At 36.9% G+C, this 72,089-nt stretch overlaps 1 non-coding gene across 1 annotated transcript; it reads left to right on the forward strand.

The window, feature by feature from the left end:
• Nucleotides 1-27,947: 27,947 nt before the first annotated feature.
• Nucleotides 27,948-28,054, forward strand: LOC117078574. Its single transcript, XR_004435025.1, has one exon. It is a non-coding gene; the product is annotated as a U6 spliceosomal RNA (small nuclear RNA).
• Nucleotides 28,055-72,089: the final 44,035 nt, after the last annotated feature.

The raw sequence follows: 72,089 nt of genomic DNA on the forward strand, positions 1-72,089 counted from the left end.
AATCTTCAATCTTGTTTCAGTTTAGATGACATCAGCTAGACATCTAAATGGCCCATTACTCAAGATAATAATCACAACCAGACATGCTGAACTGCATAGCTAACTCCTACACAGTTTACAAGCCTCTTCCCCTTTAAATCCCCTTCTGCAAGTCTGAGAAAATTGAAATATCTTTGCAAAACAAGTCCACAGCTCCTTGGGCTGTCGGCTCCTGAATAAACTACATTTTTTCCCATCCACCAATGCTTGCCTCTCAAATTTGCTTTTGGGACGTAAGCAGCTGAATCTGAGATTGGTTACAAGAAGAAGGCAGATTTTGAGTCTCACCCACACCAACACACACACACCAACACAACACACAGTTAACTATGGTCTGTGATGAAGGTGCTAACTTGATTTTGGTAATCATCACAAAATGTGTGTATCTACATATACATTTATATATGTATATATATAGAATATTGATATATATAGAGAGATAGAGATATATTCAAGTCATCATGCTGTAACCCTTGAATATACACAATCTGTATTTGTCAATTATACTCAATAAATCAGGGAAGGGGAAACAGAAGTAAGAAACTGAGTACGTTCAAGAAAATAGAAATCACTATTAAAAATCGAGGTAATTTAATTAGGAAATTTGTAAAATAAATGATGAAAGAGTTATGAGTCAAGTGGGGTACAGTGAGTAAGTCAAGAGATTAGCTATGATAGAAAACCACTTGCATCCTACATTTATGGATGAGAGAATGGAGGCATCAAGAAGAAAGGTGAATTGCCTGAGTTCTTATAGTTAATACATGGTGGGAACATATTGCATAGCAAGCAAATTGGCTGCAGAATTTGTGTTCTTACCATAATAAAGATTCTCTCCAAAGAGAAACAGGTAGGTAGGAAAAACAACCAAAGTAATCTTTTACTAATGAAAAGTAATACATTAAGATTAAAAACTTCTCAAACATAGATGGATAAGTAGTAGAAAAAAACAGTCTTGAACTGCTGACACCCTCCCTCTTCCATCTCTCAGCAGTGGCAGAGGAGTGTAGAGATCTTTCTGTGCTTCAGGGAGAAGAGAGGAAGAGTGCAGCAATTGTGAGACATGATCTCAGTGCTGCCCTCAGTTAAACTGAGTCAAACTCAGCTGACGTCCGCCCACAGAAGGAGTATTTAAACCTGCCCTAGCCAGAAAAGAATCTCTGATCCCAGTGATCAGAACTTGAGTTCCTGGAAGGCTTGTCACCGTGAGCTAAAGCGCTCTTGGGGCTTTGAATAAACTTGATAGAGAGCTGAGGCCACAAAGACCGCAACACTTAGGTGAATTCTAGTGCTGAACTCGTCCCAGGGCCAGTGGAATTGAGTGGCATATGATCTACTGGGACACCAGCAGAGAAATTAAGGGAATGCTGGCATCACACCATCCCTAACCACAGGCTGCACAGATACTGGTTCCAAGAGACTGTTTCCCCTACTTGAGGAGAGGAGAGGGAAGAGTGACAAGTAATTTGTTTTGCGTCTTGGATACTAGCTTAGGCCCAGCAGGCTAGGGCACCGAAACAGAGTCACGAGGCCCCGTTTTCAGGTCCTAGTTTCCAGATGACATTTCTAGACATACTGTGGACCAGAAGGGAACATGATGCCTTGAAGGGGAATAAACAGTCCTGGAAACATCACCTGCTATGTAAAGAGCCCTTGGGCCCTGAATAACCAGCAGTGATACCCAGGTACTATGATGAGGGCCTTGGGTGAGACAATGAGACTTGCTGGCTTCAGGTGATACTAAACACATTTTCAACTGTGGTAGCTACAAGGCGAGACTCCTTCTGCTTGAAAAGAGTAGAGGAAAAATTGCAACGGACTTTGTCTTGCACCTTAGGTACCAGCTCAGCCTCAGGGAAATACAGTACCTAGCAGGCTCTTGATGTCTCCACTTCCAGGTCTTGGATCTTAGATAGCATTTCTGGACTTGCGCTGGTCCCGAATGGGGACGATTTCCTTGAAGGACAAATCCTAGGATGGGCAGGATTCAACACACGCTGGATGAAGAGCCCTTGAGCATTAAGGGAACATCAGAGGTAGGCTGGTGTTACTCTCCATGGCCTGCGATGGCTATGGCTACAGGGTGAGTCTTCTCTGCCTTGAGGGGAAGAGTGGGAAGGACTGTATTCATTATTTGAGTGCCAGCTCAGGCACAGTATAATAGAACACCAGGTAGACTTCTAAGATTTTTGACTCTCGTCTCTGACTCCCACAAGGTACCTTAGGACGCACACAGGACCTGGGGGACCTCACCACCCTGAAGGGAAGGACACAGGCCTGGAGGACTTTGTCACCTGCTGATTGTAGAGCCTCAGGGCCTTGATAGAGTATAGCCAGTAGCCAGGGAGTGGTTAGAGTAAGCCATGAGCATGACTCAGCGATGTGCTGGCTTCATGTCTGATCTAGCACAGTCCTAGCAATGGTGGCCACAGGGGTGTTTGCCACTCCACTCCCAGCTCCAGGTGGCTCAGAACAAAGAGAGAGAGAGAGAGACCTTATTTTTTTATTTTTTTTTATTTTTTATTTTTTTGAGATGGAGTCTCGCTCTGTCACCAGGCTGGAGTGCAATGGCATGATCTCGGCTCACTGCAACCTCCACCTCCTGGGTTCAAGTGATTCTGCTGCCTCAGCCTCCAGAGTAGCTGGGATTACAGTCATGCGCCATCATGCCCAGCTAATTTTTGTATTTTTTGTGGAGATGGAGTTTCATCATGTTAGCCAGGATGGTCTCGATCTCCTGACCTTGTGATCCATCTGCCTCAGCCTCCCAAAGTGCTGGGATTACAGGTGTGAGCCACCACACCTGGTGAGGAAAATAGCCTCAAAAGGGCAAATCAAAGAGTTACTGGCATTAAAGAGGAGGTAGAAAAATAGGTAATGGTAGAAACTTTATTCAAAGGCATAATAACAGAGAACTTTCCAAGCCTAGAGAAAGATATCAATATCCAAGCACAAGAAGATTATAGAACACCCAGCAGATTTAATCCAAGGAAGACTATCTCAAGGCATTGAATAATCAAACTCTCAAAGATCAGGTATAAAGAAAGGATCCTAAAAAGAGCAAGAGAAAAGGAACCAATAACATAAAATGGAGCTACAATATATCTGACAACAGGCTTTTTATTGGAAACCTTATAGCCCAGGATAGAGAGGCACGATACACTTAAAGTGATGAAAAAATCCTTTTACTCTAACATGGTATGTCCAGTGAAAATATCTCTCAAACATGAAGAAGAAATAAAGATTTTCCCAGATAAACAAAAGCTGAAAGTTTTCATCAACACTAGACCTGTCCTACAAGAAATGCTACAGGAAGTACTTCAACAGGAAAGAAAAGGACATTAATGAGCCATACAAAATCATCTCAAGTTATAAAAAACACTGGTAGTTGTAAGCAGACAGAAAAACACAGAATATTATGACCCTGTAACTGTGGTGTGTAAAGTACTCTGAAGGAGAAAGATAAAACAAATGAACCAGTTAAAAATATAACTACAACAGCTTTCAAGACATAAACAGTATAATAAGATATAAATAAAATTTTAAAAAGTTAGAAAGCAGAGAGACAGATTTAAGGTGTAGAGTTTTTAGTAAATTTCTTCTTTCTTTTTTTTTTTGTTTTTTGAGGCGGAGTCTTGCTGTGTCACCCAGGCTGGAGTGCAGTGGCGCAATCTCGGCTCACTGTTAGCTCCGCCTCCTGGGTTCACGCCATTCTCCTGCCTCAGCCTCCCAAGTAGCTGGGACTACAGGCGCCTGCCACCAAGCCCAGCTAATTTTTTGTAATTTTGGTAGAGACCGGGTTTCACCGTGTTAGCCAGGATGGTCTTGATCTTCTGACCTCATGATCCATCCACCTTGGCCTCCCAAAGTGCTGGGATTATAAGCATGAGCCACTGTGCCTGGCCAGCACATTTCTTTTTGCTTGTTTGTTTGTTTGATTATGTGGTGTTAGCTTGTTATCAGCCTAATATAATGGGCTATAAGATAGTATTTGCAAGTCTCATGGTAACCTCAAACCAAAAACATAAGACATACACAAAAAATAAAAAGCAAGAAATAAAGTCCTATCACCAGAGAAAATCACCTTCACTAAAAAAAGACAGGAAGGAAAGAAAGAAAAAAGAGAAGACCACAAAGCAGCCAGAAAACAAATAAGAAAATGGCAGGAATAAGTTCTTACTTATCAATAATAACATTGGATGTAAAAGACTGAATTGTCCAGTCAAAAGACATAGATTAGCTGAATGGAGAAAAAAAAAAAAGACAAGACCCACTGATTTGTTGCCTACAGCAAGCAGATCACCTAAAAAGACATACATAAACAGAAAATAAAGGGTTAGAAAAAGATATTCCATGCCAGTGGAAACCAAAAAAGAGAGGATTAGCTGTACTTATGTCAGTCAAAATATATTTCAAGACAGAAACCATAAGAAGAGATATCCAAGGTCATTATATGTAATTACAGTTTTCCATTCAATACAAGGATATAACAATTTTAAATATATATGCTCCCAACACTGGACCACCCAGTTATATAAAGCAAATATTCTTAGAGCTAAAGAAAGAGATAGACATCAATATAATAATAGCTGGAGATTTCAACACCCCATACTCAGGATTGAAAAGATATTCCACACAGAAAAATCAACAAATAAATATGGAATTTAATCTGCACTATATTCCAAATATTTATAATAAATATTTATAGGGCATTTCATCCAGCACCTGCAGAGTACACATTATTTACCTCGGCACATGCATCATTCTCAAGGAGATGATAAGGTAGGTCACAAACCAAGTCTTAAAACATTGACAAAATTGAAATTATATCAAGCATCTTCTCTGTGCACAATGGAATAAAACTGGAATTCAACAACAATAGGAATTTTGGAAACTATACAAATATATGGAAATTAAACAATATGCTCCTGAATTACCAGTGGGTCAATGGATAATTTAGAAGGAAATTGAAAAATTTCTTGAAATATGATAATAGAAACACAACATACCAAAACATATGGGAGATAGCAAAAGCAGTACTAAGAGGGAAGTTTACAGCTATAAATGCATACATCAAAAAAGAAGAAATCCTTCAAATAAATAACCCTAAGGACTCATCTTAAAGATGTAAAAAGCAAAAGCAAACCCCAAATTAGTAAAAGAAAATAAATAATAAAGGTCAGAGAAAAAATTAGTGAATTACACTTGAAGAAAACAATACAAAAGAAAAGAGAGAATACTAAAATAAATAAATTCAGAGATGGTTTTCCATCTCTGCCTTTTGGAGGCATTACATCTAATATTGCAGATATTAAAGGATCATTAGTGGCTACTATGAGCAACTATTGCCAATAAAACGGAAAATTTAGAAGAAAGAGACAAATCCCTAGACACATAAAACCTACCAAGATTGAACCATAAGAAATTCAAAACCTCAACAGACCAATAACAAGTAACAAGATTGAAGCTTAATGAGCACTCTTCCAGTAAAAAAAGCCTGAAACCCAATATCTTCACTGTTGAATTCTACTAAACATTTAAAGAAGAACTAATACCATTTCTACTCAAAGTCTTCCAAAAAATAGAGGAGGAGGGAATACATCCCAACTCATTCTATGAAGCCAGTATTACCCTGATACTAAAACCAGACAAAGACACATCAAAAAAGGAAAACTACATGCCAATATATGGGCAATATTGATGTAAAAAATTTCAATAAAATACTAGCAAACCAGTTAAAAATCTGAATATAAGGAATAAAATATGAATAAACCAAATTCAACAATACATTAAAACAATCATTCAATCATTCATTATAAGCAAGTGTAATTAATCCCTGGGATGCAAGGGTGGTTCAACATGCAAATTAAGCAATGCAACACATCATATAAACAAAATGAAGAATAAAAACCATACAATCATTGCAATTCATACTGAAAACGCATTTGATAAAATTCAACGTTTCTTCATGGTAAAAACCCTCAAAAAACTGGATATAGAGGGAACATATTTCAACGTTTTAAAAGCCATATACAACAGACCCACAGCTAGTATCATACTGAATGGGGAAAAGTGAATGCCTTTTCTCTAAGATGTAGAATGTGACAAGGATGCCCACTTTTACCCTTAAATTCTACATAGTACTGGAAGTCCTAGCTAGAACAATCAGAAAGAGAAAGAAATAATAGCATCCAAACAGGAAGGAAGAAGCCAAATAATTCTGTTTGTAAATGACACAATTTTTATATTTGTCAAATCCCTAAGATGTTACCAAAATCCATCAGAACTGACAAATTCAGTAAAGTTGCAGGATACGAAATCAACATACAAAATCAATAGCATTTCTATATGCCAACAGTGAACAATCTGAAAAAGAATTTAAAAAGTAATCGCATTTAACATAGCCCCAAATAAAATTCAATACCTAGAAATTAACTTAAATAAGTGAAATATCTCTATAATGAAAACTATAGAATACCGATGAGAGAAATTGAAGAGGATGCCAAAAAATAAAACTATATTTCATGTTCATGAACTGGAAGAATAAATATTGTTAAAATGTCCACACTACCCAGAGTAATCTACATATTCATTGTATTCCCTATCAAAATACCAATGACATTCTTCACAGAAATAAAAAAAAATTAAAATTTATATGGAACTACAGAAGACCCAGAATAGCCAAAGCTATCTTAACCAAAAAGAACAAACACAGAGGAAACGTATTACCTGACTTCAAATTAAACTACGGAGCTAAGGTCATCAAACTACAACAAACAAACAAACAAACAAAAACAATCCGGACATGTAGACCAATGGAAAAGAATAGAGAACCAGAAACAAATCCAATTCCACACACCTAATGTGAACTCATTTTCAACCGAGATCCCAAGAATATACACTAGGGAAAAGACAGTTTCTTCAATAATTTGTGCTGAGAAGACTGGGTATCCATGTGCACAAGAATGAAACTAGACCCCTCTCACCCTGCCCAAAAATCAAATCAAAATAAATTGAAGACTTAAATCTGAGAACTCAAATTATGAAACGACTATAAGAAAACATCGTGGAAACTCTCCAGGACATTGGTCTGGGCAAAAATTGCTTGAGCAATACCCCACAAGCACAGGAAACCAAAGCAAATATGGATAGATGGGATCACATCAAGTTAAAAAGCTTCTGCACAGCAAAGAACACAGTAAACAAAGGGAAGAAACAACCCACATAGTAGAAGAAAATATATGAAAAGTACCCATTTGAGAAGGGATGAATTGCCAGAATATATAAGGAACTCAAAAAACTCTATAGGAAAAAAAATTAATAATACAATCAAAAACTGGACAAAATATTAAAGAAGACATTTCTCAAGAGAAAACATACCAATGGCAAATAGGCATGTGAAAAGGTGATCAACATCACTGATCATCAGAGCAATGCAAATCAGAACTACAATGAGATATCATTTCAACTCAGTTATAATGGCTTATATCCAAAAGACAGACAGGCAATCACCAATGCCGGCTAGGATGTGGAGAAAAGGGAACACTCATACACTGTTGGTGGGAATACAAATTAGTACAACCACTATGGAGATCAGTTTTGAGTCTTCTCCAAAAATTAAAAATAGAGCTACCATATGATCCAGCAATCCCACTGCTAGGTATACCATAAAAGAAAGGAAATTAGTATATAGAAGAGATATCTGCACTCCCATGTTTGTTGCAGCACTGGCCACAATGCCCAATATTTGTAGCCACCTAGATGTCCATCCACAGATAAATGGATTAAGAAAATGTGATATATATACACCAAGGAGTACTATTTACCCTTAAAAAGAATGAGATACGGTCATTTGCAACAACATGAATAGAATCAGAGGCCATTATGTTAAGTGACATAATCCAGGCACAGAAAGACAAATATTGCATGTTCTTACTTATTTGTGGGATTTCAAAATTAAAATAATTGAATTCATACAGGTAGAATAGAAGGGTGGTTCCCAGAAGTTGGGAGGGGTGGTGAGTAGTATGGGGGAGGTGGGAGTGCTTAACGGGTACAAAAAAATAATTAGAAAGAATGAATAAGACTTAGTATTTGATAGTACATCACAGTGACTATAGTCAATGATAATTTAATTATACATTTTAAAATATCTAAAAGAGAATAATTGGATTGTTTGTAACATAAAGGATACCTGCTTGAAGGGATGGATATCCCATTCTCCATGGTGTGATTATTACACATTGGATGTCTGTATCAAAATAACTCATGTACCCCATAATATATATACCCATTATGTACCCACAAAAATTAGAAAGAAAAAAATCATAGATGAATAACCTATATTGAACTAGAAGCTATCGATGATTCAGTTACCAAGAATATGTAACGAAAGAAAAAAAAAGAAATGTAAACTAAGAGATTAAGAGATGTGGAGGAAAGTATCAGAAAATAAACAGATTTCTCATGAAATCCCAGAAACAGAGAATAGGAATAATAATTGACTTTTCTTCCATAATTGATGGAATAAAGAATTATTAGGAAGGAGCACACTATTTAATCTCAGCAGGAAAAGTGAAATAAAATCCACATGCAACACGATACAGGATACTGAAAACAAACGGAAAACCTGAAAAGCAACTGTAAAAAATTCAGTTTGTCTGCAAAGAAATGATATACTGATAACAGCTATCTCAGTAGTACTAACAATGTCAGCGATTAGTTATTGAGAATAGAAAATAAACCCTCAAAATAGTGTAGGCAAAATAACTAGCTTCCTAAAATTGTATACTCATCTAGGTATTATTAAAGAATAAGATTAAAAAAAAATGTTTTCAGGAAAATGCATACACGCACACACACACACACAAATCTTTCTTGTTAATTATATTACTTAGAATTATAAACTTTTCTTCTTTGTCTCATTTAATGTTTCAAAGGCTTGAATTACACTGAGTTGAATATTCAGATTTTGAGATCTAATTTTTGTTTCTATTTACCTAGTATGTATCTGCCAATCATTTTAATTTTAACCTATAAAATCACATTATTTTAAAATGTCTCTTGTGTACATTGTAGACTTGAATTGTTTCATGATATAATTAAAATTGTTTTTCTCTTAACCAATGGATTCAGCCCAATTAAATTTTATGATATGACAGAAAGATTTTGTATTTGTTCTGTTATTTCTGTGTGTCTTTTATTACATGACCTGTTTTCTTAGTTTAATTTTTAGTCATAGACAACCAAAAGTTAGAAAGTTATATGTTTTTATTTTAAGGTTTATCTTTATAATTAAACTTTCATATAATACCCTTACTCCCCCATATTATTGAGAAAGTCCAAATTATAAAAATGTCACTCTTTAAAGGATGATTAATTTATTAATTTAACATGATATCAACAAAACTACACACAGGGTTTGGTTTTGTACTAGACAAGCTGATTCTATTATTCATATAAAATATAACAAAAATATACAGTAAAATTCTGAAAAAAATCAATGCGAAGAAATTAATCCTACCCAATAAAATATAACTATAAAGCCTCAATCATGGAAAACAATTGTGGAGCATATGAACAGGACAATGCCATGGCAGTTCTAGAAATCAACATATATATATATATATTTTTTTTTTTTTTTTTTTTTTTGAGACAGAGTCTTGCTCTGTCTCCAGGGCTGGAGTGCAGTGCCCAGATCTCAGCTCACTGCAAGCTCCGCCTCCCGGGTTCCCACCATTCTCCTGCCTCAGCCTCCCGAGTAGCTGGGACTACAGGCGCCTGCCACCTCGCCCAGCTAGTTTTTTCTATTTTTTAGTAGAGACGGGGTTTCACCGTGTTAGCCAGGATGGTCTCGATCTCTGACCTCGTGATCTGCGCATCTCGGCCTCCCAAAGTGCTGGGATTACAGGCTTGAGCCACCGTGCCCGGCCCATATATATTTTTGAAATAGATCAGATATCAGTTTGGGAGAAAATTTTGTAGTAAATGACTTTGAAACAACTGTACAGCCATATGAATGGAAAAAATCAAGTTGAATTTACTCATGCCAAATACCATCACTCCAATGTGACAAATTTTTTTAATGAAATTATAAAAGTAATAAAAGGAAAAATAGACAAATTTCTTTATAACCTTAGAATTGGAAATAAACTTCTCTAATGGCTCTGAATCTGGAAACCATAAAAGAAAAATTGATGTAGACTATGAGGAAAAAAACCCATTATTTCTATATTATAAAAATTGGCAAGGTCAAATGATAATGACATATTTAGAAATAATTTGAAACTCATATTATTACAAAGTTCTGATATCCCTAAAATAGTATTAAAGAGATCAATAATCCAATAATGATGAGCTAAAAATATGTATAGCTTACAGGAAAAGATTGCAAATTGCCATCAAACATATAAAAATGGCCAATGTCACTAAATAGAGATTACAATTTTGATTAGATAGCATTTTTTATCTATCATATTGGCAAATAATCTAAAAGTTTGGTAACTTGTCGTTGGCAAGTCTGGGGTAAACACACATTCCCATGCATTGCTGATGAAAGTGTAAAATGGTAAAATCCCACTGAAGGGAAATCTGTGAATATCTATTAAAATTATAAATACCTTTATGCTCTGATGAAGCAATCCTTCCCCTTGGAATTTATTCTACAGGTATACATGCATGAGTTAAACATCAGAGAAGTAGAAATTAATTCATGGTTGCATTATTTACAATGCATAAAATGAGAAAGAATTCAACTGTCCATAGTGACTGAATAAATAAACTGTGTTACAATCATATAGTGGGGTACTGTTCAGGAATTTAAAAAATGAATGAGGAACCTCTCTATATACTTATTAGAAAAGATCATCAGGATACGATGTGAAGTTTAAAAAGAATAAGCAATGTTCAGTAGTACAGTATGTAGAGTGTATGCTACCTTTCTCATATAGAAAAGAAAAAAAAAACCAAACATTTATGTTTGATTGTTTTTGCCTAAAAAATTCTAGAAGGATAAACAAGAAGCAGAAAATTGTCACTACGTGCATGTGTAGGAGAAAAATGGGACTTTCCATGGAATTGCTTTTGGTATTGTTTTGATTTTTTAACCATATAAATACTTATTTAAAAGCAAAACTTTTGAAAGATGAAAGAAAAAATTAGAAACATACGAGAAAAATAGAGAAGAGGCAACACATTTTGTTAAAGTTGGAAAGCATGCCCGATGGGAATTGCATATTTAAGTCATTAGCAGTACAAGAAGTCAAGATGGAAGCTTATTTGGGTCACAGAATTCCAGAATAGTTCAGAATTGGATGTAAGAGTAAATGGGTGGAGCTGAAAACTAGATTATCTAAATATTGGTAAAAGAAGTAGGTCTACACACCTATCCCACAACGAATAGGTGTCTCAACCTTTGTCAACCTGGCAGGGAAATATACTATTTGAAGATGTTAAAGCAAAATATTCTGGCTTCTTGGCACCAGACACAACTGATGCTATGGGCATTGTGCCAAAATGGAAGAGCGAAGAAATGGACAGTTGACAGGAAGAAGAAAGAAGGAAAGAAAAAGATCAAAAAACGGGTAGAAGGAAAATGAACATTCACTGAGTAATTAATGCATGCCAGAGGCTGTAAGCAATTTAATTGTGTGAATTTATTTAATCCTCAGGACTACTCTATGTCACATATGAAGAAACTGAGACACAGTAAGGTTAAGATATTTGACCAAGAATGCAAATCTATTAAGTGACAAAGCATGGAATTGGCTAGACAGACTGCTTCCAAGATCATAACTTTAACACTACACACATTAAAAGGTGAAAATAAAAGACCACTCCCCATCTCAGTTTCTAGAAAACTCACAGCTGAACATGTATGCCCCTATCCTGCCTACCCACTACCACGGCCACTGGTATGACTGCTAGCACTCTGCTGGAGAGCCTAACCAGCCCAAAAGTAATCTATAGATTCTAACAGCTCTCAGTATTGCAATGAACCGCCCTCAACTCATTTTATGAGGAAGGAACAAACCTGGTACCAAAAACAAACAAGCACCATATGAGAAATATGCTGCAAATATAAGTAATATAAGTAAATATAAGTAAATCTCTATTACAATTATAGACCTAAAACCCTAAATGCAATATTAGTGAGATTCCCACAGCGTATAATACTATATCATGATCAGTTAGGTTTGACTCTAGGAATGCAACGATAACAATAGAACATATATTAATATAATTCAACACATTACCAGTTTAAAGAAGAAAAATAAACTTTATGCATAAATAGATAGGTTCTGGATTTTAAAAAATGAATAACCAAATGAGAATGGAAAGAAAAAAATATCTTGAATATGATCAACTGTTTCTACCAAATATTGACAGTAAATATCATGCTTAATTGTGAAGCTGTAGGAATATTTTCCTCCAAATACAAGAGAAGAGCAAGAGAAGTAGGTACGATATTACCACTATTAAACTAAGACTGGAGATTTAAGACATCATAAGACAAAACATATATTAGAATCAGAAAGGAAGAAGCATAGCTACCAGCATTCACAGGTAACTTTTTCTAAATAGAAAACTCAAGAGAATCTACATAGAAACACTTTGTATTAAATGATAAAAAGATAGATTCATACATTCTCTAAGTAATAGGTTATTTAATTCATGCATTGAAGAAATATTTATTGAACACAAAGTATCTTTCAGGCATTGTTCTAGATGTTGGAAGCCCAGCAGTAAACAAAATGAACAAAAGTCCCTTTCATCCTGAAACCTGCATTCCAGGAACTAGACAGGAACAAATAGTACTTCTGTGTATCAGTAAAAGGAAATAAATATAGATAGATGATAGATAGATAGATAGATAGATAGATAGATAGATAGATAGATAATAGATAGATAGATAGATGATAGTGTGTGTACAAATATATTTCAAATATACCACTACATTAACAGCAATACAATGAGATACCTAGGAAAACATGAGAAGATAGAATAAGAAAAATACTCATGTTCTAGCATGAAAAGGCTAAATGTTATATACATGCCAATTCTTCTTAAATTAAACCACATATTCAATCCCTAAATCCCATTCAAAAACACACCAGGTTTTCTTACAGACTGAAAAGCCCATCCAATCTTTCACGTGGAAGAGTGGGGTGGACTATTCATGGCATTACTCGCATGTATTCTCAGTCATATCTGCTCCCTTTTCAGCTTTCTCAGTATAGATTGGAAAATCTGTCCTAGTCCATTTGTACTGCTATAACAAATACCGGAGACTGGGTAATTCATAAGCAACAAAGTTATTTCTCACGATTCTGGAGAGTGAAAGTCCAAGATTAAGGCAAGAGTAGGACTTATGAGTGGTGAGGGCCCCATCTTTGCTTCCGAGATGGTCCCTGGTTGCTACACCATTCAAAGGAGACAAATGCTGTGTCCTCACATGAGAGAAAGGATGAAAGAGCAAAAGGACCTAATTAGTTCCCCCCAGACCTTTTACAGGGTTACTAATTGCATTCATGAAGACAAAGCCCTTGTGACTTAATTACGTGTGTGTGTGTGTGTGTGTGTGTGTGTGTGTGTGTTTGCACGGCTTATTTCTTTTTTAAAAAACTCTTATTTTCAGTTTAGGGGAACATGTGCAGGGTGTGCAGGTTTGTTACACAGGTAAACCTGTTTCATGGGGTTTGTTGTACAGATTATTTCATCACCCAGGTATTAAGCCTAGTATCCATTAGTTATTTCTCCCGATCCTCTCCCTCTCAAAAGACCCCACTTTTAAATACTGCCACACAGGGGATTTTAGCTTCAACGTCAATTTTGGAGGAGACACAAACACTCAAACCATGACACATGCCTCTTCCTCGACCCTTTTGCTGCAAGATTTAAATATGAGAGGCTGTTTTGCCCAGTGATACATAAAAATCTGCCAGGGGCTTCACATAGGCCTTTGATTTCCTAAAAAGACACTGGGTAGGCGCCGCCCATTCCCCCTACAATGCGTTCAAACTGAACATGTTACTTGGAGGTGTGGCAGACAATTTCCACTATTGAGGCAAAGATCAAGTGAATTAAACGAGCACCAGTCCTGACATAAGGAAATGGGATGCTTTCCCAACTGAAATTCGGACTTATTAGAAAACTATAGTATTTACACAATGAGATACTCATTCACAAATAGGGAAAAGAGATAAATGATAGGAAATGGTGCATACAGAAATATTTACATATATACTTGGAACTTTGTATGTTATTATATCCTTCAAATCAATAGTAAAAGCAAGGGTCATTTGAGAATGGGTTTTTGATAACTGGCTATTCAAATTTGAGAAGCAGATATTAGTTGAGTCACTATTCCATATTGTATAGGAAGATAAATTCTGAATGAATTAAAGACAAATGTGAAAAAAAACCTGTGGAACTTATGAACCCCCAAAATCTGAGACAGGTCTCAGTCAATTTAGGAAGTTTATTCTGCCAAATTTAAGGATGCACTCCCATAACACAGCCTCCAGAGGTCCTGAGGACATGGCCCAAGGTGGTCAGAGCACAGCTTGGTTTTATATATTTTAGGGAGACATGAGACATCATTCGAAATATATAAGCTGAACACATTGGTTTGGTCCAGAAAAGCAGGACAACTCTAGTGGGGAGGGCCTTCCAGGCTACAGGTAGATAAGAGACAAATGGTTACTTTCTTTTGAGTTTCCGATTAGCTCCTCCAAAGAAGGCAATCAGATATGCATTTATCTCAGTGAGCAGAAGGATGACTTTAGATACAATGGGAGGCAGGCTTGCCCTAAGCAGTTCCCAGCCTGACTTTTCCCTTTAGTGTGGTGATTTGGAGACCCAAAGATTTATTTTCATTTCACAAACTCTTAGATGAAAATATAGGATATATCTTCATCTTCATTGCCTCACAGTACAGAAGAATTTTTTAAACAAGACACTAAGAACACAAATCATAAAAAAGAAAAATTAATAAATTATGCTACATTAAAATATGAGGCTTGTTCATACTAAAAATGTCATAGCAAAATAACAAACCACAGATCAAGAGATTATATTTGCAAATGATTAAAACAACTATTAGAAAAGTAACAGAAAAATTAAGAATAGCCATTAACAATGGAAACATTTTCAAAGTCTTACTATTCAGAAAAATACCATTGAAACAATACTAGGATATAATTTAACACCCATCAAGTTGGCAAAAATTAAAGCGTCTCACAACAACAATTGATGATGGAAAAGTGATGAATGAAAACTCACATTTTAATAAGGCTGTATATTGATACAATAACTGTAGAGAACAGTTTGCTGAAACCTAGTTATACTTGCAGAAGCATGTGCCCTCCTTTCAGCAATTATATTCTTGGATATATGTCACAAAGGAAATCTTGAGTTTACATGTAAGACATATTTAAGGATTTCATTCCACCTCTACTATAATATCCAAAAATAGGGAGCAATCTAAAATGTCTGTCAATAGAGAAATGGAAAATTAACTGTGATATAGGTATATATGACAATAAAAATGAATGAACTAGGTTTGCTTGAATCAACATCAATAATTCTTAAAACAATGTTGAGTGAACAAGAGGTTACAAAATTATCTACAAAGACTTATGTAGTTTTTATTAATACTAGCCTTAAGTTTTTATTAGGCTGTATTAGTCTGTTCTTGCACTACTATAAAGAAATTCCTGAGACTGGGTAATTTGTTTAATAAAAGAAGTTTAATTGGCTCAAAGTTCCACAAGCAGAACAGGAAGCATGGCTGGGGAAGCCTCAGAAAGCTTACAATTATGACAGAAGGCAAAGGGAAAGCAGGCATGTCCTACATGGGGAGAGCAGGGGGAAAAGGGAGAGGGGGAGGGGCCACACACTTTTAAAGAGCCAGATCTTGGGATCAGGAGAACAGCACCAAAGGGGAAATCTAATCCCATGATCTAATTACTTCCACTAGGCCCCACCTCCAAATTTGACATGACATTTGGCTGGGGACACAGACCCAAACCATATCACAGACTTACTAGTTTTTCTTTTCCAGCTCATGTAAGTTTTGAATCACACACAACAATACCATACATTGTATATAAACACAAATAAATATGTAGTACAATTACAAAAACTGACATTGGAACAATATACAAATGGGGAAAAGAAAAACTATTTGGGTTAGTGCTTCAATTTCTTTTAAATATTGGCTACAAATCAGGCAAAATTTTAATATCTTTCAAATCTGGATGGGTGTCATATTTGTTTTTTATTTTTGTATGCATCTGAAATATTCATGAATGAAAAAAAGACAAAATGAAAATGGGTGAGATTTGTATAGTATATAATGACTAAAATGCAGATCCACTGGTAAGTAAGCAAATTCATGTCATCGGAGTTTAATTTAGATTACTACTGGCATATTAATGTTTGTGTATACATGACACTAAAACACCGAGTTAGTTCAGTATACAAGGTTGGTCAAGATAGGAGGATAAAAACCTTAAAACAACGTATTGGCTTGGAGCATTGACTGCTTGTTAAGTCGACCTGTTTATTTAGTCAAAATTATTAAATGACTATTTTCAAAGAGGATATTATAGATTATAAGTTATAAATAACATTTCATAAGTAACCACATTAGAATAGCTTTGGAATAATCTTTCATTTTAAATAAGGGGTTTGTCAGTGGTCATTTTTATGAAATAAAATAGTAAATAAATGAGCAGATTTCAGCTGGGCACGATTGCTCATGCCTGTAATCCCAGCACTTTGGGAGGCCAAGGTTGGCAGATTATTTGAGGTTAGGAGTTCGAGATCAGCCTGGCCAACATGATGAAACCCTGTCTCCACAAAAAATACAAAAATTAGCCAGGCGTGGTGGCATGTGCCTGTATAATCCCAGCTACTTGTGGAGCTGAGGCAGGAGAACCACTTGAACCCAGGAGGCAGAGGTTGCAGTGAGACGAGATTACACCCTGCACTCCAGCCTGGATGACAGGGTGAGACTCCATCTCAAAAATAAATAATTAAATAAATAAGCAAGCACATTTCTCACCACCTAAAATACTGTTTTATAAAATGGTTAGTGTATTAAATGAGCCTTCATTGAAAAGAAGAGAAATGCTGGCAAATGCAGACAGATTTTATGAAATGACCAAGTACCCTTGCAACTCCTAACAAAATTTAGGATCCTAAAAGTTAACTAATCCCATTAAACTTCAGCCAGTGAAACATCATGGTAATGCAGGAGTAATTAGGAGGTGAATACTATGTTTTCATTTGCATTGATATTAATTGTGGTATGATAGAGTGAGAAAAATTAGGAAGGGTCTTTTTTCCAATGAGTCACATTCTCGGAGGCCAACCAGAGGTGTTTCAGACTGAGGAATTCTTACGATTCCCAAGTCAGAGGGGATACTTATAAGTCACTATTGCTTTTTCAGAGATTTTCTACTTCTATTAATTCATTCTATTTATTCTATATATTCTATCATTCTATCTATTTAATTCTATCATTCATTTATTCATTCATTAATAAAAACATTTATTGGAGGACAGTACTTGCTAAAAAGTCAGACACAATCTCTTATGGATTAGTTATGTTTTGCTGCCTAACAAATAGTACCAAACTTTAGTGGCTTAAAACACCAATATGTTTTCAGTACTTCTTATACTTTCTCAGGGTCAGGAATCTCAGGAGCACTTGACTGTACAGTTGTGGCTCCATGTTTCTCAACCAGGTGTCAGAGTTGAAGTCATCTGAAGGCTTCGCATTGTGTGGGAGATATACTTTAAAGGTGGTTTACTCACATGGCTGGCAAGATCATGCTGCCTGAGAGCAGAAGGAGTCAATTCCTCTCCATGGAGGACTCTACATAAGGCGCTTCCTGGTCTTCTAACATGGCAATTGGCTTTTCCCAGAATGAATGATAAGAGACCAATGTGGAAGCTGCAATGCTCTTTATGACACTCTTGGAAGTCAAGACTGCCACTTCTGCCATATTCTACTGGTTATACCAGACCAACTCTGATTCACTATGGGTGAGGACAACATAGAAGCATGAATATAATAGGTAAGGATAATCATGGCGCTATCTTAAAGATTGGTTTTTATAACTTTCTTCCAAATAGCTCACATCATGTTCTTTTGTTTGTTTGTTTGTTTGTGACGGAGTCTCGCTCTGTCGCCCAGGCTGGAGTGCAGAGGTGCAATCTCGGCTCACTGCAAGCTTTGCCTCCCGGGTTCACACCATTCTCCTGCCTCAGCCTTCCGAGTAACTGGGACTACAGGCGCCCGCCACCACGCCCGGCTAATTTTTTTGTATTTTTAGTAGAGACGGGGTTTCACTGTGTTAGCCAGGATGATCTCCATCTCCTGACTTCGTGATCTGCCTGTCTCGGCCTCCGAAAGTGCTGGGATTACAGGCATGAGCCATTGTGCCCGGCCACATCATGTTAATTCTAATACAGTATGATAAGTGCTATGACATATTTTTTTAAATCCTTAGATTTGTTTATATGGAGAGCAAACTGAACATTTCCAAATATCCTTCTTCAAAGACAGAAGATGCAACAGAGAGATAAAGTCTAAAATCACTGACTCTGACTTTATAATTTTGTTTTAGTATAAAGCCAACGAATCTTAAAAGTTGTTGTTTACAGATGTTCCTCTCATTTTGGCATGAAAGAAGTTAAATTTTTAATATCAATCTTAGAAAAATGTCATTTGAGTTTGACGCTGAAAAAGTCAAACAGAATGCTTCAGGCAAGCCTATATATCAAAAGTGGCAGAGAGAAACACGAATGCTGCTTTTGGAATCAGATTGTACACTTAACTTGATTTTCAGCTTTGCTTACTGAAAATAATATTCCGATTTAAAATAGCTTTTATATTTGCTTTCTAGAAGATTAAGCTTATGGCTGTTTAGAAAATTATTATTATCCTCAAATGCTGTCATATGCAAATATCATGTTTGGAGCTCTAAGTATACCCATTTCTCACAGAGGTCATTTCTAATTGGATCAAACTACTCAAATGGATGAAAGGAAGAAAAGGCACCATAATGTCACCTGTTTTTTCCCCTTGAAGTTAATAAAAGGGCTTGTGGTGCTGAGAATTGCAGATCTCAAGGACATTACCTAATTAGGTGAAGAAAGTTCAAATGGAAAAACAAGGAAGTTATCAAGTGGAAAAGAGCTTGACCATATTTCGAACGCAGAAAGGTAGGCTCTGAAATTTAGAAGACAAAATGGCAGGGCTTTGCTACAGATACAGAAAAGACTCCTTTAATACTTCCATGGTCCTTTATAACAAATGAAATGTTTATATCAGATCCAAGTTAGCCCTACCTAACCTCTTGCAATTCAGTTTTTGTATCTGCTGTGAGCAACTGCTGGAGTCCCAAGAGAGCTAACAAGAGGGTTCCTACCTCTGACTTCCAGTAGACAACCATTTATGCTTCTACACAATGCAGAATGGTATTCTGAGATTACAACATTTGCTTTCAAAGCTTTGCCATTTGGTTATAGCCATCGGCCTAATATGCTATTTATATGAACCTGCTAATTTGGTATGGGAACTGTATTCCTGTTTGCTTCTTTCATTCCCATTTGGATTGAATTCTTATCTTGTGACCTGTACCTGTCACTTTGCACATATGCTAATGTACAATTAGGTTTGGTTCTCCTGACATTTAACTTTATTTTATTAAAGTAACTTGCATCACTGTTTGAACAATTGCTGTTAACATTACATACTAGGTTTTGTTTTGTTGTGTGTTGTTTTGTGTTCCAAGATGGCAGATTCGAGGCATTGCCAGCATACCTCTAATCTGCTATTGCTGGCATACCTCTCCTAGTCGGAGGGACAAAATCGTGAGTAGAGATTCACACTGTGAACTTTTTAAGTGATGCAGAAACTGAACAGAGAAGTTGAAGGAATCCACAGACCCTCTGAAGGCAGCAGCCGGCTGCCACCTATGCTATGAGTCAGATAAAGGGCTGTGAGTCCCCAGAGTGTAAGAGGGGGAGAGTTTGCCTTGAGGATACATACTCACCAGGGAGCCTGAAAGTCCAGGCCACTGGTTTCTTTCCAGGGACATCCCCCATACTGACCTGAAGCCTGAACCACCAAACCAGTAAATAAAATACTGGGGGAAAGTAAATTAAAAATTGCATGCCATGTGGGAATGAGATAAGCTTCAGCAGGCCTCTACCATGCTAACCCCATAGGAGACAGTGAACTTGCTCATGCACCAAGCACATTGCTACTACAACCAACATACAAGAAATCTATCATACAAACACTCTCTACAATCAAGGACCTCTTACAGAATCTTCACTCCTGAAAGCACCAAAAACCAAATTAGGCTATAATTAACTATAAGCATTAAAAGTCACATCCATAAGGGGAAAAAAGAAATTTAAAAAGCACAGTAAAATCAAACAAAAATTCAAGAATAATTAGAAGAAATATTGTACCAAAATGAGAAACATCCAGAAAAGTATCTCCGGTAATATGACAAAATGGGGTTCTATAACAGCCCCCGAAAGAGCACAGTAGTTTGCCAGCAGTTAATTCAAATCAAGATAAAAATCTTTGAAATACTAGAAAGAATTCAGAACGTTGATTATTAAGCTACTCAAGGAGATACCAGAGAAAGGTAAAAGCCCTCATAAGGAAATTAATAAAAGCAGTTTATGAATGAAAAATTTGCTAGAGAGATAGATATCACAAAAAAAGACCAATCAGAACTTCTGGATATTAAAACACACACACACACACACACACACACATTTAGAGAATTGCAAAATGCAGTGGAAAGTTTCAACAATAGACTAGAACAAGTAGAAGAAATACTTTCAGAGCTCAAAGACAGGCCTTTTTAATTAACCCATTCAGGCAACAATAAAGAAAAACAAATCAAAATAAATGACCAAAGTCTCCAAGAAATGTAAAATGGCCAACCAAGAATCATTAGTGTTACTGAGAAGAAAAATGAAAAGTCTGGGAAACTAATTTGAGGGTGTAATTGAGGATTTATTTCTAGATTTTCTATTCTGGTCCATTGCCCTGTGTGTCTATTTTATACCAATACCATTCTGTTTTGTTTTCTATGGCTTTGTAATATACTTTCCAGTCAGGTATTGTGATGCCTCCAGTTTTGTTCTTTTTCCTCAGGATTGCTTTGGCTATTCAGGCTCTTTTTTGGTTCAATACAGTTTTTGAGATTTGTTTTTTCTATTTCTGCGAAAAATACCATTGGAAATTTTATACGAGTGACATTTGTTCTGTGTGGGAAATGTGCAAGGGGAGAAGAAAAGACACACACACAATACCTTTAAGGGTAAACAACTTTTATCCCATGTAAATGGCAATGCAATAAGCAAATGATATAAAAATAAGCAAATGATAGAATAAGCAGACTGATACAATAAGAAAATTGTAATGGGATGGGGAGAAGGGAAAAGATATTTACACTCACTAGACCATGGAGGATTCACCATCAGACTGACAACAACTTGGGTTCCAGAGTCGGACACTGCACAACATTGAATATGTATATTACTTTTGGATAGTATGGTCATTTAAATAACATTAATTATTCTCACTCATGAGCATGGGATGCTTTTCTATTGGTTCGTGCCCTCTTTAATTTCATCCACCAATGTTTTCTAGTTTTCTTTGTAGAGATCTTTCATTGCCTTGATTAAACTTATTCACAGGTACTTTTTAGCTATTGTAAATGGTACTTCCTTTTTTATTCTTTTTACAAGTATTTCATCGTTTTGGTACATAGGAAGTCTAATGAATTTTGTATGTTTATTTTGTATCCTGCAACTTCACAGAACTTCTTTCTCAGCTCCAATAAATTTTGGTTAAGTCTTTTGGTATTTCTAAATATAAGATTATGTCATCTGCAAAAAGGGACAATTTGACTTCCTCTTTTAAAATTTAGAAGGTTTTTTATTTCTTCCTGTTGTGTAATTGTGCTGGCCAGGAATTCCATTGCTATGTGGAATAGGAATGGTGAAAGTTAACATTTTTGTCTTACTCCTGTTCTTAGAGGAAAGACTTTACACATTTCCCCATTCTGTATGATGTTAGCTGTGGGTTTGTCATGTACAGTGTTTATTATTTTTGAGGTATGGTCCTTTTATCCCTAGATTGTTGAGTTTTTATCATGAAGAAATGTTGAACATCATAAAATGATTTTTCTGCATCTGTTGATGTGATTATGCAGTTTTTGTCCTTTATTTAGTTGAAGGACATCTGAATATGATGTCTTATGTTTATTAATTTGCATTTTTTAAATCATCATTACATCCCTGATATATATCCCACTTGATCATGATGTATTATCTTTTTGATGTGCTGTTGAATCTGGTTTGCTAGTATCTTCTGAGGGTACTCGCATCTATGTTCATCAGTTATTGGTCTGTAGTTTTGTGAGATTTGTGATGTGGGCTTGTTTGGTTTTGGCATCAGGGTATTGATGGCCTTGTAGAATTATTTATGTAAAATTCCCTTCTCTATCATATTTTTGAATAGTTTTAGGAGGATTTGTATTAATTTTTCTGTATGCATTTGATAGAATTTGGCTGTGAATCCAAGTCCTGGAGTTTTCTTTGTCATGAGATTTGTTGTTACTGATTCAATCTTGCTTACTTGTTATTGGTTTGTTTTGCTTTTTCGTTTCTTCCTGATTCAACCTTGGTAGGTTGTATGTTTCCAAGAATTCATCCATTTCCTGTAGGTTTTCCAGTTTGCTCGCAAATAGTTGTTCACAAGTCTCTGATGATCTCTTGTATTTCTGTGGTATCAGTTTTTTTTTTTTTTTCTGAGATGGAGTTTCACTCTTGTTGCCCAGACTGGAGTGCAATGGCAGGATCTCAGCTCACTGCAACCTCTGCCTCACAGGTTCAAGTGATTCTCCTGCCTTAGTCTCCCAAGTAGCTGGGATTACAGGCGTGTGCCACCACACCAGGCTAATTTTGTATTTGCAGCAGATACAGGGTTTCACCATGTTGGGCAGGCTGGTCTCAAACTCCTGACCTCAAGTGATCCACCTGCCTCAGCCTCCCAAATTACTAGAATTACAGGCATGAGCCACCAAACTCAGCCTGTGATATCAGTTCTAATGTCTCCTTATTCATTTCTAATTTTGTTTAATTGGGACTTCTCTATTCTTTATCTTTTTTTATCTTTTCAACAAAACCCACTTTTAATTTTGTTAATCCTTTGTATTTTAAGTTTATATTTAATTTAGTTACGCTCTTAAGTCTATATTTAATTTAGTTCTGCTTTGATTTTTTTTTTTTTTTTTTTGAGACAGAGTCTCACTCTGTTGCCCAGGCTGGAGTGCCGTGGCACCGTATCTACTCATGGCAACCTCCACCTCCCAGGTTCAAGCAATTCTTATGCCTCAGTCTCCAAAGTAACGGGGATTACAGTCACGTGCCACCATGCCTAGCTAATTTTTTTTTTTTTTTTGTATTTTTAGTAGAGACAGGATTTCGCCAAGTTTGCCAGGCTGGTCACAACTCCTGCCCTCAAGTGATCCACCCACCTAGGCCTCCCAAATTGCTGGGATTATAGGCTTGAGCCACCACCTCTGACCTGCTTTGATCTTTATTATTTCTTTTCTTTGCTAGTTTTAGGTTTAGTTCATCCTAGCTTTTCTCAGTCCTTGAGGTACATTGTGAATTATTGATTTGAAATCTCTCTGCTTTTTGATGGTGGTAATTATTTATATAAACTTCCCTCTTAGTATTGATCTTGCTGAGTCCTATAGGCTTTGGTATGCTGTGTTTCCATTTTAATTTTTTTCAAGAATTTTTTTGATTTGCATATGAATTTGTTCAATGACTTTGTGGCATGTTGTTTAATTTCCATGTAATTGTAGTTTCCAAAGTTCCTCTTGGTATTGATTTCTAGTTTATTCCATTGTAGTCTGTAAACATACTTGATATGATTTTGATTTTTTAAAACATATTTAGACATGTTTTGTGAACTAATATGATCTATCCTGGAGAATATTACATGTGCTTATGAGAAGAATGCCTATTCTGCAGTTGCTGGATAAAATGCTATGTAAATGTCTGTTAGGTTTATTTGTTCTAAAATCCAGTTTAAATCCACTGTTTCTGTGTTGGTTTTCTATACACATGATCTTTCTATGCTGAGAGTACTGTGAAAGGAAAATAAATCTTGGGCCCCCAAAATCACTAAGTTAAAAAGAAAAGTCAAGCTGGGAACTGCTTAGGGCAAACCTGCCTCCTATCCTATGCAAAGTCACCCCTCTGCTCACTGAGATGAATACATATCTGATTGCCTCCTTTGGAAAGGCTAGTTAGAAACTCAAAAGAATGCAACCATTGTCTACCTATGACCTGGAAGCCCTCTGCCTGATTTGAGTTGCTCCACCTTTCCAGAATGAACCAATGTTCATCTTACATATATTGCTTGATGTCTCATGTCTTTTTAAAATGTATAAAACCAAGCTGTGTCCCGAACACCTCGGGCACATGTCGTCATGACCTCCTGAGGCTGTGTGGGTCACAGGTGCACATCCTTAACCTTGGGAAAACAAACTTTATAAATGGACTGGGACCTGTCTCAGATATTTGAAGTTCACAGTAGGTTGTTAAAATCTCCCATTCTTATTGTATTGCAGTTTATCTCTCTTTATATCGAGTAATATTTGTGTTATTTAGCTTGGTGCTCCAGTGTTGCATGCACACATATTTAGAATTATTATATCCTCTCATAAGATTGATCCCTATATCATTATATAATGAGATTCTTTATCTTTTCCTTTACCATTTTTAACTCAAAATCTGTTTTATCTAATAAGTATAGTTACTCCTGCTTGCTTTTGGTTTCCATTTGCCTGGAATATCTTTTCAGATCCTTTCAATCTTAGGTGCCTTTACAGGTAAATTGTGTTTCTTGTAGACAGCACAGAGTTGGATCATGTTGTATTTTAATCCACTTAACTAGTGTATCTGTTTTAACCAGAGGGTTTAATCCATTTACATTAAAGGATATTATCCATATGCAAAGTTTTGTCCCTATCATAGTGTGAATTGTGTTCTAATTGTTTGGTATATTCTATTTTTCCTTTCTTTTTCTGTTATTATTTGTCATTGCATTTTAGTGGTTTCTTGTAGTGGTACCACTTAAGACCTTTCTCTTTCTCATTTGTGTGTTAGTTTTTCTTGTGAGTTTGATACTTGTGTTTTCATCATGGTAAATGCCATCCTTTTGCTTCCAGGTTTAGAGCTCCCTTGAGTATCCTTTGTAGGGCCAGTGTAGTGATGAGGAATTCCGCAGCTTTTGCTACTCTGGGTGTGAAAAGTAAGGTAGAGGTTCCTCTTCAAAGGCTTTCCTCCCCATCTAATTAGGATAAATAGTAACTTCTCTTAGAAGCAAATTTATTCAAAGACCTGTGCTAACATTCTTAAATATCTGCTAGCCGTAATAAAGAAATCAATGTACTTTATGTTCTCAGCTCCCACAATTTAGCCTAAATATTTGCCCTGACATGCTTATACTGGTCCAAGCAAGCATTAGGTCATAACCTGTTCCTCCCCCTTATTGGAAGGTGCTTTTACCTTTCTCAGCATTCCACAAGTTACTTCCTCCTTCCTTTGTTCTCCTCTGCCTTTGCCGCTTTTAAAAAGTTCTAAGTTGCTAGCCAGTCGGGACAAATACAGAATGTGAGGTCCTGTTCCAGCCAATGGAAACTGGACACAGCAGGAGGGTGGACGCGTCAGGTTATAAATGACCCTGTCTCCTTTGTTTGGTGTACTCTCTCGGCAAAACTGCTGGCGAGTGTACCCTTTCTGCAAAAAGTAAAAATGGCCTTGCTGAAGAAATTAAATTTATGTTCAAGAGTTATTTCTTCTCTCTCTCTCTCTCTTTTTTTTTTTTTTTCTGTTGTTGTTTTTGAGACAGAGTCTCATTCTGTTGCCCAGGTTGGAGTACAACAGCGTGATCTTGGTTCACTGCAACCTCCGCCTCCCGGGTTCAAGCGATTCTCCTGCCTCAGCATCCTAAGTAGCTGGGATTACAGGCATGCACCACCACACCCAGCGAATTTTTGTATTTTTAGTAGAGACGGGGTTTCACCATGTTGGTCAGGCTGGTCTTGAACTTAGTGCTGAAAATAAAACACTGAGAGCCAAGATACTCTGTCCAGAAAAATTATCCTTCATAAATGAAGGGAAAATAAAGTATTTTCCATGTTTGAAATGCTCGTCCCCAGTGCCGTCAAGTGCTATTTCTTTATGGCCCCAGGGAACAAGCATTTCAAACATGGAAAATACTTTATTTTCCCGTCATTTATGAAGGATAATTTTTCTAGACAGAGTATATTTGACTCTCAGTGTTTTACTTTCAGCACTTTTAAAATATCATCCCATTCTCCTCTTGGCCTTTTTCTGCAGAGAAATCTGCTTTAGTCGGATGGGAATTTCTTCATAGCTAAAAAGATATATACATATTACTGTGTTTAGTGTAATCTCTGTCTTTGACTGTTGGCAGATTGACTATTATGTACTGTGAAGAAAACCTTTTTGCATTTTATCTGTTTGTGGATCTCAGAGCTTCTTTTATCTAGATGTATAAATCTCTTGCCAGACTTGAGAAGTTTTCACCTATTCCTTTTCTAAAAATAGATTTTCTAACCGTATTGTTTGCTCATTGTCTTCTGGGATCTTGATAATTTGAATATTTGGTCACTTTTTGGTGTCCCATATGTCACAAAAGCTTTACTCATTCTTTTAAAATTATTTTTTCTTTATTTTTTTCTGACTGGCTTATTGCAAAAGACCTATCTTCAATTTCTAAGGTTCTTTCTTCTGTTTGATTTAATCTATTGTTGAAGCTTTCAAACATACTTTGTATTTCATTCAATGAATTCTGTGGCTCCAGAATTTCTGTTTTGCTCTTTTTGATAATCTGTATCTCCTTGGTAAATTTCTTTTTTTTAATTATTTATTTATTTTATTATACTTTAAGTTCTAGGGTACATGTGCACAATGTACAGGTTTGTTACATATGTATACATGTGCCATGTTGGTGTGCTGCACCCATCAACTCATCATTTACATTAGGTATATCTGCCAATGCTATCCTTCCCCCCTCCCACCCCACAACAGGCCCTGGTGTGTGATGTTCCCCTTCCTGTTAGAATGGCAATCGTTAAAAAGTCAGGAAACAACAGGTGCTGGAGAGGATGTGGAGAAATAGGAACACTTTTACGCTGTTGGTGGAACTGTAAACTAGTTCAACCATTGTGGAAGACAGTGTGGCGATTCCTCAAGGATCTAGAAGTGGAAATACCATTTGACCCAGAGATCCCATTACTGGGTACATACCCAAAGGATTAGAAATCATGCTGCTGTAAAGACACATGAACATGTATGTTTATTGTGACATTATTCACAATAGCAAAGACTTGGACCAACCCAAATGTCCATCAATGGTAAATTTCTTATTCATATCCTGAATTGTTTCTCTGATCCCTTTGTACCGATTTTTAGAACTAACCTGTATTTCACTAAGCTTACTTAGAACCAATAATTTGAATTCTGTTTTGAGGATTTCATGAATTTCTTTTTTATCAGGATCTGTTACTAGAGAATTATTGTGTTTCTTTGGAGGTGCCACATTTCTTTCCTTTTTCATGTTTCCTGTGTTCTTATGTCGATATCTGCACATCTGGCGTCACAGTTTTCTAGGAGGGCAGAATCCCCAGGGGCCAGTGTCATCCTGGGACTATCTCCCAGAGCAAATGTTCTCTATTGTTTATGATTGTCTCTGACTGGGACACTATATAGACTCCATGCAGGATTAAAATGCTGGCAGAAATAACAAGTAAAATGTTATTGTGCTCGCTTCGGCAGCACATATACTAAAATTGGAACGATACAGAGAAGATTAGCATGGCCCCTGTGCAAGGATGACACGCAAATTCGTGAAGCGTTCCATATTTTTGAAATGAAGGCAAAAATCTTAAGGGCAGCCAGACAGAAAGGTCGGGTTACCCACAAAGGGAAGCCCATCAGACTAACAGCAGATCTCTCGGCAGAAACTCAACAAGCCAGAAGAGAGTGGGGGCCAATATTCAACGTTCTTAAAGAAAAGAATTTTCAACCCAGAATTTCATAGCCAGCCAAACTAAGTTTCATCAGTGAAGGAGAAATAAAATCCTTTACAGATAAGAAAATGCTTAGAGATTTTGTCACCACCAGGCCTGCTTTACAAGAGACCCTGAAGGAAGCCCTAAACATGGAAAGGAACAACCGGTACCAGCCATTGCAAAAACATGCCAAAATGTAAAGACCATCGAGGCTAGGAAGAAACTGCATCAACTAACGAGCAAAATAACCAGTTAATATCATAATGACAGGATCAAGTTCACACATAACAATATTAACCTTAAATGTCAATGGACTAAATGCTCCAATTAAAAGACACAGACTGGCAAACTGGATAAACAGTCAAGACCATCAGTCTGCTGTATTCAGGAGACCCATCTCACATGCAGAGACATACATAGGCTCAAAATAAAGGGATGGAGGAAGATCTACCAAGCAAATGGAGAACAAAAAAAAGCAGGGGTTGCAATCCTAGTCTCTGATAAAACAGACTTTAAACCATCAAAGATCAAAAGAGACAAAGAAGGCCATTACATCATGGTAAAGGGATCAATTCAACAGGAAGAGCTAACTCTCCTAATATATATGCACCCATACAGGAGCACCCAGATTCATCAAGCAAGTCCTTAGAGACTTACAAAGAGACTTAGACTCCCATACAATAATAATGGGAGACTCAACACTCCACTGTCAACATTAGACAGATCAACGAGACAGAAAGTTAACAAGGATATCCAGGAATTGAACTCATCTCTGCACCAAGTGGACCTAATAGACATCTATAGAACTCTCCACCCCAAATCAGCAGAATATACATTCTTCTCAGCACCACATCGCACTTATTCCAAAATTGACCACATAATTGGAAGTAAAGCACTCCTCAGCAAATGTACAAGAACAGAAATTATAACAAACTGTCTCTCAGACCACAGTGCAATCAAACTAGAACTCAGGACTAAGAAACTCAATCAAAACCGCTCAACTACATGGAAACTGAACAACCTGCTCCTGAATGACTACTGGGGACATAACAAAATGAAGGCAGAAATAAAGATGTTCTTTGAAACCAATGAGAACAAAGATACAACATACCAGAATCTCTGGGACACATTTAAAGCAGTGTGTAGAGGGAATTTATAGCACTAAATGCCCACAAGAGAAAGCAGGAAAGATCTAAAATGACACTCTAACATCACAATTAAAAGAACTAGAGAGGCAAGAGCAAACACATTCAAAAGCTAGCAGAAGGCAAGAAATAACTAAGATCAGAGCAGATCTGAAGGAGATAGAGACACAAAAAACCCTCCAAAAATCAATGAATCCAGGAGTGGTTTTTTGAAAAGATCAACAATATTGACAGACTGCTAGCAAGACTAATAAAGAAGAAAAGAGAGAAGAATCAAATACACGCAATAAAAAATGATAAAGGGGATATCACCACCGACCCCACAGAAATACAAAAACCATCAGAGAATACTATAAATGCCTCTACGCAAATCAACTAGAAAATCTAGAAGAAATGGATAATTTCCTGGACACTTACACTCTCCCAAGACTAAACCAGGAAGAAGTTGAATCCCTGAATAGACCAATAGCAGGCTCTGAAATTGAGGCAACAATTAATAGCCTACCAACCAAAAAAAGTCCAGGACAAGATGGATTCACAGCTGAATTCTACCAGAAGTACAAGGAGGAGCTGGTACCATTCCTTCTGAAACTATTCTAATCAATAGAAAAAGAGGGAATCCTCCCTAACTCATTTTATGAGGCCAACATCATCCTGATACCAAAGCCTGGCAGAGACACAACAAAAAAAGAGAATTTTAGACCAATATCCCTGATGAACATCGATGCAAAAATCTCAATAAAATCCTGGCAAACCGGATTCAGCAGCACATCAAAAAGCTTATCCACCATGATCAAGTGGGCTTCATCCCTGGGATGCAAGGCTGGTTCAACATTCGCAAATCAATAAACGTAATCCAGCATATAAACAGAACCAAAGGCAAGAACCACATGATTATCTCAATAGATGCAGAAAAGGCTTTTGACAAAATTCAACAGCCCTTTATGCTAAAAACGCTCAATAAAATTGGTATTGATGGAACGTACCTCAAAATAATAAGAGCTATTTATGACAAACCCACAGCTAATATCATACTGAATGGGCAAAAACTGGAAAAATTCCCTTTGAAAACTGGCACAAGACAGGGATGCCCTCTCTCACCACTCCTATTCAACATAGTGTTGGAAGTTCTGGCTAGGGCAATCAGGCAAGAGAAAGAAATCAAGGGTATCCAGTTAGGAAAAGAAGAAGTCAAACTGTCCCTGTTTGCGGATGACATGATTGTATATTTAGAAAACCCCATCGTCTCAGCCCAAAATCTCCTTAAGTTGATAAGCAACTTCAGCAAAGTCTCAGGATACAAAATTAATGTGCAAAAATCACAGCATTCTTATACACCAGTAACAGACAAGCAGAGAGCCAAATCAGGAATGAACTTCCATTCACAATTGCTTCAAAGAGAATAAAATACTAGGAATCCAACTTACAAGGGATGTCAAGGACCTCTTCGAGGAGAACTACAAACCACTGCTCAGTGAAATCAAAGAGGACACAAACAAATGGAAGAACATATCATGCTCACGGATAGGAAGAATCAATATCATGAAAGTGGCCATACTGCCCAAGGTTATTTATAGATTCAATGCCATCCCCATCAAGCTACCAATGACTTTCTTCACAGAATTGGAAAAAAACTGCTTTAAAGTTCTATGGAACCAAAAAAGAGCCTGCATTGCCAAGACAATCCTAAGTCAAAAGGACAAAGCTGGAGGCGTCACGCTACCTGACTTCAAACTATACTACAAGGCTACAGTAACCAAAACAGCATGGTACTGGTACCAAAACAGAGATATAGACCAATGGAACAGAACAGAGTCCTCAGAAATAATACCACACATCTACAGCCATCTGATCTTTGACAAACCTGAGAGAAACAAGAAATGGGGAAAGGATTCCCTATTCAATAAATGGTGCTGGGAAAATTGGCTAGCCATAAGTAGAAAGCTGAAACTGGATCCTTTCCTTACCTCTTATACGAAGATTAATTCAAGATGGATTAGAGACTTAAATGTTAGACCTAATACCATAAAAAACCTAGAAGAAAACCTAGGTAGTACCATTCAGGACATAGGCATGGGCAAGGACTTCATGTCTAAAACACCAAAAGCAACGGCAGCAAAAGCAAAATTGACAAATGGGATCTCATTAAACTAAAGAGCTTCTGCACAGCAAAAGAAACTACCATCAGAGTGAACAGGCAACCTACAGAATGGGAGAAAATTTTTGCAACCTACTCATCTGACAAAGGGCTAATATCCAGAATCTACAAAGAACTCAAACAAATATACAAGAAAAAAACAAACAACCCCATCAAAAAGTGGGCAAAGGATCGAACAGACATTTCCCAAAAGAAGACATTCATACAGCCAACAGACACATGAAAAAATGCTCATCATCACTCGCCATCAGAGAAATGCAAATCAAAACCACAATGAGATACCATCTCACACCAGTTAGACTGGCAATCATTAAGAAGTCAGGAAACAACAGGGTTGGAGAGGATGTGGAGAAATAGGAACACTTTTACACTGTGGTGGGATTGTAAACTAGTTCAACCATTATGGAAAACAGTATGGCAATTCCTCAAGGATCTAGAACTAAAGTACCATATGACCCAGCCATCCCACTACTGGGTATATACCCAAAGGATTATAAATTATTCTACTACAAAGAGACACATGCACACGTATGTTATTGTGGCACTATTCACAATAGCAAAGACTTGGAATCAACCCAAATGTCCATCTGTGACAGACTGGATTAAGAAAATGTGGCACATATACACCATGGAATACTATGCAGCCATAAAAAAGATGAGTTTGGTCCTTTGTAGGGACATGGATGCAGCTGGAAACCATCATTCTTAGCAAACTATCACAAGAACAGAAAACCAAAACCGCATGTTCTCACTCATAGGTGGGAACTGAACAATGAGATCACTTGGACTGGGGAAGGGGAACATCACACACTGGGGCCTATCATGGGGAGGGGGGAGGAGGGAGGGATTGCATTGGGGAGTTATACATGTTATAAATGATGAATTGATGGGTGCTGACGAGTTGATGGTGCAGCACACCAACATGGCATAAGTATACATATGTAACAAACCTGCACGTTATGCACATGTACCCTAGAACTTAAGGTATAATAAAAATAAATAAATAAATAAAATAAAATAAAAAATAAAAAAAATGTGATTGAGATGATTAGAATTAAAGCACCCTACGGTGTTTCTATTGCTTGAGAAAAGAATTTGTGATTATCTTAGAATCTTATACTTTATTAGAAGCTGTATTTAATAGAAAAAAAATAGAAGATGATTTTTTATTCTCTTAGAGTTTCTCAGATGGAGTGTCTGAGTCTGGATTCTCTTAGAGTACAGAGGAAGGCCATTGAGGACCATACTATGGATGTGCAAATTCACCAGTAACACAGAGTTTGTTTTACTTCCTTCACTGTCAAACTTAGAGTGTGGTAGTCTGTCTCATGCTTACAAGATGACTGTTCTGCCTGATATTCTGGGTAGGAAGAAGAGTCAAGAGTAAAAGTTAAAAGGCAACACCAGCCAGATAACTTCCCCACCCCGCCACCTTTTTTTTTAAATCAGGAAGACAGTTGCTCTAGGAAAGCCCCACACAGTAGACTGTAGCTTAAAACTTGCTAACCCAAACTGGGTGGCATTACCACTCCTACTTGTCTGACATCCTGAGTAAACCAGACTTTTTTTTTTTTTTTTTTTTTTTTTTGAGACGGAATCTCACTCTGTCCACCAGGCTGGAGTGCAGTGGCGTGATCTCGGCTCACTGCAAGCTCCGCCTCCTTGGTTCACGCCATTCTCCTGCCTCAGCCTCCCTAGTAGCTGGGACTATAGGTGCCCGCCACCACGCCCGGCTAATTTTTTGTATTTTTAGTAGAGACGGGGTTTCACCGTGGTCTCGATCTCCTTCCTGACCTTGTGATCCGCCCGCCTCGGCCTCCCAAAGTGTTGGGATTACAGGCGTGAGCCACCGCACCCGGCCGTAAACCAGACTTTTTAGTTGGACACAGAATAGAATTAATTTAGCCACTAGAAATGTCTATCATATGTATACATTTTAAGACGGCGAGATTAGCTATAATAGAAAAATGTATATATCCTTCAAATCGGCAAAAACAAAACAATGATTTAAAAAAAGATCAGTTCATAAAAAGCTAAAAAGGAGAGAACAAATGAAACACATTTTAATCAAAGTAAATAGAAAGAATAACTTCTGGTAGCAAAAATAAATCAAAATATATCCATAATCAAATGTAATGTTAATTGATTTGATTTAAAAGTTAAAAGATAGAAATTATCAGATTGAATTTAAAAATTGAATCCTAAAATGTAAAGATACATAAAGATAGAAAATAGATGTATGGAAAATATGTATTAAATGAGTACTAAATTAAAATAAATTAGCTCTATTAATATTAGACAAAATAAACCACAAGACAAAAATGTTATTATTGATAATTAGTGTCTCTATACAATGATAAGGGCACAAATTACAATATTATAAATGTTATAATAATTCAAAATTTGTTTGAACTTAAAAAGGCCTCACAATACATAAAGAACAGATTGTAGATGTAAAGACAAATAATTGGCAAATCTACAAAGACAGTGGTAGATGTCAACACATCCCTCTTAATTATTGAGCAGTCAAAGAGAGAAAGACAAAATTAGTACACATTTAGCAGAATTTAAAATAAAAAACATTTAAAAACTTGATTTAATGTATTAACAGCACTCTTTACTTGACAATTGGAGAGAACACACCTTTTTGTTAAGCATCTGAGACATTTCCAATAACTGATAATGTGATAGGTCATGAAGCAAGTTTCAATAAATATTAAATGTCATAAAAATAAGCTATCTTCTAACCAGCATTACTTTTACTAAAAATCAATCACTAAAAAATAACTTAAAAATGAAAACTTCAAACTATGAACTAAAACACTTGCTTCTAAATAACTCAAACACTTACAAAATACTTAGATAAAAGACAATTAAAATGGATACAAAGCTTGTGCAATGCCTCTAACATTGTACTTCACGGGAAAAAGTAATATTGAATGTGTATATTAGAAAATAATAATGAAAACACATGTGCTAAATCTCAAGTTGATTTAAAAGTTTGAAAAAAATTATAAAGATCTGAGCTAAAATTAACAAAATATCAAAATATGAAACAACGAAGAGAATCAACAAAGCTGGAGTGTATCCTTTGGAAAGATAAAATTGACATACTTTGGCAACACTGAATATGAAGTTTAAAGAAAAAAAAAAAAGAGGAGGCTTGTAAGGTGGCTCACACCTGTAATCCCAGCACTTTGGGAGGCTGAGGTGGAAGGATCACTTAAGCACACAGCAGCTGGGATCACTGTTTTGCTCTTTAGCCTACCAGTTGCTAATTTCTGCTCGTTCTTTGAATGCTTTACCTGCTTTTATGAGGTTTCAGAGTGAGTCAACTTTATCTTTTATGAGAAACACCGATTGGGAGTTGCCTATTCTGTGGTTCTCCTCTCTAGAAAAATGTCCCCTTTAGTATCCATTCATTTTGACAGTCCCAAGTTCTGAATTATATCTCCCTTAGTTCAGTAAGACTGCCACTTGTTTCCAGCAAACTAGGAAGCATTTCCTAGTTTGAAAACTGCAGGCCGGGCGCGGTGGCTCAAGCCTGTAATCCCAGCACTTTGGGAGGCCGTGACGGGCGGATCACGAGGTCAGGAGATCGAGACCATCCTGGCTATATACGGTGAAACCCCGTCTCTACTAAAAAATACAAAAAAAAACTAGCCGGGCGAGGTGGTGGGCGTCTGTAGTCCCAGCTACTCGGGAGGCTGAGGCAGGAGAATGGCGTAAACCCGGGAGGCGGAGCTTGCAGTGAGCTGAGAACCGGCCACTGCACTCCAGCCTGGGCGGCAGAGCAAGACTCCGTCTCAGAAAAAAAAAAAAAAAAAAAAAAAAAAAAAGAAAACTGCAAAGGGTAAGCTGAGTAAGAGTGGAACTGTTTTTGTGTATTTCCCTTCTTTCTGGGACCATATTCCTTAAGAGCCTTTCCTCTTCTTTTTCTGGTTCAGGACAATTCAATTGTAAAGACATCAGATGAGCCAAGCAAGGCAGGGTGCCATGCCTAAAGTCTGGGAGAAGCTATGGTGGTGCAGGTAGGATTGTCAGAGCCTGAGTAACGTCAGGTGAGCACCACCATAAAAAGTAGGTATCAAAAACTAAATGGATAATGGGAATGTCTGTAAAATAGGGATGCTTAGTGCAGACAGTCAGAGCCCAGGCAAAGTGAGGACAGCATCCATAGTGCATTTTCAGGGTGGTGTAGTAGAATACCTTTGAGACAAGAGATCAGGATCTTATTTTTGCTTTGTTGCTTCACCTGTGACCTTGGCAACATCATGTCATTTCTTGGCTATTTCATGGTAACATTGGTATCTACTGGCAACATTGGTATCTATCTCTGAGGCTTGATATGATTTTCAAATGAAATTGAAGTAGTGTAAGGATAATGTAAAATAAGTAAAAGGACTTGGAGAATGCTGAAGCATTATATAAATATAAGTTGTTATAAACTTATAATAATGATTTATTCAGATCAGAAAACTTCTTGCATAGTACATCACTAATCAGTATTGTATTTTTTTTTTGAAAGGCTGTATGTAACTTCACAGTGGATAGATCACAGGTTTTGGAGTTTGTATCCCAGCTCTACCAGCTAAATGAGGCTGAACAAGCCATATCTTTCTGATATTTAGTTTCTAGATTCAAAAATTTCAAGGCTTCATTATGAGAAACAGAATGTATCATATATACACTCTGGAGTAAAGAGAAATTATTATTATTAACCTGATGAAGATAACGTCAATTTCTAAAATCCTTAGTGCCACTGGGAAATGTAGGTACTAACCCAATGTTATTGAAGTTCTTAACTTTCTAATTAATATTTTAATATTGCCTTATGCAATTTATTTTCTGATGTTTGTGAATGAGCACTTTTTTAGCATTTAAGAAACTAAAATATTATGTTATCTCATGTATTTTAAAGATGAAGAATTTGCAGGAGGTCATTATAAAAAGAATGTCTAGTAACGAATTAATACCAATATAAATTAAGTAAAGAACATGAGCAAAGCCAAATTAATAGCAAGTAAATAATGTTTTTATATCTGTTTGTTTAAAAAATGCCATTTGTGGAAACTGACAAGAAACCAACCCCAATTTGCTTAGATATCTCACCATTTTGGTGCCTCATCATTTTGGTAAGTATGAGTCTATTCATCTGAAATGTGAAAGGCTGACACTTTTAGTCAATAGCTTGAAATGCTAAGGTTGTGTTAATCTGGGAACAAATCATTTTCTATTTAAATAAATCAATTTTGTCCGGGAGTAAAGTATAATCTCTAATGATCTGGTAAGTCATTTAGAAATAATTTGAATTGCTATGGAACCAAATGGTCTGTTGCCGAAAAAGATCAGCCAATAGTTTTTTTTTTAAAGGTTTAATATAAAATATGTGCAGGTAAGTGAACATTACTGTCCTGGGTCATAATAATTATGCTCATTATGTGATTTTAAATAAATACAAACAACCATGGCAAGGAAAATGGTAAAGATGACTTTACCATTTTACCGAGATGACAGTACACTTGACTGACCTCCAACATGTTTCTTCTTTTCACAGAAATTGTAACTATTATTGACAAGAAGCTCTGAATTATTAGCTATTAGAAAAAGAAACAAGAAACAGTTCTTATAAGAGATGCATATTTAGTCTGCATACTTAATCTAATGAGCTCATAGGCTCATTCTTACTCTGATGAGCTTTTAAACAAATACTTTACCCATCACTAAATTTATTTGGCGTCTCTGATTTTCTGTTATAATTGCCTCCAACTCTCGTAAAGTACCATACATAAGTACCAAGAAAACACAGCCATTTTTCTTAGGGTATAACAACATTCCCTGAACACATGAACACACACATTACTTATACAGCTAGGTTACCTGGCCCCATTGGATAGGGGCAGAGACAACAAGTGAACTGACTTAATCAGGACAGGGTTGAAAACACATGCTTTTTTAGTATATTTCATGGCAATATTTGAGACATACTAACACTAAACTAAAACTTTGATGTTTATCTGAAATTTAAGTTTAACCATTCTGTTTTCTTTTTGTTTATTTTTATTGCTACTGCTGTGGTTTTTGTTTCATTTAATTTTGTTTATTGGTTAAATCTACCAACTTTAATTCAGGAACTCTAGTTCTATTTCAGTTTTGGCTGTGCTAATGATTAACATTATAATCTTGGGTGAATCATTTTAGCCCAGATTTTCACGTTCTTCTGGTAATAAAATGAATTCCAGTTTCTATTTTCACATTTCTACTTTGAAGATTCTCCTCATATTTAATGAACTACAAGTAAATCAGAGATGACTGCTGAACAATCTACTAATTATCTCAACAAATGTTATAATTTGGTAACTGAGATTATAATTAACCAGAGTGACTTTAGTAATTTAAAAGAAGATAATCATAGCAGATTAATAGTCAATATTCTCTTTTTTTAATAAGCTTTAAAATGGCCAAGTATCTCCCAAATATTTATAAAATATTTTAATTATATTTTCCTTTCTTCATATTTCAACCTTTTTGCTTGAATATTATATACGAAACTAAATCACTCTGTCTTTCCCTGTTGTTACCATTTGGAGACTCTGGTGTCACTCTTCATTCTTCTAGAAGATTTTATCTTCACACATCGTCACTCTCTCTAGGACCATTTTAGCCATAGTTATTGATACTTGGATTATTCACATGGACGATGCTTCAAGTACCCTAAAATTTCACTTTTAAAATGTCCTTTTCTCAAATGATTTGGGCTTCCACCCAGTCTTATCCACCTACTCCCATGGGTATATCCTAGTCCTTGTCATAACCAAAGACATAACTACCTTATAACTTCAATTTCCAGCATCCCATTCTGACTATCATATCCTATAATTTCAGTGTACTTCTTCTAGTACCACAATTCCAATTATCTTCTCCCAAGGCCCATTTCTCCTGGTAAGTTTTTACTATACTTGCCCTGTTGCATCCTCATTTCCCCCTAGATTGAATTCCACAGTCTATCCGTGAAGTAGTCTTTGTATCTGCTTACTAGTATCTGGTTTTCCATCACTTCTGGAAACCTAGGACGGTTACCATTCCACACCTCATGAAGTTAGTCGAGGACCTTAATGATACTAGGCGACTGTAATATGTTTCTATAGTTCACTCCTTTCCCCACTGTCATGGAATCTATTTTGTGCTTCACTCCTATTTCAAATGTCCAACACTTCCCTCCCCATCTTCACTCTCAGCTAATGGCATTGATTGGAATAGGAGGAGGAAAGAAGAGAGAGAGTAAAGCAGAATTCACAAACAACCTTAAATTATAACATATCTTATATATCTTTTGGCAAATATGCATATATGTTCTACCTTTCTTCTATTATATTGATATATTGTCTGTGCTCCATTCTAGGATCATCTGTTCCACTTTTGTGTAAGACCCTAACCTAGAAAAAAACACCACTTTCTCAATTCTTCCCTCTTTCTAGAATCTTTATAATTTTTCTCTGTGGATTTTTCACATCAATACAGAGACATACTACAGTTTCTCTTATCTTAAAACATTTCTGAATCTACACTTACTTGAAGCTCTAGCCCTGTTTCTCTGTCCTTGTAATCTCAATGTTCTTCAAATGAATGCTTGCACTCAAGGTTTCCAATTCCGCATCTCTCGTACTTTCTTGGGCCCATTCCAATGAGACTTTCAACTCTAATGTTCCATCAGAAATGTACTAGACAATGTCACAAATAGCTTCCACGTATTTAAATTATTTTCTTACCCCCTATTTTATTTATTTCTACCAGCAGTGTTTGACACAGTTAACCATCCTTCCTTGCATAGTCTCCTCACTTTGTTTCATGGAACTATGCCCTCCTGGCATTCATTTATATGGCACTTGCCATTTCTAATCAGTCTCCTAGTGAATTCCTTCTCATTTCACTAAACTTCCAGAGATTGGAGTACCGCAGGGCTCATTCTTTGAATGCTTTTTTGATATATTTTATTATTCTGTCCAGTATTGATGTTTCAAATGTAGCAATAGGTTGATTATTCCCAAATACATATCTCCATCTTGTAACCCTCCTTAAGTCAAAATTTATATAAACTCTTGTATAATTAATGACATCTGAAATATAAACCGTACCACACAATGCTCCTTATCTTCCCTCAAGTCAGTTTGTTACACAGGCTTCTCCATTTCACAACCATCTGATATAGTTTGGATCTGTGTCCCTGCCAAGTCTCATATCAAACTGTAATCACCAGTTTTGGAGGTGGGGCCTGGCTGAAGGTGATTCTATCATGAGGGTGGTTCTCATGAATGGTTTAACACCATGCCTCTTGGTATTGTCCTCGTTATTGTGAGTTCTTGTGAGATCTAGTCATTTAAAAGCATGTAGGACCTCCCTCTGACCTCCTGTTCCTGCTCCTGCCATGTGATATGGCTGTTCCCCCTTCGCTTTCTTCCATGATTGGAAGCTTTCTGAGGCCTCTCCAAAAGCAGAAGCCACTAGGCTTCCTGTACAGCCTGCATAACAATGAGCCAGATAAACCTCTTTCCTTTATAAATTACCCAGTCTCAAATATTTCTGGTAGAAATATGGGAAAAGACAAACACGTCATCTTTAAAATTTCTCAGGTCAAAATGTGGAGCTGTCTTTAACTCTCTCACACCCAAAATGAAATACAATGGAACACTATTTGTCCTTAAAAATGAAGGGAATCTAAATTTGGTTAGATAGGAAGAATGCATTCATGGGATCTATTATATGATATGATGACTACGACAATAATAATGTATACTTGAAAATTGCCAAGAAAATAGATCTTAAATATTCTCTCCACAAAAATATAAGTGTGAGGTGATGAATAAGTTAATCTTGATTTAACTATTTCACAATGTGTATGTATATACTTTAATATCACATTGTACCTATTACATATATATATATATGTTTGTCTGTTTTATCTTAATAAAGATGAGGAAATTAAGTAAAATAAAAATAAAAATAAATCACGCACACAAGCAGATTCACAAGATCAATCTGCCAAACTAAATAGAGTACATTTTAAGCAGCCAACAGCCCCTGCGTGTCCAGGAATGGGTCAGTGCTTTCCTCTCCGAATCTGTGCGCAATATCCAGTGGTAGAGAATCCTAAAAGAAAGCTCAGGAGAAAACTGAAGGCCCCAAGGGAGCACTGAGAGGCTTCTGCATTCAGAATGACCAAAATCCACTCTGAAGATTACCCGCTCACAGGGACGCTCAAGGCCTGGGAGAAGAAGGACACAGAATGTAACTTCGTTAAGAGATGAGCCTACCTTCATGAGCCCTGGATTAGAAGATTTGGCTTCTAGCTGCCTTGGTTTCTGAATACCACATGCACTTTTCTGCACATGTCTAATATTTTAATGTCTTCCATAGAATCTTCTTGCTGCTTGCCCCGGAATCCAATCCTCAGAATGCCTTGCTTCTTTATTCTCTCCCTTTCTTTCTCTTTCTCTCCCTCCTCCCTGATATGTATTCCCACCCAACATATCAATTAGCATGTAAGACAGTGTGACTGGGCAAGCATACCACCATAGGAAAAGCCAGTAGGCCTGGACTTCATTTCTAACTCAGCCACTATCATGTCGTGTGACTCAGGCCAGTGGTTCTCAATTAAGGGATTTTCTCCCCGGGGCATTTGGCATATCTGGAGACCTTTTTTTGTAGTTATGACTCAGGTTGGGGAGTTGCTATGGGACTAATGAGTAGAGGCCAGAGATGCTGCTCAACATTCTACAATGCGCAGGGCACCTCACTCATGTGGTAAGAAATTATGCAGATGAAACTGTCAATAGTGCCAAGGCTGAAAAATACATCTATAAGAAAATCATTTCTCTGGATTTTAGTTTTGTCATCTGTGAAAGATTTTAATCATGTCTCAGAGACTCTCTTACTAATAAGCTCAATGATATAATGAATCGCACTCTTGAAATAGTATCAAAGAATTCCATGCAGTTCAAAATGATTTAGAAACTGCATTTATTTTCAACTATATTTCAGAAGAACCTCATATAAACAAGGTAAATGGCTTGCTGAGAAAATCTGGAATGGGAATAGAATGCTGGTCTGTGGAGTCTCCAGTCAACTGGACTGTCAACCTCATCACACTGCTTCCAACAGACAATGTGACATTTTAAGAAATGCCTGACTGAAAATATTTGCTGAAGTTTTGGTCACAAACTACAAGAAATTCTGTTTATTCTTTAATCTGTATAGAATGGGTGCGGTTTCTCTCTCGTTTTGGGTTACTTCAAAGACTTCAGGCACTTGAGTTCATAAAACAATCGATTTGATTTTTTCTGTGTTGCTAACTCGAGTGTTTCTGTATAAATCCTAAGACACAATACAATGAAATTGATGCATAGGTCTACCTTTTGAATTTTACAAATAAGTATCAAAACTTCATGTCACATGGTGATCTTTTCAGGTAAATAAGATTATTTATCATATTTTATTAATCTATACCGACTTGATTCATTTCTTATTAGGGAATTAACCACATAACAGGGTCCTATATATGTAGCCATTTGTAAAGTACTTTAAGAAGGATAAATTCAAATATACTAGCTCCTAGCACCATACTATCAGAAGTCCAGTGACCACACAATTTACAATGCTTAGCTGTTCTACCATTTATGTGTGTTTCTGCTGTGAGATACAGATGAAAATATTTAGAAGCATGTCGTAACTAGTAACCAACTTTCTCTGACAGTTTCACAGGAAGCAAAACTTACCAATTATCTCTATTGGAGCTAAATTACTCTTACAAAGGCTAAAGCAGCCTTGAGAAGAATCAAGGCTGATCACAAATGTTCATGAGCTAGCGGTGCCAGACATTTGGTTTCAATTTGAAAGTCACTTGTTTTTTGACAGAAAGTGTCACTGGAACAGGTAGTTAAGACATCATTATATCTCTTCTGCTTTTTTAGTGAAGGCTAATTTGAGGGGTTGTGAAAAGCAAAGAGAAAATCAAGCCTTTCAGTTTAAACACCTTTAATGAGTGAGAAAAGCCAATTTTGTATCAAGTAAGCACCTACGGTAGCCAAAGAAATGAGAGCCAAATGGCAGCCAAGGATATGGCAGTCAAAGGACAGCCAAGGACATGGATCTGCAAAGGGTGATTTTTAAGTCAGGTTTTGATATCTCATCTTGAAAGCAGGACAGTCTACTGAGTGAATAGATTATTGGACTAAAAAGAAGATATTACTCTAACCATAACTATCCCTGGGAAAGACTCATTTTTGCTTAAGGAGAATGACAGAAAAACAAGTACTGAGTTTATGATCAAAGATTTCTCCAAGTGAAATTAAGTAATTAATTAACTTCTAAATTCTGATAATATATTTTGCAAAAGTGGCATTGACTTAGGCTAAAAAAGTAATATTGTTTAAATACTTTCAAGGCTAGCAAAACAGGAGAAGCAATATTGTCAACCAATATTAGAAATACTTCCATTAAAAGGCAAGGTATAAAAATGAAATATATAAAATATATATCCAGAAAGCCACAGAATATAATAGATGTTTATCTTACTAATATCTCAAAGTTATTTTCTATAATTAAACAGTTATCAATACATGTTTATTTCATACTCAGGGATCAGGACTTCTAAAGCATTATTTTATCCCAAGGCTACAACAACAACAACAACATGTATGCATATTTGTGACAGTAAAAACCATAGAGACGATCGTGAAAAACTCTAAGAACAATTTTTCTTATGATGAGGGAAATTTGATGAAGCTTATAAACCATGTGGATCCATCATTTGTTTAAATTAAGTATCATTACAGATATAAAACAAGCAAACACGTTATAGACATCAAATACATTTCAGTTTCACATCAAGATCATCTTATCTGAGAAACACAGCTCTATTTACCAGTGGAAAAATAGTTAAATATTCTTCATATGTTATATACTTTGGATGGAGTAATAATGTCACAAGACTCTAGATTCTTACTACATACGGATCTAGTCCACTTAGAAATAGTCATTTGTCATCAATTAAATTACTAAATACCTTTTTAATTCAGTAAATATACTGAAAAGCTCTGGAACGGAAACACGTGTATGGTTGGATTTTGTTAGGAAGGCATCAGAAATCCCTATATGGTGTGAGATTCCTGTAGTTCTCTATGTTTATGCTGTTCTGTGGAAAGCTAAACTTAAGTAATTTTCCTCCTTGACTTCTCTGCATCATTTGAAACTGTGGATCACCTTTTTACCTGGCTCCTAGCCATTGAAGTCTCCATTCTCCTTCTCTGGCCATTCTTCTGCTACTTTCTGTTCTTCCTCTAATACCTAAATGTTGCTACCTTCCCTAAGACAGGACAGACTATTGGCTCTTTTCTCTATATTGTCTTCTTCAGCAATTACATATTCTCATATCATATCCTTAATTACCACTACTAGTAGTGATATATCCCTTGTACCACCTCACACAGATAATGCATCTATACTAGCTCTTCTGTCCAATGTGGTCAGCACTACCTTATCAGATCAACATATCCCTATTAAATGGCTCACGTGAGAAAACTAAGCAAAAGAAGAGAATACTGGTCCCCGAGTCACCATTCAACTTGACGGTCAGCTTTATCATACTGCTTCTCAGAGGAGATGTGACACTGTAGTAAAATGCCTGGCTGGTACACTTTCCTTAGGTTTTGGTCATGAACTAGAAAGAAAAACCTGTTCTTATTCTTTTATCTGTATATACTAGGAGAAGCTTTCCTCCACAAATTTAGTTTTACTTCCTAAACCTCATGCACTTGAGCTCATCAAACAATTCACTTGACATGTTTTCCATGTTTCTAACTAAAGTGTTTCTCTATGGATCCCAAGCCACAGTAAATATCCCTTGTTCTTCAGACAACTTTTTAAGCCAATTTGACCACTAGTGTGTAATACACACTTGGCCACTTTTGTTGCCCACATCTGACAGGGAAAAGTAATCATAACAAAATCAATTTTATTTTATTGACTACTTACCTTGCAATAACCCTGTGATGTATTATTATCACGAAAATATAGATAAGCCAATCCTCAGAACTATCCTGGAACTTGTTGAAAATTGAAACAAGTGGCAGTCATGATTCAATGAATTCAGCTGTGAATACAAAACCTAGTCTCTTGTCACAATGCTATAGAAGGCAACAAGACCTGCTTTCTGTATATTTTGATTATCTGCTCAATTGAAATCTCTATCAGTAACATGCTTAGTTGGACTTTCTCACTTAGGTGTTTTAAATTAAGTGGAATTGAGTAGAATTTCTAGGTCTTATTACTGTTCCTAAAACTTCAATCAAAGTACTATAATTTTACAAGCCATAATTTTCTCCTCTGTAAGTTGGTACAATGATATCTGTCTCACTGCAAAGGACTACTAATTAAATCAGACAGTTACTGTACAGAACTTAGCATAGTAGCTGAAGGTACTCCATGAAAGGCAACCCCTATAATTATTGTTTTCTACCTTTGCCCTCCAGCATTCTCAGCTCCTCCCTTATCATAACAGTATATTTTGTTACTTCTTTATTTACGCTATTAAATATCCCTGAAGTCAGAGACTGCATTACATTTATTTTTTATTTTGTTGTGACAGGTCTTATTCTGTTTCCCAGACTGGAGCACAGTGGCATGATTATCATTCACCACAGCCTCGACCTCACTGGTTTGAGTCATCCTCCCACCTCAGCCACACAAGTAGCTAGGTCTACAGGTGTGTACCACCATGCCTGATGCATTAAAAAAAAAATCATAGAGACAGTGTCTCACTACGTTGCCCAGGCTGGTCTCGAACTGCTGGGTCCAAGTGATCCTCCCACATCAGTCTCCCAAAGTGCTGGGGTTACAGGCATGGGTCATTACACCTGGCCTGGGAACCACATTATTACCCCATTTTCCCAAGCATCCAACCCTGCTAGGTACTCAATACATTTAGGTAGTTTTTCCTCCAACTGCCATAGAACACCTTGACTAGAAATGACGTTTCTACCTGTATTTAATCAGGATTTTGGGCTGTTCCCACCCCTCCAGGTGTTTGTTAGCTTCCTGGTCTTTTAGCTAATGAAATTTTTAATGTTGTTAAACACCGACTTCTCCAATCCATCCCTCCTGGCAGGAATTTCCTGACCAGTCATATTCCTTGAAATCCAGTGCAGACAGATATGCCTCACTATGAGGCAAGACATTTTCTAGGTGAGGAAACCCAGGTAGCTATGAAACAAGCCACCTGTAGAAATTGCAGATGTCCTGCACTTTTGGTGCAGCTTCTTGAGCTGAATTTGTAAAGCTTGAATGGGATCAACCTAAAATTTCGTCTTGGATAAAGAAGATCAAGGCATATGTCTTGTCAAGCAAAATAAACTACCTTGACTTTTCAGAAATAGCAGAGGTTTTGTGAAGCACATAAGATACTTTTTAAGGTCACTTCTAGAGAATATAAATATAAATGCTAATGAGTGAATATGTAGCCCAGAGGAATTCTTATGACATTTGATACGTAAAATGATCCAGAAGGATATTATTTTTAAAATGGAATCATTCAGTAAATGAAAATATTATTTTCATTCTAAAGGTGAGGTGGGGTTTTAACCTATCAGTCATATGCTAATCAAGATTTTGTGATATTGCTTTATACTGGTTTAAAGAATAACAGTGCATCAAAAATTGTACATTTTCAAAGATTATCTCATGTAGTAAGTTTTGAGGTCTTATTTGAGAGACATTCTGACTACATAGAAATCAATATGTACACGCATGTACTGTCCTGAAGAATTTTATAAAAAATAAACTTATTTCTTGTTCATATACAGTATTAGATGTGAGGCCCTAATGAATTGTGTTAAAAGAGGGAATAGTAAAAAGTGACTGTCTGAGAAGAATTATTTCTAAATTTATTTATTTTTATCCTACTCACCACTATACAACTGAAGATATTTCTGAGTTTCTTAAGGGTGATGTTAGCTGTTGCGGATAGACTCTAAGATAATCCCCAGAGACCCCACCTCCTGGCATTCATCTTTATGTGATTACCTCCCTTTGAGTATAGGTAACAGCGTTTGTGGCTTTCTTCTAACAAACATGATGTAGCCAAAAGTGATAGGATGTCATTTTCATACTTATGCTACATAAGATTGTAATTTCCATCTTGCTAGCAGAGTCTATCCCTTGATAGCTTTAATGATGTCAGCTGCCATGTTGTGAGCGGCCCCATGGAGATTCCCTCATGAAAAAGAACTGAAGCTTATATCCAGCCAACAGCTTGGATGCAACTGAGGTTCCAGTCCAAAGATCAAAAGGAACTGAATCTTGTCAGAAATCCCACAAGTGAGCTTGGAAGTGAATTCTTTCCTTGTTGAACCTAAGATGAGAACACAGCCCTCACCAACATCTTAAAGGTAGCTTAAGGCCGGGTGCGGTGGCTCATACCTGTAATCCCAGCACTTTGGGAGACGAAGGTGGGTGTATCTCCCGAGGTTACGAGTTCGAGACCAGCCTGACCAACATGGAGAAACCCCATCTCCACTAACAATACAAAATTAACTGGGTGTGGTGGCGCATGCCTGCAATCCCAGCTACTCGTGAGGCTGAGGTAGGATAATCGCTTGAACTCTGTAGGCGGTGGTTGCGCTGAACCGAGGTAGTGCCATTGCACTCCAACCTGGGCAACAAGAGCAAAACTCTGTCTTAAATAAATAAATAAATAAATAAGTAGTATAATGAGAAATCCTGAAGCAGAGGAACAATCTAAGCTGTGCCCAGGTTTCTGACCCTCACAATTGGAGATAATTAGTCATTTTGAGCTTCTATGTTTGTAATAATGTTACATAGCAACAAGTAAATAATACCATAAAAATAATAGTAATGGCTATATTTGTCTTTCAGTGAGTATCCATTGTGCATCAGGAACTCTCCTAAGTGATAATACGGCTAGATAAATTGACAGCTATATAGCTAGATCATAGATGCATAATAGTTGATAGGTAGATAAATAGATAGATACTTGCTAAATTGTCATAATAACTATGAGTTAAGGCCTATTATTGTTCCCATAGATGAAAAATGTAAAACAGAAATTTAACTTTTTTATCTGAAGTAGCATAACTGCTTAGATATAAAGTCCTTACTGAGTATCACTTTTCTATGCTATAGTAGTTGATATCTAGCATTAAAAGAATAAGTTGAAATAATTAAAGAATATGGTAGAAAAGAATGAACAAATAAACAAATTGGGACAAAGCCAAGAATTCTATAAATTAGGTAAAATTATAACTATCAATTTTCCTGTACAGAACATAATATTTCTTCATATAGGTATTAGACTTTATTATTATAATCCTATTTCAGAGTAATATGCTTTGTGTTTCAAAAATTGTGAGTATGAGAATAATGGAAATATAATTAGTAAATCAGTGATTTTAAATACTGTTTATTTGGTATGATATTATCTATTGACATTTTGCAGTTGCACCTTTATTCCAACAGCTTCACTTCCCATTTCAAGTCTGTATACCTCTAGTCTAACTTACTACAATATTGTGTATAAAGAAGCAATTTTCTCTGACCAAACACGTGACGTATTACCGAGAAAAAAGATGAAAGCTTGACTATAGGCCAGTCGAAAATCTAAAGACTGAAACATACAGAGAAAAAAGAATAGAAAATATACAGATTATCATAAAAGACAAAGAAATTGGAGAGAAATTTTTAAAATGGAAAAGTCTCTACTAAAAAATACAAAAAAAAAAAAAAACAACTAGCCGGGCGAGGTGGCGGGCACCTGTAGTCCCAGCTACTCGGGAGGCTGAGGCAGGAGAATGGCGTCAACCCGGGAGGCAGAGCTTGCAGTGAGCTGAGATCCGGCCACTGCACTCCAGCCTGGGCGACAGAGCGAGACTCCGCCTCAAAAAAAAAAAAAAAAAGTAGAAATAAAATGGAAAAGAAGCAATATTTTCAGAGATTTTAGCAGATAATTTTCCAAGCCTAGTGGATTGCATCAAACTATAGTTTCAAGAAGCATTCTGCATCCAAGCAAGATAAATAACAGACATCACAACTGCACACATCTTAAAAGTACTACTAAACAACAAAACATGGAGAACATCCAAAAAATCTATAGATAGACACATTACTATGAAAGGAGAAACAATAAAATCAATAGCTAATTATTCATCAAAAATGAAAAATGGAATTATATTCTTATACTGCCAAAAGAAAATAACCACCAATTTAGAATTCTATATCTAGTATATATGTCCTTCAAAAATCAATAAATACATCTGCATACTGAAAAACTAAGAGATTTGCTGCCAGCAGACCCACATAAAAGAATAAAGGGAGCTATTCAAGGAGAAAGAAAATTATCTCAGTAGGAAATAAGAAAATGACGAAGGCCTGAAAAACAATGAGAACTGCATACAAATTTGACCATTAAAAACAAGAATAATAAACACTCTTGGGGTATAAAATAGACTTAAAAATATGAAAGTATGAGCACACATATTGCAAAAGGGTAAACATGCAAAAAAAATCAGAGCAACATTGTAATAACAAAAAATGCAAAATAACCCAATCTCTAACAATAAGAGAATGAATAACTAAATTATGCTACAGTCACGATATATAAGAGAAAAATGAATAAACTATAGCTATACACATCAGTTTAATAAATAAATCCTAAAGCATAAGGTTTGTTGAGGAAAGCTGCAGATGACTCTGTGCTGTGTAACATCATTTTCACAATGATAAGAAACTGAACAATATATTATTTAAGTATGTTTATAAAAAAATTGTATGAAAAGCAAACAGCAATGGAGAAATAAACATAAATGTGGGAAATAGTTGCCACTATGAGGAGGCAGGGGCACAGGTTAGATGAAAGAAATACAAAGATTGGAAATGCTCTAATTCTTCAGTTGCATGGTGAGTTTACAAGTATTCATTTTATAATTAGGCTTTCTACTGTGTGTAACTGTTACTTATATTCTTTGATATGTACCAATTATCTTTTAGATGATGGAGATAAATGTTTTCTAAAGACAACAAGCAAATTTTGGGAAGCATTTCAAATCTCAGATTTGTAAACATGATGCTTCCCATTTCAAATGGCAATGCTTTGAAAAAACAACACAATTTGAATCATTAGTTGGAATTCTTTGCCTAGCTTGTGTTCTCTCAAGATAAAAACAAGTGACAGTTTCAATCAAAGACAACAAATAAGTATAACAAAATGAAAATGTTTATTGTTTGCAGAATCTTATTATTTTGTGGAAATTTCTAAATTTCTATGTTAAGGATGAGTTTGCATTAAGAATGCTTTATCTCACAGCTTCTATAGTTATAAAAAGAATGGTCCAAAGAAAGGCTAGGTTTAACTAAAAACATTGCACCTTACTCACTATAGGTTTTTTTTTAATGTATACAATTTTGATTCACAGACATTGGATCCTCAATATTTTTTAGAAAGAACTGGAAACACAAATTTTGAGAGTAAAAAGCAAGAGATGAAATGGCTTGAAAAGTGCATAAAATTAAGATAAAATGAAATGAAAATTAAGTGATAATAAACAACAATAAATAAAAATAAACAAACATAAATATCAAAATTTAAAATTAAAATAAACATAAGAAAGAAGAAAAATTAAAACAAAAACAATAATACTGAAAGTTTCTACAAGAAAAGAAGTTTCATCCCTTAAGAACCTTACAGGAAGGGTCAGGTGTGGTAGCTCATACCTGTAATCCTAGTACTTTGAGAGGCCAAGGCAGGAGAATTGCTTGAGCCCAGGAGTTCAACACCAGCCTGAGCAACATAGTGAGACTCTGTCTCTACAAAAAAATTAGCTGGGTATAGTGGCATGCACCTGTACTCCCAGCTATGAGCGATGCTGAGACAGGAAGATCGCTTGAGCCCAGGAACTGGAGGTTGCAGTGAACTTTGATGGCACCACTGCACTACAATCTGGACAACAGAGTGAAATTCTGTCTTAAATACAAAGAACCTTATGGGAAGTAATTTGGATTTTTTTTAAATTTTACTTTAAGTTCTGGAATACATGTGCAGAACGTGCAGGTTTGCTGCATAGATATGCATGGTGGTTTGTTGCACCTATCAACCCATCATCTAGGTTTTAAGCCCTGCATGCATTAGGTATCCGTCCTAATGCTCTCCTTCTCCTTGCTCCCCACCCCCGGACAGGCCCCAGTGTGTGATGTCCCCCTCCCTGAGTCCATGTGTTCTCATTATTCAATTCCCACTTATTAGTGAGAACATGCGTGGATTTTTAAATAAATAAGCTTACGGTTTTTTTCTGATCCAAGCATTGCACTAGTGCCATGGATCTACTTGCTTTTAATGTGAACCAGCTTGTTATAAAGATACAGGCATCTATATTTCTCTGCATAAAAATGTGATTAATCTATTTCATCTTTTGATATTAAGGGAGATTTTAAAAATTAATATCATTATACTTTTTGAACCCGGAGAAAGGAGATTTCTTTTTGAATCTAGGTTAATAATTGTGCTAGATAACGTCAGCATTTTGGCATACAAGACCTGATATTAATCATATTCTGCTATAAATTCCAGCTCATAATGCCAACATTGCTCAGAGGAAACTATAGTGAAATACTTAGTAAATAATCTGGGAGCCAAGATGTTGGACAGGTCTCCACAAATGCAGTGCAAACCATTTCATCTCTTTTACTGGAGTTTGGCTTTGCATCTTCATCTTGTCTTTTATGATCTGTCTTCTGTTTCTGCATCATCTCAGTATTGTACTTTTGGCTTTGCTCTACATTCTGTAAATTTATATTTAAAATTCTGGTCAGGCATCAAATGTTTTCTCTCCATGAGTTTCAGATACTTCATTTGAAATAAAATAGAGGCTAACATTTCCAAATAAGTGTGTTTATTCTTCTGGTTCTCAAAGATGCTACTGTTTTGACTAAAAGTGTGTATTAGTCTGTTTTCATGCTGCTGATAAAGACAAACCCAAGACTGGGAAGAAAAAGAGGTTTAATTGGACTTAAAGTTCCACATGGCTCAGAATCACGGCAGGAAGTAAAAAGCACTTCTTACATGGAGGCAGCAAGAGCAAATAAGGAAGAAGCAAAAGCGGAAACCCCTGATAAACCCATAAAATCTCATGAGACTTATTCACTACCACGAGAATAGCATGGGAAAGACCAGCCCCCATGATTCCATTACCTCCCCCTGGGTCCCTTCTCACAACATGTGGAATTCTGGAGATACAATTCAAGTTGAGATTTTGATGGGGTTACAGCCAAACCATATCAAACTGTCAACATATGGATATTGAAACCTAGGTCTTTCTACAAGAATGGCAATTGGAATTTACAGGCAGGGGATGCTTTGAAATGGGAAGGTGAGCTGCAGGCAGTGGTGAAGAGGGGGTTGGCATTAGCTGAAGAGGGTGGTAGAACGCCTGCAGAAGATTTTTCACTGGTATTATTCAAATGACCATTTGATGTTGACTGTACTATAATTTTCAAGAGAGGTATTCTAACTTACTATTTATTTAAGGGATCAACAAAAGCTGAATTGAAAAGCCCTTTCTGAGGACATGATGTGTCATCTGTACTAGAACCTACACATGGTTCTGGGTGATTGATATAAGCAGCATTCTGAAATAGATCTACTTTTCTGAAAAGTACCAACTCCAATGTCTGCCTGTCTGGCCCATTGTGTCTAGGCTAGCCTCTCTGAAGCTCTTTGAAAACATAATTTTTTAAGATATATTAAATATTCTTGGTATTCAGATTGACTACCTGGTGCAGAATTTTTTCCAAGGGAGTTCTTGTTATTTTTTGAATGCTGTCTTTCTGCATTCAAACAAGCAAGTCAGGTTTTATAGTCCTTCAGTTCCAGTAAGTGAATCACCCTGTGTCTATACGGCCCCATGAGAACACCATCGGCAACCCTTGACTTTCGAGTTGTATATGCAAGATTAAATGGAGGCTGTTCTTTTCCCCTTGGGCACTGGATCTGGAATTGCTTGAGGTGCTTTCTAAATTGGCACTCCACATATGGTTTTCTAATTGTTTTCTACTCATTGCAGGACCCCTCTTCTGTCTAGGCCGTTCTTACTTGTATTACCTGATAAGAGTCGTTTGTTCTACACACTATCTTTTTATCTTGTATCAAGTGTACGAGTATCAGCTTTAGAAAGCTTGTTGTGTATGGTCACCTCTGTCTTGATAGTTATTCATATTTGACAAATGAAAGGTAAAGTTGTGTATATCAGTAGATGAACTGTTTGGTGGAGATTCTAATAAGCCCTTGGAGTCCCCGGAATGAAAGAGAAGCCTGAGGAAGTACTGCATTCTCATGGTTCTGCTAAGAGTCAATTGCCTAGATGACTGCCTGGTAAGCCCCGTGGGCAGCAGAGTGACATTTCCTGCTCTGGCTCTATGCCGTCTGCCTGCTCCACTGCCACCTCTCCTTCCTGGTGTACCACTTCCCCTACTTCTCTGTCTCCAGAGGCTGTCAAATGGTTATATCTGTAGAGATTAAATTTGAAACAGTAAAATGTGTTAGAAAACAAGGACTCTTCTTAGCAATAATTGTCTGTTATTACTATCGTTTGTAAAACTGTAATTTGAAAATATTTTGTACCAACAGAGCAAAGAAGATGAGTATCTGATGGAGACAATATGAAAAGGTAAAGTTGATTGTAATCATCTAATCACTTTTTAACTTTTTAAGTTTCTCATCAGGAAGAACTGTTAACCCAAACTGGAAAATTCTAAATTATTCTTTGATCTCAGTGAATAGAACTCATTTCCCAATAAATTCAACATCAAGTAAAGGTACCTGGTGGGGGATCAACAGGATCCACAAGCTTTCAGAAAGTGGAGGAGAAGGGTTCCACCCGATGTGATTAATACCATGTCCTCCTTACATTTACTGTGACATCCCAGTGGGTTGTTGAACCATTTTGCAGGATGGAGCCTTGCCTATCCACAGAGGCTCTCATTTCATAGCTAAATACAGTATTTGAATTAATAATAGATAAAAACGAATATTTTAGAGATGCCTATTCCTCAACTTTCTAACTATCACCAATAAGTGGAAACAATCTTCACATCCTTAGCTTGCCACTGAAGTCCATGATTCTGCTTCTTTGCACAATCCCTCCAGAGGAGCCGCAGCAAATCACAAGCTTATCCAGGTTCTTAAGGGTAACCTTATTCACACTGAAAGAAATCTTACAGTAAGCATGTTAAACATGTACAAGTTAGGCACAAAATGTACACAGATAACTGGGAATCATTTCCAATCAGTTTCACCTCTAAGTATTAAGGCACAATTCTCCTTCTTTGCCTGCCTTCACATTCCCTTTTCATATTCTTTTCAGATTTCCCTACCTTAACTGATGGTATCATCTTCCACCTAGACACACAACTAGAAAACCTGGTGATACGGTTTGGATTTGAGTCCCCACTCAAATTTCATGTCAAATTGTAATCCCCAGTGTTGGAAGAAGGGCCTGCTGAGAGGTGACTGGTTCATGGGAGCAGATTTTCCCCTTGCTGTTCTTATGATAGTGAGTGATTTCTCCCCAGATATGTTTGTTTAAAAGTGTCTAGCACCTCCCCCTTTGATCTCTTCCTCCTTCTCTAGCCATGTAAGACATGCCAGCTTCCTTGCCTTCTGCATTAATTTCATGTTTCCTGAGGCATCCCCAGCTGTGTTTCCTGTGTAGCCTGTGGAACCGTGAGTCAATTAAACCTCTATTCTTTATAAATTACCCAGTCACAGATAGTTCTTTATAGCAGTACAAGAATGGACTAATACAGAAAATTGGTACTGGGAAATGGGGCATTGCTATAAAGATACCTGAAAGTGTGGAAACAACTGATATGGTTTGGCTCTGTGTTTCCATGAAAACACCATGTTGAATTGTAATCCCCTGTGTTGGGGGGCGGGATCTGATGGGACGTGATTGAGTCATGGGAGCAGATTTCTCCCTTGCTGTTCTCATGGTGAGTGAGAGTTCTTATGAGGTCTAGTTGTTTGAAAGTGTGTAGCACTTCCCCCTTTACTCTCTCTTCCTTCTGCTCCAGTGATATAGGACATGTCAACCTCCCCGTGCCTTCCACCATGATTGTAAGTTTCCTGAGGCCTCTGCCAACCATGCTTTTTGTACAGCCTGCAGAACCCTGAGCCAATTAAACCTCTTTTCTTTATAAATTACCCAGTCTTGGGTAGTTTTTTATAGCAGTGTGAGAATAGACTAATACAGTGACTTTGGAACTGGGTAACAGGCAGAGGTTAGAACAGTTTGGAGGACTCAAAAGAAGACAGAAAGATGAGGGAAAGTTTGTTACTTCCTAGACACTTGTTAAATTGTTGTGATCAAAATGCTGATAACAGTATGTACAATGAACTCCAGGCTGAGATGGACTCAGATGGAGATGAAGAACTTATTGGGAACTGGAGCAAAGGTCACTTTTGTTACGTGTTAGCAAAGAGATTGGAGGCATTGTGACCCTGCCCTAGAGATCTGTGGAACATGAAACTTGAAAGTGATGATTTAGCCGGGCGTGGTGGCTCAAGCCTGTAATCCCAGCACTTTGGGAGGCCGAGGCAGGCGGATCACGAGGTCAGGAGATCGAGACCCTCCTGGCTAACACGGTGAAACCCCGTCTCTACTAAAAATACAAAAAAACTAGCCGGGCGCGGTGGCGGGCGCCTGTAGTCCAGCAGGAGGCTGAGGCGGGAGAATGGCGGGAACCCGGGAGGCGGAGCTTGCAGTGAGCCGAGATCGCGCCACTGCACTCCAGCCTGGGCGACACAGCGAGACTCCGTCTCAAAAAAAAAAAAAAAAAAAAAAAAGAAAGTGATGATTTAGGGTATCTGGTAGAATAAATTTCTAAGTAGTAAAAGTTCAAGATATGGCACGGCTGCTACAGCAGCCGAAACTTATATTCACGAGCAAGAAATGACATGGAACAAGAACTTACATTGAAAAAAGAAGGAGATTGTAAAAGTTTGGAAAATTTGCAGCCTGGACATGTAAGTAGAAAAGAAAAACACAATTTTCTGGGGAGGAATTCAAGCTGGCTACAGAAATTTGCATAAGTAAAGAGGAGCCAAATGTTAATAGCCAAGACAATGAGGAAAATGCCTCAAAGGAATTTCAGAGACCTTCACTGGCAGCCCCTCTCATCATAGTCCTGGAGGCATAGAAGGGAAGAATAGTTTGCAGGCTGGCCCAGAGCCCTGCTGCCACATGTAACCTCAGGTCACTGCTCCCTGCATCCTAGTCATTCCATCTCCGGCCATGGCTAAAAGGGTCCCAGATATGTCTCAGGCCACTGCTCCAGAGGGTGCAAGCCATAAGCCTTAAAGGCCTCAAAGTGGTGTTAAGCTTGCAAATGCTCAGAGGAAAAGAATTGAAGTTTGGGAGCTTCTGCCTAGATTTCGGAGGATGTATGGAACCACCTGGATGTCCAGGCAGAAGTCTGCTGCAGGCCAAAGTCCTCATGGAGAACCTCTAGTAGGACAGTGCAGATGGGAAATATGGGATTGGAACCCCCCACACAGAGTTCCCACTCAAGCACTGCCTAGCAGAGCTATGAGAAGAAGGCCACCATCCTCCAGACCACAGAATGGTAGATCCACCAACAATCTTCACTGTGCTCCTGGAAAAGCCACAAGTACTCAATGCCAGCCCATGAAAGCAACCGAGGGGGCTGTACCCTGCAAAGTCACAAGGCAGAGCTACCCAAGTCTTTGGGAGACCCCCTCTTGCATCAGTGTGGCCTGGATGTGAGACATGGAATCAAAGGAGAGTATTTTGAAGCATTAAAATGTAATGATTGCCCTGGTATTTCTTGGACTTGTGTGGGGCCTGTAGCCTTTTTCTTTTGGCCAATTTCTCCCTTTTGGAATAGGAATGTTTATCCAATGTCCATACCTCTTTGTTTTGGCTGTTTTCTCCCTCTTGGAATGGGTGTATTTACCCTATGCCTATACCCCCATTGTATCTTAGAATTAACTAACTTGCTTTAGATTTAGAGGCTCATAGGCAGAAACAACTTGCCTTGTTTCAGATGAGACTTTGGTCTTTGGAATTCTGAATTAACACTAAAATGAGTTAAGACTTGAAGGACTATTGACAAAGGATTGTATTTTGTAATGTGAGAAGGACATGAGATTTGGGAGGGGCTAAGGGTGGAATAGTATAGTTTGGATTTGTGTTCCTGCTCAAGTCTTATGTCGAATTGTAATCCCCAGTGTTAACAGAGGGGCCTGGTGGGAGGTGATTGGATCATGGGGACGGATTTCTCCCTTACTATTCTTATGATAGTAAGTTCTCATGAGATCTGGTTGTTTAAAAGTGTGTAGGACCTTCTCCTTCACTCTCTTCCTTCTTCTCTGGTCATGTAAGACATACCTGCTTCCCCTTCCCCATATGCCATGATTGTAAGTTTCCTGTGGCCTCCCCAGCCACGTACAGCCTATGAAACTATGAGTCAATTAAACTCTTTTTGTTTATAAATTACCCAGTCTCAGGTAGTTCTTTATAGCAATGCAAGAACAAACTAATATACCTGATCATCCTTATCCCCTGAAACATGCTTCTCATTAATTTTCCTTGAAAACATCTAGTCAGCCACAAAATTTTCTACTCATCCAATAAATAGTTAATGTGCACCTATTACATTCTTGTGTTCTTGATGCTTAGGTAAGCTGCAATGAACAAAACAGAAACAAACAAATATAAATCTCTGCTTTCATGATTACTAGATTCCTGTCAAGTTTCTGAAATGCCCAACATCGCTAATCTTTAGAGAAATGCACATCAAAACCACAGTAAGATATCATCTCACACCAGTCAGAATAGCTATTACTAAGAAGTCAAAAAAATAACAGATGCTGCCAAGGTTGTAGAGAAAAGGAAATACTTATACACTGCTGGGGGGAATATAAATTAGGTCAGCCATTGTGGAGAGCAGTATGGAAATTTCTCAAATAACTTAAAACAGTATTACCATTTGACCCAGCAATCACATTATTGGGTTGGATTCAAAGGAATATAAATTGTTTTACCCATAAATACACATGCATATGTATGTTCACTGCAGTATTATTCAAAATAGCAAAGACATGGAATAAACATGAATGCCTATCAATGGTAGACTGCATAAAGAAAATGTGGTACATATACACCACGGAATACTATTCAGCCATAACAAAGAACAAGATCATGTCCTTTACAGCAACATGGATGGATCTGGAGGCCATTATCCTAAGCAAGCTAATGCAGGAACAGAAAACCAAATATCACTTTTTCTGATTTATAAGTAGGAGCTAAACAACAAGAACACAAGGACAAAAAAAGGGGGAACAACAGACACTGGGGCTTAACTGAGGGTGGAAAGTGGGAAGAAGGAGAATATCAGAAAAAAAATACCTATCTGGTATTATATTTAGTACCTGGGTGACCAAACAACCTGTATACCAAACTCCCATGACCCACGGTTTACCTATATAACAAATCTGCACATATACCCCTGAACCTAAAATAAAAGTTAAAGAAAAGTTTCTGCATAACATCTCAAATTTACTCTGTCCTCTCCCACGTCACGGCCATCGTCCTAAAATAGGTTGAGAATGATTTGCTCCAGACAACCACCAGAGTAAGTGCCAGAGAATAGGCAAGTAAGCAGGGTAAAAGAAAACTTTATTAACTTGCCAATATGAAGGAGGGGCGAGGTTCACCGGTCTCCGGCGGTGGAGGCCTACGAAGTTGCTCCGGCGTTCTCGGCGTTCTCGGGCGAGGTTCCTACGCCCGCACACGAGCAAGGGCCAACGAAGTTCGTGCCGCGCGCCCGCCGGGAGCGGCTTTTATGTCCTGGGCCCGGGAGTGGGAGGGCAGTGGGCGTGACATAGGCGGGTCGGGGGCGGGACATAGGCGGGTCGGGGGTGGGACATAGGCGGGTCGGGGGCGGGGTGGTAGGCGCGGCTAGGTAGGTTTCGATTTTCTTTGTCAGACGTCAGACTGCGCCTGCGCAGTCGACCTGTGTCTTTCCCGGGCGCGGGAAAGTTGACAATGAAGAACCCGGAAATGCGCCATTTTAGTCCCTTTGTTCTTTTGCTCCCTCCCTCCTTCCGTCCAGACAGAGAATATCTTAGCCTATGCTATGTGCTCTCCTCCTAACTTGATTGCTTGCCTTCAGTCTTTTACTCTGATAAATCATCTTCTAAATTGCCAACAATGATTCCAGTCAACTTTGCTTTAATCCAAGTGATGATCCCAATTACTTAAAAAATAAAATAAAAATTGTTTGGTGTGGCATATAAGACTCTCCTTATTTATTTCCTAACTTATCATAAAGCCTGTGCCATAGATCTAAAAGCTACATTGATTTATTTGCTCTTCTCTGAATATGCCCCCAAGCATTTTCCTGTTTCAGTCTTTCATTTGGTATTTCTTCTGATCCCCAGTATTCTTGCTCCTTATCTTCGCTTGCATTGCTGCTTCATTTATGAGATTATCATTCTGTTTAAAACAGTGCTCTAGACACCCACTCCAGGACTCTAGTTTCATTATTCTGTTTTACTTTTCTTCAGACTGTATATTATTACCTGAAATTGTATTACATATATTGATTGTTTAATGTAAATCTCCTCCACTAGAATATGAGCTTAATAGGAATTTGGATTCTGTCAGTCTTTGTATTGTTTTATCTCCAGTGGCTTGAACAGTAGTTCCTGGCATACATAGTAACCACTCAGTACATATTTGTTGAACAAATGAATATATCAATCGTGTCTACTGTTAAATCCTATGTGTAATGGATTCAGCCTGCTAAATTTCTACTCAATATTAGAACGCTAGCTCAAATATCACTGCATATATAAGACATACCTCTAGTCAAAATTAATATTTCCCTTCATTATAATCCCAGAACATTTTATACAACCTGTTTGAAAATATTCACACACTCGTCATCACTCCACCACAGTCTAGTGGAGGAGACAAACACATGCGTTTGTCTACACTGTAGCAACTACATTCTGTTCAAATTTGTCTGATCCTTCCTTTTAGTCCCTAGTACCTCCCTCTAGAAGTAGCAAATACATAGCAGAAGGCATTCTCTGAATGTTTGTCAAAAGAATGAATAATCATAATAAGCTCTATAGTTTCCAACCATACTGACCTTTATTTGATCTCTAAAATGTGTTTCTCATTTTTGCCTTGAAGCCTTTGCATATGCAGGTCCCACTCTGACAATATTCTCCTTTCCCAATCAGCTTCTTATGCCTCCACGCAAATTTTTCTTCCTATCAAGCCTCTACTCATCTTACTAGTGTCAGCTTAACTACCCTTAACAAAGCCTCTATAAATCAGGGACACAGCAAATTAGGATAAAAAGGGGCTTAACTGTGAGACTATTGACAAAGATGTGGGCCTATTTTAGAGAGACTACAAGAGACACTGAAGTATTTTAGGGCTATTAACACCCCTAGGCCAGGAGATAAGAAGGAGGGAGAGAATCCTGTAGAAAGCATGGAATAGACATATGTAGTGGCTGATGGTCAAGGGACAAAAACAGCCTAAGGCAGCCATGCAGGGGGAAGAAAACAGAGGGAATAAATATATCTTTATTTTTTTCCTTTCTTCCTCTAATCTGCTAGAGTACCTCCATTTGCCAAACCCTTCCAAAAGTCATAAAAGAATGAATATTTTATATGCCATCTTCCTAAAACAGAGAGATCTTCACTGATAACCCAGAATAAGTCAATTTTCCACATTAAACACTCTTAATCTGTATTTATTATTTGGAGAACTAAAGCTATAACTGCTTCCCTTAGTTACAATCCCCTTCCTTGGATATTAAATTTTTAAGTTAAGATATTATGACTTATCTATGTTTTATAATAAACTTGCCAATGTTGTAGTTCACAAATACACATTTCTGAAAATATTCACATTACTTTCAGTGTACATATCCCATTAGTCACTGAGTCTTCCACAGCAATGCAGAGCATACTAACAATGTGAATGACTTGGACAAGCAGTATTTCCACTATTTGAAAACACAGATTTGCATGGATTATGCTCATGCTTCTGGTCCATGCTTATTTGTATGTATATGCATTGATTATAATGAACCCAATTCTTCAAGTGAGTTCATAATGTTTTTAGTTATTTTATTCAGAGTTTTACAGCCTTATGAAATTTCTTCCACATACTCAGACTTATTTTCTCAAATTGTTTCCAATAATCTACAGCAAAACTTCAATCTGCTTCCCTGAAAATACAATAAAATGAAATGTAAATCCAGAAAGGCATTTGAAAATGCGCTCATTTTAAATCAGCATATGCAGTGTGATTAATTTAGTATTTGTCTTTTATAAAAATTATTTCAAGGAAAATTCTGTATGCACCTTTCTTCCTTCCTGAAATCCCCTTTTACTTAATGTGGTGGTCCTTGTTACTTCTAAAGCAGTTTTGTAACTTATTTTCTGCCTGACTCAATAGATAATAAGAAAAGTTGTCTAATCTCAGTATCTCTGGGAAACCTGAGATAGTAACCATTCTGTCATCTGATTCATAACCTCAACAATGCTGGTCTTTTAACTTTTGTGTGTGTGTGTGTGTGTGTGTGTGTGTGTGTGTGTGTGTTTTGAATAGTCTTGTTTTCTACTTAGAACAAAGAATGCTAAATATAAATAAATCTCAAGGCACTGATTAGTGTTCTAAAAATGTGTCCCTTCTAAGTAAAATGCCATTAAAACTGAAATTTTCACAATCAGGCCATAATGGTACATGTGTTAATGGGCTTGCTTGCTCATTATCAGATGGCCCAGAATAAGAACATTTTAGTCAACTGCTGGAACTCTTTGGGCTGTCCACTAAAGCCCAGCATGCCTGGGGCCAATTAGGGTGTTTAGTGGATCAGTGTAGTAACAATGTATTCTATCATTGTTTCTAGCAGCCAAGATTGCACCTGGGAAAAGGACAATATTCTAAATAGTGACTCAATCTGGTGAGTATCACCTTTGAATACAATTTAACCTGTTTTGGCCTTTTGCTTTACAGGACTTTAATATCACCATATTTTTCTATACTGTAATTCATTTTTAAAGCTTTCATCCATTTTTAAAAAATAGCTTTTAATAAATGTTTTCATGCTCTCTCTTATTACTGAGGCTTTTGAGATTATATCTTTACCAGGCTAACATCAAATTAACAAGGAAAAATTTATCCAAATAATTTTAGAGGGTAGCCATATGTTTTAAATTAATGTTGAGCTAATGTTTTCATCCACTGAACTGACACTTTATGTTGGTGATGTTTTAGACACAGTTAGTTAGATTCAATGTATATGAATGCTATATGAGCATCCTCAAAGGATGAAGATCTCTATGACTTTATCATAGCTTAGAGTTATATTTGGATTAGAGTGTTCAGTATAGAAGGAAGTCTATACAATTTCAGCTGATCACTCCCCCTCTTCAACCTGCATCTCAAGCCCACATTGCCATAATGAAATACTCATCTTGATATGCACTAGCCTGTTTGCATAGATCCGTGAGTAATGAATCTTATTAATACTGACTCCCCCACAAGTGCTACTTTTGTGGGGACATCAAAAAGAATCACAAATCATAAGATCAATCAAACTTTTATGTCATATCCAATTCTGCCAGTATCAGAAGGACATGGCCATAATTACCCAGAGATGAACTGGATTTATGGAAAATTGTGCCTCAATATGTCTCTAAAGAATGTAATTTTGTTCCAACTCAGTTTTTAACTTTAATAAAATTCTCTTTTGGGGAAATCTCAAACATAATTTCACTACTAGCAATTTCCATACACTAAACAAATTAAAAGTAAATGCTTAGAAATCACTGGAAAGATAAAGGATAGAACAGTGACAAGAATGAATTAATCAATTTTGACTTCCCTAATTTATGACGGTTAAAATGACAATTGTTAGAAGCCTCCAGTTTCAAACCCAACAAGATATCATAAGATAAATTGAAGTAACATCCATGGAAAAGCTCATCGAGGCTAAGCCTCATATACAATGTAAAATTCAATATTTTATAAATGAAGGAATAGAAATATATTCATACGTGCATGTCATTATTGACTTCTATTATTATTCCCACTTTATTTCCAGAGTTACTATTTATATTGTAGGAGGGCAGCATGCTATAGCAGGAAGAGCCCAGCTATTCAATTCTGACAGACCTGGCTTTGAATCTTAACTCCTGATATAGCTTGGATATTTGTCTCTGCCAAAAATCTCATGTTGAATTGTATTCTCCAATTTTGCAGGTGGGACCTAGTAGAAGGTATTTGGCTCCTGAGAGCTTATCCCTCATGGCTTGGTGCTGTCCTCCCAATAGCAAGTGAGTCCTGGTGAGATCTGGTTGTTTAAGAGTATGTAGCACCTCCCTTCACCTTGTTCTCATTCTGGCCATGTGATGTGCTACTTCTGCCTTGACAGCTTCCTGAGGCCTCCCCAGAAGACAGGAGGATGCCGGCATCATGATTCCTATACAACCTGCAGAACCATAAGCCAATTAAATGTCTTTTTAAAATAAATTACCCAGCCTCAGGTATTTCTTTATAACAATGCAAGAATGGCCTAATACATAAAATTGGTACCTAGGAGTGGAACATTGTTATAAAGATTCCTGAGGATGTGGAAACCACTTTAAAATTGATACCTAGGAGTGGAACATTGTTATAAAGATTCCTGAGAATGTGGAAACCACTTTGAAATTGGGTAACAGGCAGAGGTTGGAAGAGTATGAAGGGCACAGAATAAGATAGGAAGATGAGGAAAAGTTTGGAACTTCCTAGAAACTAATTGAATGGTTGTAACCAAAATGCTGATAGTGATATGGACAGTGAAATCTAGGCTGAAGAGGTCTCAGATGGAAATGAGGAGTTTATTTTGAACTGGAGCAAAGAGTATGTGTGTTGCACCTTAGCAAAGAGATTTGCTGCATTGTTCCCCTGCCCTGGGGATCTGTGGAAGTTTGAACTTAGAATGCTGATTTAGGGTATCTGACAGAATACATTTCTAAGCAGCAAAGCATTCAAGATTTGACCTCGCTGCTTCTAACAACCTACGCTCAGATGCAGTACCAAATAAATGACTCAAAGTTGGAATTTAAATTTAAAAGGAAAGCAGAAGATAAAAGTCTAGAAAATTTGCAGCCTACCTATGTGGTAAAGAAATGAAAACCTTTCTCTGGAGAGAGGAATTCAAGCAGGCTGTGGAACAACTACTTGCCAGATATATTTGCATAACTAACAAGGAGCCAATTGCTAATATCCAAGACAATGGGAAAAAGGCTTTGAAGGCATTTCAAAGACCTTTGTGGCAGCCCTTCCCATCATAAGCCCAGAGGCCTAGGAGTTAAGAATGGTTTTATTGGTGAGGGCCCACTGCCCCCCTGCACAGCCTCAGGACAGGGCTCCTCACATTCTGACGGTCCCAGCTCCAGCCATGGCTCAAAGAAGCCCAATCAAGAGTTCAGGCTGTCATTCTGTAGAATACAAGCCTTAAGCCTTCACAGTTTCCACATGGCGTTAATCCTGCAGGGTTACAGAGTGCAAGAATGAAGGCAGCTTGGCAGCCTTTGCCTAGATTCTCATACATCTCATACAGAGGTTGTATGAGAACACCTGAGTGCCTAGGCAGAAGCCTGCTGCAGGGGCAGGACCCTCACAGAGGACCTCTACCAGAGTAGTGACAAGGGGAAATGAGGGTTTAGAGCCCCCACACAGAGTGCTCAATGGGGAACTGCCTAGTGGAACTATGAGAAGAAGGCCACCATTCTTCAGACCCCAGAAAGGTAGAACCACTGGAAGCTTGCACCCTGCACCTGGAAAAGCTGTAGGCACTCAACCACAACTGATGAGAGCAGCCAAGGGGGATGAGCCCCGAAAAGCCACAGAGGCAGAGCTGCCCAAAGGCTTGGAAGCCCACTCTTCACAGCAATGTGCCCTGGATGTTGGACAGAGAGTCAAAGGAGATTATTTTGGAGCTTTAAGGTTTAATGACTGCCCTGCTTGGTTTCAAACTTGCGTGGGCTCTGTAGCCTTTTTTTTTTTTTACCAATTTCCCCCTTTTGGAATGAGAATGTTTATCCAATGCCTGTACCTCCATTTTATCTTGAAAGTAAATACCTTGTTTTTATTTTTCAGGCTTATACACAGAAGGGACTTGCCTCACGTCAGATGAAACTTTGGACTTTGGATTTTTGACTTAATGCTGGAATGAGTTACGATATTGAGGGACTATTGGGAAGGCATGATTGTATTTTGCAATGTGAGAAGGTCATGAGATTTTTGGGGGGCCAGAGGTGGAATAATATAGTTTGCATATTTGTCCCTACCCAAATCTCATGTTGGATTGTAACCTCTAATGTTGGAGGTGGGACCTTGTAGGAGGTGTTTTGGTCATGGGAGTGTATCCCTCATAGCTTGGTTCTGTCATCATGATACAGAGGCAGTTTTCATGAGATCTGGTTCTTTAAGAATATGTGGTACCACCCTACTCCGCCTGCTCCCATTCTGGTCATGTAACCTGCTGGCTTCCCCTTCACCTTCTCTCATGATTAAAAGCTTCCTGAGGCCTCCTCAGATGCCAGGATGATGCCAGCAACATGTTTTCTGTTCAGTCTATAGAACCATGAGTCAATTAAACCTCTTTTCTTTACAAATTACCCAGTCTCAGGTATTTCTTTATAGCAGTGGAGGAAGGAACTAATACAACCACATATTATAAAATTAATTAACTTCCCTTAAGCAAAAATTCCTCATGTGTAAGATAGGAATATTAACCTTACCTCACAGATAGCATTTGTACATTCCGTTGTTCAATACACAGAACACAGAAACTTAATTACGTTTACAGGCTAGCATAAAGCAACTCTAGCCTCAGCTCAGTAAATAAAATTTTAAAAAAGATATTGGAAATGTCATACATGTAACATGCAGATCATATATTTTTAGTACTTTGGTATTTATATATAGTTGCCAATAAGAGTATTTTATTACTTTATATAAGAGATCCTCTGCCTTTCAGGAGTCTATGGACAATGATTTATCAGGAGCAGCCATTCTCAAAGTGTGAGAGTCTTTAACATCCTTTCAGGGGTTCCACGAGGTCAAAACTACGTTCTTGATAATAATAAAGCACTATTTGTCCTCTGTTGTACGAAGCAATGGTGATGTAAAGTTAATGTTGGACAAACTGCTGAGTCTGAGCACGAATCAAAGCAGTTACACACACAAAAAATCAGTTTCACTTATGAATATTCTTGAAGAAGAAAGGAAATTATTAATTTAATTAATCTTGACCATGAGGACCAAACTTTTTAATATTCTGTGTAACACATGATGAGTACTCATAAAGCACTTCTCCTGCATATGGAAGTAGGATAGTTCATACTTACCTGCAGGAGAAGCAGGATGGTCATATTAGGAAAAAGCACTTGTGTGATTGTTTTAGTCGTAAACTGAATGTGCCATTTTTGTCATGGCACAGAAAATTTACGTGATAATCACAACTGTCAAGCAAACTATATCTTTGTCAGATTTGGTTGTTTGGCAAGTAGTTTCTGGAAAGTAACCAAAATGAGCCTATAACTTCAAGGACAATAATGACCAATGATAAAATTCAAGGTCTTTAGCAAAAAGCAGTATTTTAAAAAGCTTGTATCCACCACAGTAAGCTTGAAAGCTTTCCAAAACTTAAACTCTTTTCTGGTATTAGTAATATTAAATAATTATGCAGGTATTATCAAGGTATTTGCCCAATGTTAGCAAAAACATAGATCCATAGAATGTACACAGAAGCTTTAATGATTATCACCAAAAACTGCCAACAACTCAAATGTCCATCAACTGGCAGTGGTCTAAATAAATTTTGATACATCAATACAATGGAAACCTCATAAATGAAGAGAAACTTGTAGTAGGCACAAAAAACATGCTTCCTAAATATGACCATGTTTGAATTCCGAGAATGTGTGAGTATATTACTTGCCATCATAATGGGAACTTGGACATAGGAATAAGGTTATGGACCATGAGACTGGGAAGTTATCCAGGATTGTTCAGGTGGGCCAATCTAACCTTATAAATTTGTAAAGGTAGAGAGTGTTTCCTGCTTATATTCAGAGAGAACAATATAATCTAAGAATGTTCAGAAACGTATGATGTTGCTGGCGTTGAAGATAGATGAATAGGGCAACAATTCAAAGAATGGAGGTAGTTTCTAGAAGCTGGAAAATCATGGAAACAGATCATCCCCTGGAGCATCTAGAAAGAAGTATAACCTTGGTGACAGCTAACCAAGTGAGACCTGTGTCAGAGTTTTCCTACAGATCTTTAAGATAATAAATGTATGTGTTGTACAGCAATATGGATGGGTATTAAATGTATTATGGTGACAAAAACCAGTGTGTGATTCCATTTACATGACATTCTGAAAAAGAAAAATTATAAAGATTGGCCATTTGTAGATCTTCTTTGGAAAACGTTTATTCAAATCATTTGCACATATAATAATTAGATTTTATCATTGAGTTGTAGAATTGTTTATACAGTCTGTATTCAAGTCCCATATCCGATATAAGATTTACAAAAATTTTATCCTATTCTTTAGGTGGAGTTTTTTAAGGTACAGTGGTGACCAAGTTATTTCTTAATAAAAATAATGTACCATATCAATCAATTTTACAATAAATTCTTAAAATAATTTTAAATATATTGGATTTTCTAATTGTTAAACAATATATTCATGTGGTAGACAAAGATAAAAGACAAGTATTAGAAATAAAAAGTCTGAAAATATTTCAACTTCTACAATAAGAAATTTTGAAGTAGTAATATAAATTAATGTTGTTTCTTAGAAGATATTTGTTACTTTTAATTTCAAATTTATTTTTTAATATTTGACATAATTTAATGCCTAAAAATACTCTGGATAAATTATTTGATATTATTTATAGAGTATTATTCTCTAGAGAGACATATTTTCACACAACAGTTGTCAATTAGCACTGAAAAGATCACTTGATAGTATATTGTTTTAGAAGATTGGAAATTGAAGAGCTAAGTTGATTTACATTTTGTCTTGATGTGACAAGAAGAGGAAAAAATCTTCAGTTAAGAAGGATTAAGAAGTTTATAAGAAAGGTTATACTGATAATAAATATTTTGAAGTTAAAATTATCTTCCCCTCCCCTTGGATTTAGCATAGGTGATGTAATGTCCTGAAAGGATTCATTTTGAAAAAAAAATATATCAAGCACAGCTTTAGACCTTACTTTGGAATGAACTAATGAGAAGACAAATGGGAAAGTGAGACTTTATCTTGTTTTCAAATAAATGAACTTAATTTTTCTTTATATAGAAAACACTTTAAATCAGTTTATTATAAATATATATAAGCTATTAATTTTTGCTGCTTTCAGGTAAAGTCCAGCATTTCTTTATATACAGGCAATGAGAAGGAATCGGTAGAAATAATCTAATCTTAAATTGTAACATTATACATTTAAGTTAGCCTAAACCCTCTCAGTAACAACACAATATTCCTGTATATGCTTGGTCATCTTTAATACAAGTTAGCTAGAAAACTTGAGAGATTTCAGGTATAGTCAGGTATGCGTTATTTAGCACCTTGTTTATTAGCAAAAATCAGCATTCCAACTTTACTTGGGTACACAAGTGCTAACTTTTTATAAAGTTCTTCTCTAGTTACAGAAATCCTTTCTCTCTCTGTCTGTGCCGTCCATGACTATTACAAATCCAGTTAGCATAGTAAGTTTCCAGGAAAAATGAAGACGTTCTTGGACACCAGTATCTCACGTGAGGAAATATGTATTACTGAATCACTGTCTCTTCAACATTACTTCCTATTGTGGGAAATGGATGTCAATCTTCATTCATAAAAAGCTGGTAAAGACTGGTAGATTATCTTGAATTATCCAGCCCAACAATGATAACTTTGTGTTGAGAGTGACTGAACAGTCTCCATATCCTGAAGAGAATTCCCATTCTTGGACAGTGGAACTCCTTCCAGCCATTTGGGCTGCATGGCATCTCACACCTCTGGTTGAGGGAGAGCACGCAAACACTCCAGAACTTATACTTCTGCTGCTGTTGCTTCCACACTTGCTGCCAGTCAACTTCTTGCAACCTAAGGGGAGACTGAAGCCCAGGCTACCCCATCCCCAAGGCCCCTCCACTGCCAAGGAGCCATTTGCCTAATTTTCGAACATTGGCATTGTGTGTTTGCCATAAGCCTCATGGACCACTGTCCTATTTCAGCTTTTCTCTGTGAAGGAAGGCTGCCTGTGCATTTTGTTTGTTTATCGTCTTTACTTTCCTGGATAGTGTCCTTTGAAGCACAAACGTTTTCAATGTTGATACACTTTAGTTATTTTCTGTTTATTTGTTTGCACTTTGAGGGTTATGTCTAAAAATCCTTTGCCTAATACAAGGTCACAGGTACTTACTTCTATGTTTTCTTCTAAGAATTTTATTATTTTAGTTTTTACATTTTGATTCCTGATCTAGTTTGAGTCAATTTTTGTACAAGGTATGTTTGTAGGGTCCCAACTTCATTCTTTGCATACGGATATTCACCTGTCCCAACACCATTTGTTGAGGACAGTACCATTTCCCCATTAAATTGTCTATGCTCTCTTGCTGAAAATCAGTTAACCATAGGCATGTGGGTATATTTCTACCATTTCAACTGTATCTCACTGATCTACACGTGTGTCTTTATGCCAGTACCTCACTGCTTTGATTACTGCACATACGGTTTTGTAATAGGTTTTAAACCAGTAAGTAGTTCTCCAACTTTGATTTTCATTTTCAAATTTATTTTGGCTATTTGGGGTTCATTAACATACCACAAAAATTAAGGATCAACTTGTCAATTTTTGAAAAATAAGCAGTTGGGATTAAATAAAGATTAATTTGTATCTGTAGATCAATATGAGGTGTATTGTCATTTTATCAATGTTGTCTTCTATTCCATGAATCCAGGAAAACTATATTTATCCACTTCTTTAAGTCTTTCTTAATTTCCAAAAGTATTTTGTAGTTATCAGAGTCTAAGATTTGCTCTCCCTTTATTAAAATAGTCCTAAATATTGTATGCTTTGTGATGCAATTGTACATATAATTGTTTCCCTAACTTCATTTTTAAATTGTTCATTAGGCCTGGCATGGTGGCTCATGCCTGTAATCCTAGCACTTTGGGAGGCCCAGGCGGGCGGATCACCTGAGGTCAGGGGTTCGAGACCAGTCTGGCCAATATGGCGAGACCTAGTCTCTACTAAAAATACAAAAAATTAGCTAGATGTGGTGGCAGGTGCCCGTAATCCCAGCTACTCGGGAGACTGAGGCAGGAGAATCACTTGAACCTGTGAGGTGGAGGTTGCGGTGAGCCAAGGTCATGCCATTGTACTCTGGCCTGGGCAACAAGAACGAAATTCTGCCTCAAAAAAAAAAAAAAAAGAAAAGTATTTTTGAATTTTTTCTTGAGGGAGTTTTGCTCTTGTTGCCTAGGCCAGAGTACAATGGCTCAACCTCAGCTCCCCGCAACCTCAGCTTCCCAGGTTCAAGCGATTCTCCTGCTGCAGCCTCCCGAGTAGCTGGGATTATAGACATGTGCTACCACACCCAGCTAATTTTGCATTTTTAGTAGAGATGGGGTTTCTCCCTGTTGGTCAGGCTGGTCTTGAACTTTTGACCTCAGGTGATCGGCCCGCCTCGGCCTCCCAAAGTGCTGAGATTACAGGTGTGAGCCACCGCGCCTGGCTGGATATTCATCTTGCATGTTGGTAATTTACTGAACTCATTTATTAGATGTAACTTGTTTTGTATATTCCTTAAGATTTTCTATAGACAAGATCATATCATTTGTAAATGGAATTAAATTGACTTCTTTTCCAATCTTTGTTTATTTTTTCTTGACAAATTGTCCTGGATATTCCTTCAAGTAAAATATGAAAAAGAAGCAATGAAAGCAAACTCTTGTCTTATTCCTGAACTTAATGGGAAAAGCATTCAATCTTTCACCACAAAGTATGATGTTACCTGGGGGATTCTCATAGATGTTCTTTATCAAGAAAGGACCTTACATCTTTATTGTTTTGTTGAGTGCTCTTTATCATGAAGAGGTATTGAATTTTGTCAAATTCTTTTTCTTTGTCAATATAGATAATAATATGTGACCTTTGTCCTTAATTCTATCAATACAGTATATTACATTAATTGACTTTTATATGTTGAATGAAACTTGGGATGATTCCCAATTAGTAATGGTACGTAATCTTTTTATATGTACTGAATCTGGTTTACTAGTGTTTTCTTTAGTACTTTTACATCTATAGTCATAAGAAATATCTGTCTGTAGTTTTCTTTCCTTCTGAAGTCTGATATCAAGGCATCATTCATTGAGTTGGGAAATTTACCCTCTTCCTCTAATTTTGGAAAAGTTTTTAAAGAACTGGTGTTATGTATTTCCTTTCAAATATTGTTTTGGAATCCCATAAATGTTAGCATGTGGTATCCTTAATTCTCTTTATTGCGAACGTTTTTTCTAATTTTGATTGTGATTATTTACTGTTTGAATCCTTGGGTTTTTAGATGTGTATTATTTTCTATATTTTTACGAAGTACCCAAATTTGTTTCTCTTCTTAGTTTATAATTGTACTCTTTTGTGGTCTGAAAACATACTTTGTGTGGTTTAAATCATTTTAAATTTATTAGGGCTTGTTTTACGGATTCGGATATTTCTTTTTTGAGATGGAGTCTCCCACTGTCACCCAGGCTGGAGTATAGTGACACGATCTTGGCTCACTGCAACCTCCGCTTCTGAGTTCAAGCGATTCTCCTGCCTCAGCCTCTCAAGTGGCTGCGACAATAGGCATGTGCCACCACATCCAGCTAATTTTTTTTTTCGTATTTTTATTTGAGACAAAGTTTCACCATATTGACCAGGGTTGTCTCGAACTCTTGACCTCAGGATATCCGCCTGCCTCAGCCTCCCAATGATTAGCATATTTTTATCTTAAAGAATATTTGATGTGTACTCAAGAAGAATGTGTACATTATGCTGTTTTGAGGTGCAGTGTTCCAAGGTCTGTTAGCTTCAGTTGTTCTGTAGTATTGTTCACATCTTCTATTTCCCTGTTGATTTCTTTCTGGTTGTCCTATTCATTAAGCAAAATATTGAAATCTTCAATTATTTTGGAAAATTTTCAGCCATTATTTTTCTAATTTTTTTTTCTTCTGTATCTCTTCCATCTTCTTCTGGTGCTCACACTATGTATGTTTTGGTATGCTTAATGGTGTTACACATTTCTGTGATGCTATATTTATTTGTTTTCATTCTTTATTCACTCAGTTCTTAAGACTGCATAATATCAACTAACCTGTCTTCATGTTCACTGATTCTTCTGCCAGGTTAAATATATATTATAAAATTATTATTTCAGTTAGTATTCT

Source organism: Trachypithecus francoisi, unplaced genomic scaffold (assembly GCF_009764315.1).
Source record: "Trachypithecus francoisi isolate TF-2019V2 unplaced genomic scaffold, Tfra_2.0 Lachesis_group6, whole genome shotgun sequence".
In the NCBI taxonomy this organism is placed as follows: Eukaryota; Metazoa; Chordata; class Mammalia; order Primates; family Cercopithecidae; genus Trachypithecus; species Trachypithecus francoisi.